Consider the following 72,089-nt stretch of genomic DNA (forward strand, 5'->3'; position numbering starts at 1 on the left):
GACTGATGAAAGAGGATAGACTGAGGACAGTGTTATGACCCGGGTCGTTAGGTCATTTGTGTGTACATTTTTCCCTCCTCGTGTGTGTGTGTGTGTGTGTGTGTGTGTGTGTGTGTGTGTGTGTGTGTGTGTGTGTGTGTGTGTGTGTGTGTGTGTGTGTGTGTGTGTGTGTGTGTGTGTGTGTGTGTGTGTGTGTGTGTGTGTGAGCAAGCAGGTGGTGCCCATTAGCTGATTAGCTACCACCTGCATGTCGATTGGTCCACCTGAGGAGACAGGAGCATATTAAGCGGCAGCCGTGCAGTTCCTCGGCCGCTCGCTGACTCCACTTCTCCTACTCCCAGCGCGGCGCTTTTTGATATTTTGTTCTATGGTGTTGTGAGCGCACTTTGGTATTGTTTGTCCTTCTCCTCTGGCTGCGGGCCAGTGTCACTTTACCTGTCTTTGCAAGACAGTTTATGTTCTCAGGAGTCCAAACCCTTTTGTTTTCTTTTCCCTTTTGGATCGATCGTTTCCTCATGTTTAAGGTAGTGTGACGGACTGAGGACAGACTGAGGACGGACAGAGGACAGATTGAGGACAGACTGAGGACAGACTGAGGACAGACTGAGGAAAGACTGAGAACAGACTGAGGACAGACTGATGAAAGACTGAGGACAGACTGAGGACGGACAGAGGACAGACAGAGGACGAACAGACAGAGGACGGACTGAGGACAGACAGGTGAAAGACAGAGGACATACTGAGGACATACTGAGGACAGACAGAGGACAGACTCAGGACACACTCAGGACACACTGAGGACAGAGGACAGACAGAGGACAGACTGAGGACAGACCGAGGACAGACTGAGGACATACTGAGAACAGACTGAGGACAGACATAGGATAGACTGAGGACAGACTGAGGACAGACTGAGGACAGAGGACAGGCTGAGTACAGGCAGAGGACAGACTGAGGACAGACTGAGGATAGACAGAGGACAGATTGAGTACAGACAGAGGACAGGCTGAGTACAGACAGAGGACAGACTGAGTACAGATTAAGGACAGACAGAGGACAGACTGAGGACAGACAGAGGAAAGACTGTGAAAATAGGACAGACTGAGGACAGACTGAGTACAGACTGAGGACAGACAGGGGATAGACTGAGGACACACTGAGGACAGACTGAGGACAGACTCATGATATACTGAGGACACAGGACAGACTGAGGACGAACAGAGGACAGACTTAGGACGGACAGAGGACATACTGAGGACAGAGGACAGACTGAGGGCAGACAGAGGACAGACTGAGGACAGACAGAGGACAGACTGAGTACATAGGACAGACTGAGGACAGACTGAGGACAGACTGAGGACGGACAGAGGACAGACTGAGGACAGACTGAGGAAAGACTGAGGACAGATTGAGGACAGACAGAGGACAGACTGAGGACACACTGAGGACACACTGAGGACACACTGAGGACAGACTGAGGACAAACTGAGGACAGCCTGAGGACAGACTGAAGACAGACTCATGATATACTGAGGACAGATGACAGACTGAGGACGAACAGAGGACAGACTGAGGACGGACAGAGGACAGACTGATGACATACTGAGGACAGACTGAGGAAGGACAGACAGAGGACGGACAGAGGACAGACTGAGGACGGACAGAGGACAAACTGAGGACGGACAGGGGACAGACTGAGGACATAGGACATACTGAGGACAGATTGAGGATGGACAGATGACAGACAGAGGACATATTTAGGACAGACTGTGGACAAACTGAGGACAGACTGAGGACAGACTCATGATATACTGAGGACTGAGGGCAGACTGAGGACGAACAGAGGACAGACTGGGGACAGAGGACAGACTGAGGACAGACTGAGGACAGACAGAGGACAGGCTGATGACAGACAGAGGACAGACTGAGTACAGACTGAGGACAGACAGAGGACAGACTGAGGACATACAGAGGACAAACTGAGGACAGACTGAGGACAGACTGAAGACAGACTCATGATATACTGAGTACAGATGACAGACTGAGGACGAACAGAGGACAGACTGAGGACGGACAGAGGACAGACTGAGGACATACTGAGGACAGACTGAGGAAGGACAGACAGAGGACGGACAGAGGACAGACTGAGGACGGAGGACAGGCTGAGGACAGACTGAGGACAAACTGAGGACAGACTGAGGGCAGAGGACAGACTGAGGACAGACCGAGGACAGACTGAGGACAGACTGATGAAAGACTGAGGACAGACCGAGGACAGACTGAGGACAGACAGAGGACAGACTGATGATAGACTGATAACAGACTGATGAAAGACTGAGGACAGACTGAGGACAGACTGAGGACAGAGGACAGACTGATGACAGACTGATGAAAGACTGAGGACACACTGATTACAGAGGACAGACTGAGGACAAAGGACAGACTGAGGACAGACTGAGGGCAGAGGACAGACTGAGGACAGACCGAGGACAGACTGAGGACAGACCGAGGACAGACTGATGAAAGACTGAGGACAGACCGAGGACAGCCTGAGGACAGACTGAGGAAGGACAGAGGACAGACTGAAGACAGACTGAGGACAGACTGAGGACATAGGACAGACTGAGGGCAGACAGAGGACATACTGAGGATAGACAGTGGACAGACTCAGGACACACTGAGGACAGAGGACAGACTGAGGGCAGACAGAGGACATACTGAGGAAAGACAGAGGACATACTCAGGACACACTGAGGATAGACTGAGGACAGAGGACAGACTGAGGACAGAGGACAAACTGAGGACGGACAGACTTAGGACAGACCGAGAACAGACTGAGGACAGACTGAGTACAGACTGAGGAGAGATAGAGGATAGACTGAGGACAGACTGAGGACAGACAGAGGACAGACTGAGTACATAGTACAGACTGAGGACAGACTGAGGACAGACTGAGTACAGAATGAGTACAGACTGAGTACTGACTGAGGAGAGACAGAAGATAGACTGAGGACAGACTGAGGACAGACAGAGGACAGACTGAGTACATAGGACAAACTGAGGACAGACTGAGGACAGACAGAGGATAGACTGAGGACATACTGAGGACAGACTGATGATATACTGAGGACAGAGGACAGACTGAGGACTAAATGAGGAAAGACTGAGGACGGACATACTGAGGACAGACAGAGGACGGTCAGAGGAGAGACTGAGGACAGAGGATAGACTGATGACATACTGAGGACAGACTGAGGAAGGACAGAGGACAAACTGAGGACGGACAGGGGACAGACTGAGGGCAGAGGACAGACTGAGGACAGACTGAGGACAGACTGAGGACAGACTGAGGAGAGACAGAGGATAGACTGAGGACAGACTGAGGACAGAAAGAGGACATACTGAGTACATAGGACAGACTGAGGACAGACTGAGTACAGACTGAGGACATACAGAGGATAGACTGAGGACAGACCGAGGACAGAACGAGGACATACTGAGGACAGACTGAGTACAGACTGAGTAAAGACTGAGGACAGACTGATTATATACTGAGGACAGAGGACAGACTGAGGACGAACAGAGTACAGACTGAGGATGGACAGAGGACAGACTGAGGACATACTGAGGACAGACTGAGGACATAATGAGGAAAGACTGAGGACGGACAGACTGAGGACAGACTGAGGACAGAGGACGGTCAGAGGAGAGACTGAGGACAGAGGACATTCTGATTACATACTGAGGACAGACTGAGGACGGACAGAGGACAAACTGAGGACGGACAGGGGACAGACTGAGGACAGAGGACAGACTGAGGACAGACTGAGGACGGACAGATGACAGACAGAGGACAGACTGAGGACAAACTGAGGACAGACTGAGGACAGACTGAGGACAGACTCATGATATACTGAGGACAGATGACAGACTGAGGACGAACAGAGGACAGACTGAGGACGGACAGAGGACAGACTGAGGACATACTGAGGACAGACTGAGGAAGGACAGACAGAGGACGGACAGAGGACAGACTGAGGACGGACAGAGGACAAACTGAGGACGGACAGGGGACAGACTGAGGACAGAGGACATACTGAGGACAGATTGAGGATGGACAGATGACAGACAGAGGACATATTTAGGACAGACTGAGGACAAACTGAGGACAGACTGCGGACAGACTCATGATATACTGAGGACAGAGGACAGACTGAGGACAGACTGAGTACAGATTAAGGACAGACAGAGGACAGACTGAGGACAGACAGAGGAAAGACTGTGAACATAGGACAGACTGAGGACAGACTGAGTACAGACTGAGGACAGACAGGGGATAGACTGAGGACACACTGAGGACACACTGAGGAAAGACCGAGGACATACTGAGGACAGACTGAGTAAAGACTGAGGACAGACTGATGATATACTGAGGACAAAGGACAGACTGAGAACGAACAGAGGATAGACTGAGAACGGACAGAGGACAGACTGAGGAAGGACAGAGGACAGACTGAAGACAGACTGAGGGCAGACAGAGGACATACTGAGGACAGACAGTGGACAGACTCAGGACACACTGAGGACAGAGGACAGACTGAGGGCAGACAGAGGACATACTGAGGAAAGACAGAGGACATACTCAGGACACACTGAGGATAGACTGAGGACAGAGGACAGACTGGGGACATACTGAGGACAGACTGAGGAATAAATGAGGAAAGACTGAGGACGGACATACTGAGGACAGACAGAGGACGGTCAGAGGAGAGAGTGAGGACAGAGGATAGACTGATGACATACTGAGGACAGACTGAGGACGGACAGAGGACAAACTGAGGACGGACAGGGGACAGACTGAGGGCAGAGGACAGACTGAGGACAGACTGAGGACAGACTGAGTACAGACTGAGTACAGACTGAGGAGAGACAGAGGATAGACTGAGGACAGACTGAGGACAGACAGAGGACATACTGAGTACATAGGACAGACTGAGGACAGACTGAGGACATAATGAGGAAAGACTGAGGATGGACAGACTGAGGACAGACTGAGGACAAACTGAGGACAGACTGAGGACAGACTCATGATATACTGAGGACAGAGGACAGACTGAGGACGAACAGAGGAAAGACTGAGGACGGACAGAGGACATACTGAGGACAGAGGACAGACTGAGGGCAGACAGATGACATACTGAGGACAGACAGAGGACAGAGGACAGACTGAGGACAGACTGAGGACAGACAGAGGACAGGCTGAGTACAGACAGAGGAAAGACTGAGTACAGACTGAGGTCAGACAGAGGACAGACTGAGGACAGACAGAGGACAGACTGAGGACAGACAGAGGACAGACTGAGTACATAGGACAGACTGAGGACAGACTGAGGACAGACTGAGGACGGACAGAGGACAGACTGAGGACAGACAGAGGAAAGACTGAGGACAGATTGAGGACAGACAGAGGACACACTGAGGACACACTGAGGACACACTGAGGACACACTGAGGACGAACAGAGGACAGACTGAGGACGGACAGAGGACAGACTGATGACATACTGAGGACAGACTGAGGAAGGACAGACAGAGGACGGACAGAGGACAGACTGAGGACGGACAGAGGACAAACTGAGGACGGAAAGGGGACAGACTGAGGACAGAGGACAGACTGAGGACAGACTGAAGACAGACTGAGGACTGAGGACAGACTGAGGACGAACAGAGGACAGACTGAGGACAGAGGACAGACTGAGGACAGACTGAGGACAGACAGAGGACTAAATGAGGAAAGACTGAGGACGGACATACTGAGGACAGACAGAGGACGGTCAGAGGAGAGACTGAGGACAGAGGATAGACTGATGACATACTGAGGACAGACTGAGGACGGACAGGGGACAGACTGAGGGCAGAGGACAGACTGAGGACAGACTGAGGACAGACAGAGGACAGAATGAGGACAGACTGAGTACAGACTAAGTACAGACTGAGGAGAGACAGAGGATAGACTGAGGACAGACTGAGGACAGACAGAGGACATACTGAGTACATAGGACAGACTGAGGACAGACTGAGTACAGACTGAGGACATACAGAGGATAGACTGAGGACAGACCGAGGACAGACCGAGGACATACTGAGGACAGACTGAGTACAGACTGAGTAAAGACTGAGGACAGACTGATTATATACTGAGGACAGAGGATAGACTGAGGACAGACCGAGGACAGACCGAGGACATACTGAGGATAGACTGAGGACACACTGAGGACAGACTGAGGAAAGACCAAGGACATACTGAGGACAGACTGATGATATACTGAGGACTAAATGAGGAAAGACTGAGGACGGACATACTGAGGACAGACAGAGGACGGTCAGAGGAGAGACTGAGGACAGAGGATAGACTGATGACATACTGAGGACAGACTGAGGACGGACAGAGGACAGACTGAGGACATACTGAGGACAGACTGAGGACTAAATGAGGAAAGACTGAGGACGGACATACTGAGGACAGACAGAGGACGGTCAGAGGAGAGACTGAGGACAGAGGATAGACTGATGACATACTGAGGACAGACTGAGGACGGACAGGGGACAGACTGAGGGCAGAGGACAGACTGAGGACAGACTGAGGACAGACAGAGGACAGAATGAGGACAGACTGAGTACAGACTAAGTACAGACTGAGGAGAGACAGAGGATAGACTGAGGACAGACTGAGGACAGACAGAGGACATACTGAGTACATAGGACAGACTGAGGACAGACTGAGTACAGACTGAGGACATACAGAGGATAGACTGAGGACAGACCGAGGACAGACCGAGGACATACTGAGGACAGACTGAGTACAGACTGAGTAAAGACTGAGGACAGACTGATTATATACTGAGGACAGAGGACAGACTGAGGACGAACAGAGTACAGACTGAGGATGGACAGAGGACAGACTGAGGACAGACTGAGGACATAATGAGGAAAGACTGAGGACGGACAGAATGAGGACAGACTGAGGACAGAGGACGGTCAGAGGAGAGACTGAGGACAGAGGACATACTGATTACATACTGAGGACAGACTGAGGACGGACTAACTGAGGACGGACAGGGGACAGACTGAGGACAGAGGACAGACTGAGGACAGACTGAGGACGGACAGATGACAGACAGAGGACAGACTGAGGACAAACTGAGGACAGACTGAGGACAGACTGAGGACAGACTCATGATATACTGAGGACAGATGACAGACTGAGGACGAACAGAGGACAGACTGAGGACGGACAGAGGACAGACTGAGGACATACTGAGGACAGACTGAGGAAGGACAGACAGAGGACGGACAGAGGACAGACTGTGAACATAGGACAGACTGAGGACAGACTGAGTACAGACTGAGGACAGACAGGGGATAGACTGAGGACACACTGAGGAAAGACCGAGGACATACTGAGGACAGACTGAGTAAAGACTGAGGACAGACTGATGATATACTGAGGACAGAGGACAGACTGAGAAAGAACAGAGGATAGACTGAGAACGGACAGAGGACAGACTGAGGAAGGACAGAGGACAGACTGAAGACAGACTGAGGACAGACTGAGGACATAGGACAGACTGAGGGCAGACAGAGGACATACTGAGGACAGACAGTGGACAGACTCAGGACACACTGAGGACAGAGGACAGACTGAGGGCAGACAGAGGACATACTGAGGAAAGACAGAGGACATACTCAGGACACACTGAGGATAGACTGAGGACAGAGGACAGACTGGGGACATACTGAGGACAGACTGAGGACTAAATGAGGAAAGACTGAGGACGGACATACTGAGGACAGACAGAGGACGGTCAGAGGAGAGAGTGAGGACAGAGGATAGACTGATGACATACTGAGGACAGACTGAGGACGGACAGAGGACAAACTGAGGACGGACAGGGGACAGACTGAGGGCAGAGGACAGACTGAGGACAGACTGAGGACAGACTGAGGACAGACTGAGGACAGACTGAGTACAGATTGAGGAGAGACAGAGGATAGACTGAGGACAGACTGAGGACAGACAGAGGACATACTGAGTACATAGGACAGACTGAGGACAGACTGAGTACAGACTGAGGACAGACAGAGGATAGACTGAGGACACACTGAGGACAGACCGAGGACAGACCGAGGACATACTGAGGACAGACTGAGTACAGACTGAGTAAAGACTGAGGACAGACTGATTATATACTGAGGACAGAGGACAGACTGAGGACGAACAGAGTACAGACTGAGGATGGACAGAGGACAGACTGAGGACAGACTGAGGACATAATGAGGAAAGACTGAGGATGGACAGACTGAGGACAGACTGAGGACAGAGGACGGTCAGAAGAGAGACTGAGGACAGAGGACAGACTGATTACATAATGAGGACAGACTGAGGACGGACAGAGGACAAACTGAGGACAGACTCATGATATACTGAGGACAGATGACAGACTGAGGACGAACAGAGGACAGACTGAGGATGGACAGAGGACATACTGAGGACATACTGAGGACAGACTGAGGAAGGACAGACAGAGGACGGACAGACTGAGGACGGACAGAGGACAAACTGAGGACGGACAGGGGACAGACTGAGGACAGAGGACATACTGAGGACATATTGAGGATGGACAGATGACAGACAGAGGACAGATTTAGGACAGACTGAGGACAAACTGAGGACAGACTGAGGACAGACTCATGATATACTGAGGACAGAGGACAGACTGAGGACGAACATAGGAAAGACTGAGGACGGACAGAGGACATACTGAGGACAGAGGACAGACTGAGGGCAGACAGATGACATACTGAGGACAGACAGAGGACAGAGGACAGACTGAGGACAGACTGAGGACAGACAGAGGACAGGCTGAGTACAGACAGAGGAAAGACTGAGTACAGACTGAGGTCAGACAGAGGACAGACTGAGGACAGACAGAGGACAGACTGAGGGCAGACAGAGGACAGACTGAGTACATAGGACAGACTGAGGACAGACTGAGGACAGACTGAGGACGGACAGAGGACAGACTGAGGACAGACAGAGGAAAGACTGAGGACAGATTGAGGACAGACAGAGGACAGACTGAGGACACACTGAGGACACACTGAGGACACACTGAGGACGAACAGAGGACAGACTGAGGACGGACAGAGGACAGACTGATGACATACTGAGGACAGACTGAGGAAGGACAGACAGAGGACGGACAGAGGACAGACTGAGGACGGACAGAGGACAAACTGAGGACGGACAGGGGACAGACTGAGGACAGAGGACATACTGAGGACAGATTGAGGATGGACAGATGACAGACAGAGGACAGATTTAGGACAGACTGTGGACAAACTGAGGACAGACTGAGGACAGACTCATGATATACTGAGGACTGAGGACTGAGGACAGACTGAGGACGAACAGAGGACAGACTGAGGATAGAGGACAGACTGAGGACAGACAGAGGACAGGCTGAGGACAGACAGAGGACAGACAGAGGACAGACTGAGGACAGACTGAGGACAGACTGAGGACAGACAGAGGACAGACTGAGGACAGACAGAGGACAAACTGAGGACAAACTGAGGACAGACTGAAGACAGACTCATGATATACTGAGGACAGATGACAGACTGAGGACGAACAGAGGACAGACTGAGGACGGACAGAGGACAGACTGAGGACATACTGAGGACAGACTGAGGAAGGACAGACATAGGACGGACAGAGGACAGACTGAGGACGGACAGAGGACAAACTGAGGACGGACAGGGGACATACTGAGGACAGACTGAGGACATACTGAGGACAGACTGATGAAAGACTGAGGACAAACTGAGGACAGACTGAGGGCAGAGGACAGACTGATGAAAGAGGATAGACTGAGGACAGTGTTATGACCCGGGTCGTTAGGTCATTTGTGTGTACATTTTTCCCTCCTCGTGTGTGTGTGTGTGTGTGTGTGTGTGTGTGTGTGTGTGTGTGTGTGTGTGTGTGTGTGTGTGTGTGTGTGTGTGTGTGTGTGTGTGTGTGTGTGTGTGTGTGTGTGTGTGTGTGTGTGTGTGTGTGTGTGTGTGTGAGCAATCAGGTGGTGCCCATTAGCTGATTAGCTACCACCTGCATGTCGATTGGTCCACCTGAGGAGACAGGAGCATATTAAGCGGCAGCCGTGCAGTTCCTCGGCCGCTCGCTGACTCCACTTCTCCTACTCCCAGCGCGGCGCTTTTTGATATTTTTGTTCTATGGTGTTGTGAGCGCACTTTGGTATTGTTTGTCCTTCTCCTCTGGCTGCGGGCCAGTGTCACTTTACCTGTCTTTGCAAGACAGTTTATGTTCTCAGGAGTCCAAACCCTTTTGTTTTCTTTTCCCTTTTGGATCGATCGTTTCCTCATGTTTAAGGTAGTGTGACGGACTGAGGACAGACTGAGGACGGACAGAGGACAGATTGAGGACAGACTGAGGACAGACTGAGGACAGACTGAGGAAAGACTGAGAACAGACTGAGGACAGACTGATGAAAGACTGAGGACAGACTGAGGACGGACAGAGGACAGACAGAGGACAGACTCAGGACACGCTCAGGACACACTGAGGACAGAGGACAGACAGAGGACAGACAGAGGACAGACCGAGGACACACTGAGGACATACTGAGAACAGACTGAGGACAGACAGAGGATAGACTGAGGACAGACTGAGGACAGACTGAGGACAGACTGAGGACAGAGGACAGGCTGAGTACAGGCAGAGGACAGACTGAGGACAGACTGAGGACAGACTGAGGATAGACAGAGGACAGATTGAGTACAGACAGAGGACAGGCTGAGTACAGACAGAGGACAGACTGAGTACAGATTAAGGACAGACAGAGGACAGACTGAGGACAGACAGAGGAAAGACTGAGTACATAGGACAGACTGAGGACAGACTGAGGACAGACTGAGGACGGACAGAGGACAGACTGAGGACAGACAGAGGAAAGACTGAGGACAGATTGAGGACAGACAGAGGACATACTGAGGACACACTGAGGACACACTGAGGACAGACTGAGGACAGACTGAGGACAAACTGAGGACAGCCTGAGGACAGACTGAAGACAGACTCATGATATACTGAGGACAGATGACAGACTGAGGACGAACAGAGGACAGACTGAGGACGGACAGACTGATGACATACTGAGGACAGACTGAGGAAGGACAGACAGAGGACGGACAGAGGACAGACTGAGGACGGACAGAGGACAAACTGAGGACGGACAGGGGACAGACTGAGGACAGAGGACATACTGAGGACAGATTGAGGATGGACAGATGACAGACAGAGGACATATTTAGGACAGACTGTGGACAAACTGAGGACAGACTGAGGACAGACTCATGATATACTGAGGACTGAGGGCAGACTGAGGACGAACAGAGGACAGACTGAGGACAGAGGACAGACTGAGGACAGACTGAGGACAGACAGAGGACAGGCTGAGGACAGACAGAGGACAGACTGAGTACAGACTGAGGACAGACTGAGGACAGACTGAGGACAGACTGAGGACAGACAGAGGACAAACTGAGGACAGACTGAGGACAGACTGAAGACAGACTCATGATATACTGAGTACAGATGACAGACTGAGGACGAACAGAGGACAGACTGAGGACGGACAGAGGACAGACTGAGGACATACTGAGGACAGACTGAGGAAGGACAGACAGAGGACGGACAGAGGACAGACTGAGGACGGACAGAGGACAAACTGAGGACGGACAGGGGATAGACTGAGGACAGACTGAGGACATACTGAGGACAGACTGAGGACAGAGGACAGGCTGAGGACAGACTGAGGACAAACTGAGGACAGACTGAGGGCAGAGGACAGACTGAGGACAGACCGAGGACAGACTGAGGACAGACTGATGAAAGACTGAGGACAGACCGAGGACAGACTGAGGACAGACAGAGGACAGACTGATGATAGACTGATAACAGACTGATGAAAGACTGAGGACCGACTGAGGACAGACTGAGGACAGAGGACAGACTGATGACAGACTGATGAAAGACTGAGGACACACTGATGACAGAGGACAGACTGAGGACAGAGTACAGACTGAGGACAAACTGAGGGCAGAGAACAGACTGAGGACAGACCGAGGACAGACTGAGGACAGACCGAGGACAGACTGATGAAAGACTGAGGACAGACCGAGGACAGCCTGAGGACAGACTGAGGACAGACTGAGGAAGGACAGAGGACATACTGAAGACAGACTGAGGACAGACTGAGGACATAGGACAGACTGAGGGCAGACAGAGGACATACTGAGGATAGACAGTGGACAGACTCAGGACACACTGAGGACAGAGGACAGACTGAGGGCAGACAGAGGACATACTGAGGAAAGACAGAGGACATACTCAGGACACACTGAGGATAGACTGAGGACAGAGGACAGACTGAGGACAGAGGACAAACTGAGGACGGACAGACTTAGGACAGACCGAGGACAGACTGAGGACAGACTGAGTACAGACTGAGGAGAGATAGAGGATAGACTGAGGACAGACTGAGGACAGACTGAGTACAGAATGAGTACAGACTGAGTACTGACTGAGGAGAGACAGAAGATAGACTGAGGACAGACTGAGGACAGACAGAGGACAGACTGAGTACATAGGACAAACTGAGGACAGACTGAGTACAGACTGAGGACAGACAGAGGATAGACTGAGGACACACTGAGGACAGACTGAGGAAAGACCAAGGACATACTGAGGACAGACTGATGATATACTGAGGACAGAGGACAGACTGAGGATGAACAGAGTACAGACTGAGGACGGACAGAGGACAGACTGAGGACATACTGAGGACAGACTGAGGACTAAATGAGGAAAGACTGAGGACGGACATACTGAGGACAGACAGAGGACGGTCAGAGGAGAGACTGAGGACAGAGGATAGACTGATGACATACTGAGGACAGACTGAGGACGGACAGGGGACAGACTGAGGGCAGAGGACAGACTGAGGACAGACTGAGGACAGACAGAGGACAGAATGAGGACAGACTGAGTACAGACTAAGTACAGACTGAGGAGAGACAGAGGATAGACTGAGGACAGACTGAGGACAGACAGAGGACATACTGAGTACATAGGACAGACTGAGGACAGACTGAGTACAGACTGAGGACATACAGAGGATAGACTGAGGACAGACCGAGGACAGACCGAGGACATACTGAGGACAGACTGAGTACAGACTGAGTAAAGACTGAGGACAGACTGATTATATACTGAGGACAGAGGATAGACTGAGGACAGACCGAGGACAGACCGAGGACATACTGAGGATAGACTGAGGACACACTGAGGACAGACTGAGGAAAGACCAAGGACATACTGAGGACAGACTGATGATATACTGAGGACTAAATGAGGAAAGACTGAGGACGGACATACTGAGGACAGACAGAGGACGGTCAGAGGAGAGACTGAGGACAGAGGATAGACTGATGACATACTGAGGACAGACTGAGGACGGACAGAGGACAGACTGAGGACATACTGAGGACAGACTGAGGACTAAATGAGGAAAGACTGAGGACGGACATACTGAGGACAGACAGAGGACGGTCAGAGGAGAGACTGAGGACAGAGGATAGACTGATGACATACTGAGGACAGACTGAGGACGGACAGGGGACAGACTGAGGGCAGAGGACAGACTGAGGACAGACTGAGGACAGACAGAGGACAGAATGAGGACAGACTGAGTACAGACTAAGTACAGACTGAGGAGAGACAGAGGATAGACTGAGGACAGACTGAGGACAGACAGAGGACATACTGAGTACATAGGACAGACTGAGGACAGACTGAGTACAGACTGAGGACATACAGAGGATAGACTGAGGACAGACCGAGGACAGACCGAGGACATACTGAGGACAGACTGAGTACAGACTGAGTAAAGACTGAGGACAGACTGATTATATACTGAGGACAGAGGACAGACTGAGGACGAACAGAGTACAGACTGAGGATGGACAGAGGACAGACTGAGGACAGACTGAGGACATAATGAGGAAAGACTGAGGACGGACAGACTGAGGACAGACTGAGGACAGAGGACGGTCAGAGGAGAGACTGAGGACAGAGGACATACTGATTACATACTGAGGACAGACTGAGGACGGACTAACTGAGGACGGACAGGGGACAGACTGAGGAAAGAGGACAGACTGAGGACAGACTGAGGACGGACAGATGACAGACTGAGGACAAACTGAGGACAGACTGAGGACAGACTGAGGACAGACTCATGATATACTGAGGACAGATGACAGACTGAGGACGAACAGAGGACAGACTGAGGACGGACAGAGGACAGACTGAGGACATACTGAGGACAGACTGAGGAAGGACAGACAGAGGACGGACAGAGGACAGACTGTGAACATAGGACAGACTGAGGACAGACTGAGTACAGACTGAGGACAGACAGGGGATAGACTGAGGACACACTGAGGAAAGACCGAGGACATACTGAGGACAGACTGAGTAAAGACTGAGGACAGACTGATGATATACTGAGGACAGAGGACAGACTGAGAAAGAACAGAGGATAGACTGAGAACGGACAGAGGACAGACTGAGGAAGGACAGAGGACAGACTGAAGACAGACTGAGGACAGACTGAGGACATAGGACAGACTGAGGGCAGACAGAGGACATACTGAGGACAGACAGTGGACAGACTCAGGACACACTGAGGACAGAGGACAGACTGAGGGCAGACAGAGGACATACTGAGGAAAGACAGAGGACATACTCAGGACACACTGAGGATAGACTGAGGACAGAGGACAGACTGGGGACATACTGAGGACAGACTGAGGACTAAATGAGGAAAGACTGAGGACGGACATACTGAGGACAGACAGAGGACGGTCAGAGGAGAGAGTGAGGACAGAGGATAGACTGATGACATACTGAGGACAGACTGAGGACGGACAGAGGACAAACTGAGGACGGACAGGGGACAGACTGAGGGCAGAGGACAGACTGAGGACAGACTGAGGACAGACTGAGGACAGACTGAGGACAGACTGAGTACAGATTGAGGAGAGACAGAGGATAGACTGAGGACAGACTGAGGACAGACAGAGGACATACTGAGTACATAGGACAGACTGAGGACAGACTGAGTACAGACTGAGGACAGACAGAGGATAGACTGAGGACACACTGAGGACAGACCGAGGACAGACCGAGGACATACTGAGGACAGACTGAGTACAGACTGAGTAAAGACTGAGGACAGACTGATTATATACTGAGGACAGAGGACAGACTGAGGACGAACAGAGTACAGACTGAGGATGGACAGAGGACAGACTGAGGACAGACTGAGGACATAATGAGGAAAGACTGAGGATGGACAGACTGAGGACAGACTGAGGACAGAGGACGGTCAGAAGAGAGACTGAGGACAGAGGACAGACTGATTACATAATGAGGACAGACTGAGGACGGACAGAGGACAAACTGAGGACAGACTCATGATATACTGAGGACAGATGACAGACTGAGGACGAACAGAGGACAGACTGAGGACGGACAGAGGACATACTGAGGACATACTGAGGACAGACTGAGGAAGGACAGACAGAGGACGGACAGAGGACAGACTGAGGACGGACAGAGGACAAACTGAGGACGGACAGGGGACAGACTGAGGACAGAGGACATACTGAGGACATATTGAGGATGGACAGATGACAGACAGAGGACAGATTTAGGACAGACTGAGGACAAACTGAGGACAGACTGAGGACAGACTCATGATATACTGAGGACAGAGGACAGACTGAGGACGAACATAGGAAAGACTGAGGACGGACAGAGGACATACTGAGGACAGAGGACAGACTGAGGGCAGACAGATGACATACTGAGGACAGACAGAGGACAGAGGACAGACTGAGGACAGACTGAGGACAGACAGAGGACAGGCTGAGTACAGACAGAGGAAAGACTGAGTACAGACTGAGGTCAGACAGAGGACAGACTGAGGACAGACAGAGGACAGACTGAGGGCAGACAGAGGACAGACTGAGTACATAGGACAGACTGAGGACAGACTGAGGACAGACTGAGGACGGACAGAGGACAGACTGAGGACAGACAGAGGAAAGACTGAGGACAGATTGAGGACAGACAGAGGACAGACTGAGGACACACTGAGGACACACTGAGGACACACTGAGGACGAACAGAGGACAGACTGAGGACGGACAGAGGACAGACTGATGACATACTGAGGACAGACTGAGGAAGGACAGACAGAGGACGGACAGAGGACAGACTGAGGACGGACAGAGGACAAACTGAGGACGGACAGGGGACAGACTGAGGACAGAGGACATACTGAGGACAGATTGAGGATGGACAGATGACAGACAGAGGACAGATTTAGGACAGACTGTGGACAAACTGAGGACAGACTGAGGACAGACTCATGATATACTGAGGACTGAGGACTGAGGACAGACTGAGGACGAACAGAGGACAGACTGAGGATAGAGGACAGACTGAGGACAGACTGAGGACAGACAGAGGACAGGCTGAGGACAGACAGAGGACAGACAGAGGACAGACTGAGGACAGACTGAGGACAGACTGAGGACAGACAGAGGACAGACTGAGGACAGACAGAGGACAAACTGAGGACAAACTGAGGACAGACTGAAGACAGACTCATGATATACTGAGGACAGATGACAGACTGAGGACGAACAGAGGACAGACTGAGGACGGACAGAGGACAGACTGAGGACATACTGAGGACAGACTGAGGAAGGACAGACATAGGACGGACAGAGGACAGACTGAGGACGGACAGAGGACAAACTGAGGACGGACAGGGGACATACTGAGGACAGACTGAGGACATACTGAGGACAGACTGAGGACAGACTGAGGACAAACTGAGGACAGACTGAGGGCAGAGGACAGACTGAGGACAGACCGAGGACAGACTGAGGACAGACTGAGGAAAGACTGAGGACAGACTGAGGACAGACAGAGGACAGACTGATGATAGACTGATAACAGACTGATGAAAGACTGAGGACAGACTGAGGACAGACTGAGGACAGAGGACAGACTGATGACAGACTGATGAAAGACTGAGGACACACTGATGACAGAGGACAGACTGAGGACAGAGGACAGACTGAGGACAGACTGAGGGCAGAGGACAGACTGAGGACAGACCGAGGACAGACTGAGGACACACTGATGACAGACTGATGAAAGACTGAGGACAGACCGAGGACAGACTGAGGACAGACTGAGGACAGACTGATGACAGACTGATGAAAGAGGATAGAGTGAGGACAGACTGAGGACGGACAGAGGACCGACTGAGGACAGAGGACAGACTGATGACAGACTGATGAAAGACTGAGGACAGACTGAGGACAGAGGACAGACTGAGGACAGACTGATGAAAGACTGAGGAAAGACTGAGGACAGAGGACAGACTGAGGACAGACTGATGAAAGAGGATAGACTGAGGACAGTGTTATGACCCGGGTCGTTAGGTCATTTGTGTGTACATTTTTCCCTCCTCGTGTGTGTGTGTGTGTGTGTGTGTGTGTGTGTGTGTGTGTGTGTGAGCAAGCAGGTGGTGCCCATTAGCTGATTAGCTACCACCTGCATGTCGATTGGTCCACCTGAGGAGACAGGAGCATATTAAGCGGCAGCCGTGCAGTTCCTCGGCCGCTCGCTGACTCCACTTCTCCTACTCCCAGCGCGGCGCTTTTTGATATTTTGTTCTATGGTGTTGTGAGCGCACTTTGGTATTGTTTGTCCTTCTCCTCTGGCTGCGGGCCAGTGTCACTTTACCTGTCTTTGCAAGACAGTTTATGTTCTCAGGAGTCCAAACCCTTTTGTTTTCTTTTCCCTTTTGGATCGATCGTTTCCTCATGTTTAAGGTAGTGTGACGGACTGAGGACAGACTGAGGATGGACAGAGGACAGATTGAGGACAGACTGAGGACAGACTGAGGAAAGACTGAGAACAGACTGAGGACAGACTGATGAAAGACTGAGGACAGACTGAGGACGGACAGAGGACAGACAGAGGACGAAAAGACAGAGGACGGACTGAGGACAGACAGGTGAAAGACAGAGGACATACTGAGGACATACTGAGGACAGACAGAGGACAGACTCAGGACACACTCAGGACACACTGAGGACAGAGGACAGACAGATGACAGACTGAGGACAGACCGAGGACAGACTGAGGACATACTGAGAACAGACTGAGGACATACAGAGGATAGACTGAGGACAGACTGAGGACAGACTGAGGACAGACTGAGGACAGAGGACAGGCTGAGTACAGGCAGAGGACAGACTGAGGACAGACTGAGGATAGACAGAGGACAGATTGAGTACAGACAGAGGACAGGCTGAGTACAGACAGAGGACAGACTGAGTACAGATTAAGGACAGACTGAGGACAGACTGAGGACAGACAGAGGAAAGACTGTGAACATAGGACAGACTGAGGACAGACTGAGTACAGACTGAGGACAGACAGGGGATAGACTGAGGACACACCGAGGACAGACTGAGGACAGACTCATGATATACTGAGGACAGAGGACAGACTGAGGACGAACAGAGGACAGACTGAGGACGGACAGAGGACATACTGAGGACATAGGACAGACTGAGGGCAGACAGAGGACAGACTGAGGACAGACAGAGGACATACTGAGTACATAGGACAGACTGAGGACAGACTGAGGACAGACTGAGGACGGACAGAGGACAGACTGAGGACAGACAGAGGAAAGACTGAGGACAGATTGAGGACAGACAGAGGACAGATTGAGGACACACTGAGGACACACTGAGGACAGACTGAGGACAGACTGAGGACAAACTCAGGACAGCCTGAGGACAGACTGAAGACAGACTCATGATATACTGAGGACAGATGACAGACTGAGGACGAACAGAGGACAGACTGAGGACGGACAGAGGACAGACTGATGACATACTGAGGACAGACTGAGGAAGGACAGACAGAGGACAGACTGAGGACGGACAGAGGACAAACTGAGGACGGACAGGGGACAGACTGAGGACATAGGACATACTGAGGACAGATTGAGGATGGACAGATGACAGACAGAGGACAGATTTAGGACAGACTGTGGACAAACTGAGGACAGACTGAGGACAGACTCATGATATACTGAGGACTGAGGGCAGACTGAGGACGAACAGAGGACAGACTGAGGACAGAGGACAGACTGAGGACAGACTGAGGACAGACAGAGGACAGGCTGAGGACAGACAGAGGACAGACTGAGTACAGACTGAGGACAGACTGAGTACAGACTGAGGACAGACAGAGGACAGACTGAGGACAGACAGAGGACAAACTGAGGACAGACTGAGGACAGACTGAAGACAGACTCATGATATACTGAGTACAGATGACAGACTGAGGACGAACAGAGGACAGACTGAGGACGGACAGAGGACAGACTGAGGACATACTGAGGACAGACTGAGGAAGGACAGACAGAGGACGGACAGAGGACAGACTGAGGATGGAGGACAGGCTGAGGACAGACTGAGGACAAACTGAGGACAGACTGAGGGCAGAGGACAGACTGAGGACAGACCGAGGACAGACTGAGGACAGACTGATGAAAGACCGAGGACAGACCGAGGACAGACTGAGGACAGACAGAGGACAGACTGATGATAGACTGATAACAGACTGATGAAAGACTGAGGACAGACTGAGGACAGACTGAGGACAGAGGACAGACTGATGACAGACTGATGAAAGACTGAGGACACACTGATGACAGAGGACAGACTGAGGACAAAGGACAGACTGAGGACAGACTGAGGGCAGAGGACAGACTGAGGACAGACCGAGGACAGACTGAGGACAGACCGAGGACAGACTGATGAAAGACTGAGGACAGACCGAGGACAGCCTGAGGACAGACTGAGGAAGGACAGAGGACAGACTGAAGACAGACTGAGGACAGACTGAGGACAGAGGACAGACTGAGGGCAGACAGAGGACATACTGAGGAAAGACAGAGGACATACTCAGGACACACTGAGGATAGACTGAGGACAGAGGACAGACTGAGGACAGAGGACAAACTGAGGACGGACAGACTTAGGACAGACCGAGGACAGAGGACAGACTGAGGACAGAGGACAAACTGAGGACGGACAGACTTAGGACAGACCGAGGACAGACTGAGGACAGACTGAGGACATACTCAGGACACACTGAGGATAGACTGAGGACAGAGGACAGACTGAGGACAGAGGACAAACTGAGGACGGACAGACTTAGGACAGACCGAGGACAGACTGAGGACAGACTGAGGACAGACTGAGGACAGACAGAGGACAGACTGAGTACATAGTACAGACTGAGGACAGACTGAGGACAGACTGAGTACAGAATGAGTACAGACTGAGTACTGACTGAGGAGAGACAGAAGATAGACTGAGGACAGACTGAGGACAGACAGAGGACAGACTGAGTACATAGGACAAACTGAGGACAGACTGAGTACAGACTGAGGACAGACAGAGGATAGACTGAGGACACACTGAGGACAGACTGAGGAAAGACCAAGGACATACTGAGGACAGACTGATGATATACTGAGGACAGAGGACAGACTGAGGACTAAATGAGGAAAGACTGAGGACGGACATACTGAGGACAGACAGAGGACGGTCAGAGGAGAGACTGAGGACAGAGGATAGACTGATGACATACTGAGGACAGACTGAGGAAGGACAGAGGACAAACTGAGGACGGACAGGGGACAGACTGAGGGCAGAGGACAGACTGAGGACAGACTGAGGACAGACTGAGTACAGACTGAGTAGAGACAGAGGATAGACTGAGGACAGACTGAGGACAGACAGAGGACATACTGAGTACATAGGACAGACTGAGGACAGACTGAGTACAGACTGAGGACATACAGAGGATAGACTGAGGACAGACCGAGGACAGAACGAGGACATACTGAGGACAGACTGAGTACAGACTGAGTAAAGACTGAGGACAGACTGATTATATACTGAGGACAGAGGACAGACTGAGGACGAACAGAGTACAGACTGAGGATGGACAGAGGACAGACTGAGGACATACTGAGGACAGACTGAGGACATAATGAGGAAAGACTGAGGACGGACAGACTGAGGACAGACTGAGGACAGAGGACGGTCAGAGGAGAGACTGAGGACAGAGGACATTCTGATTACATACTGAGGACAGACTGAGGACGGACAGAGGACAAACTGAGGACGGACAGGGGACAGACTGAGGACAGAGGAGAGACTGAGGACAGACTGAGGACGGACAGATGACAGACAGAGGACAGACTGAGGACAAACTGAGGACAGACTGAGGACAGACTGAGGACAGACTCATGATATACTGAGGACAGATGACAGACTGAGGACGAACAGAGGACAGACTGAGGACGGACAGAGGACAGACTGAGGACATACTGAGGACAGACTGAGGAAGGACAGACAGAGGACGGACAGAGGACAGACTGAGGACGGACAGAGGACAAACTGAGGACGGACAGGGGACAGACTGAGGACAGAGGACATACTGAGGACAGATTGAGGATGGACAGATGACAGACAGAGGACAGATTTAGGACAGACTGAGGACAAACTGAGGACAGACTGCGGACAGACTCATGATATACTGAGGACAGAGGACATACTGAGGACAGACTGAGTACAGATTAAGGACAGACAGAGGACAGACTGAGGACAGACAGAGGAAAGACTGTGAACATAGGACAGACTGAGGACAGACTGAGTACAGACTGAGGACAGACAGGGGATAGACTGAGGACACACTGAGGACACACTGAGGAAAGACCGAGGACATACTGAGGACAGACTGATGATATACTGAGGACAGAGGACAGACTGAGAACGAACAGAGGATAGACTGAGAACGGACAGAGGACAGACTGAGGAAGGACAGAGGACAGACTGAAGACAGACTGAGGGCAGACAGAGGACATACTGAGGACAGACAGTGGACAGACTCAGGACACACTGAGGACAGAGGACAGACTGAGGGCAGACAGAGGACATACTGAGGAAAGACAGAGGACATACTCAGGACACACTGAGGATAGACTGAGGACAGAGGACAGACTGGGGACATACTGAGGACAGACTGAGGACTAAATGAGGAAAGACTGAGGACGGACATACTGAGGACAGACAGAGGACGGTCAGAGGAGAGAGTGAGGACAGAGGATAGACTGATGACATACTGAGGACAGACTGAGGACGGACAGAGGACAAACTGAGGACGGACAGGGGACAGACTGAGGGCAGAGGACAGACTGAGGACAGACTGAGGACAGACTGAGTACAGACTGAGTACAGACTGAGGAGAGACAGAGGATAGACTGAGGACAGACTGAGGACAGACAGAGGACATACTGAGTACATAGGACAGACTGAGGACAGACTGAGTACAGACTGAGTACAGACTGAGGACAGACAGAGGATAGACTGAGGACAGACCGAAGACAGACCGAGGACATACTGAGGACAGACTGAGTAAAGACTGAGGACAGACTGATTATATACTGAGGACAGAGGACAGACTGAGGACGAACAGAGTACAGACTGAGGATGGACAGAGGACAGACTGAGGACAGACTGAGGACATAATGAGGAAAGACTGAGGATGGACAGACTGAGGACAGACTGAGGACAGAGGACGGTCAGAAGAGAGACTGAGGACAGAGGACAGACTGATTACATACTGAGGACAGACTGAGGACGGACAGAGGACAAACTGAGGACAGACTCATGATATACTGAGGACAGATGACAGACTGAGGACGAACAGAGGACAGACTGAGGACGGACAGAGGACATACTGAGGACATACTGAGGACAGACTGAGGAAGGACAGACAGAGGACGGACTGAGGACGGACAGAGGACAAACTGAGGACAGAATGAGGACAGACTGAGTACAGACTAAGTACAGACTGAGGAGAGACAGAGGATAGACTGAGGACAGACTGAGGACAGACAGAGGACATACTGAGTACATAGGACAGACTGAGGACAGACTGAGTACAGACTGAGGACATACAGAGGATAGACTGAGGACAGACCGAGGACAGACCGAGGACATACTGAGGACAGACTGAGTACAGACTGAGTAAAGACTGAGGACAGACTGATTATATACTGAGGACAGAGGATAGACTGAGGACAGACCGAGGACAGACCGAGGACATACTGAGGATAGACTGAGGACACACTGAGGACAGACTGAGGAAAGACCAAGGACATACTGAGGACAGACTGATGATATACTGAGGACTAAATGAGGAAAGACTGAGGACGGACATACTGAGGACAGACAGAGGACGGTCAGAGGAGAGACTGAGGACAGAGGATAGACTGATGACATACTGAGGACAGACTGAGGACGGACAGAGGACAGACTGAGGACATACTGAGGACAGACTGAGGACTAAATGAGGAAAGACTGAGGACGGACATACTGAGGACAGACAGAGGACGGTCAGAGGAGAGACTGAGGACAGAGGATAGACTGATGACATACTGAGGACAGACTGAGGACGGACAGGGGACAGACTGAGGGCAGAGGACAGACTGAGGACAGACTGAGGACAGACAGAGGACAGAATGAGGACAGACTGAGTACAGACTAAGTACAGACTGAGGAGAGACAGAGGATAGACTGAGGACAGACTGAGGACAGACAGAGGACATACTGAGTACATAGGACAGACTGAGGACAGACTGAGTACAGACTGAGGACATACAGAGGATAGACTGAGGACAGACCGAGGACAGACCGAGGACATACTGAGGACAGACTGAGTACAGACTGAGTAAAGACTGAGGACAGACTGATTATATACTGAGGACAGAGGACAGACTGAGGACGAACAGAGTACAGACTGAGGATGGACAGAGGACAGACTGAGGACAGACTGAGGACATAATGAGGAAAGACTGAGGACGGACAGACTGAGGACAGACTGAGGACAGAGGACGGTCAGAGGAGAGACTGAGGACAGAGGACATACTGATTACATACTGAGGACAGACTGAGGACGGACTAACTGAGGACGGACAGGGGACAGACTGAGGAAAGAGGACAGACTGAGGACAGACTGAGGACGGACAGATGACAGACTGAGGACAAACTGAGGACAGACTGAGGACAGACTGAGGACAGACTCATGATATACTGAGGACAGATGACAGACTGAGGACGAACAGAGGACAGACTGAGGACGGACAGAGGACAGACTGAGGACATACTGAGGACAGACTGAGGAAGGACAGACAGAGGACGGACAGAGGACAGACTGTGAACATAGGACAGACTGAGGACAGACTGAGTACAGACTGAGGACAGACAGGGGATAGACTGAGGACACACTGAGGAAAGACCGAGGACATACTGAGGACAGACTGAGTAAAGACTGAGGACAGACTGATGATATACTGAGGACAGAGGACAGACTGAGAAAGAACAGAGGATAGACTGAGAACGGACAGAGGACAGACTGAGGAAGGACAGAGGACAGACTGAAGACAGACTGAGGACAGACTGAGGACATAGGACAGACTGAGGGCAGACAGAGGACATACTGAGGACAGACAGTGGACAGACTCAGGACACACTGAGGACAGAGGACAGACTGAGGGCAGACAGAGGACATACTGAGGAAAGACAGAGGACATACTCAGGACACACTGAGGATAGACTGAGGACAGAGGACAGACTGGGGACATACTGAGGACAGACTGAGGACTAAATGAGGAAAGACTGAGGACGGACATACTGAGGACAGACAGAGGACGGTCAGAGGAGAGAGTGAGGACAGAGGATAGACTGATGACATACTGAGGACAGACTGAGGACGGACAGAGGACAAACTGAGGACGGACAGGGGACAGACTGAGGGCAGAGGACAGACTGAGGACAGACTGAGGACAGACTGAGGACAGACTGAGGACAGACTGAGTACAGATTGAGGAGAGACAGAGGATAGACTGAGGACAGACTGAGGACAGACAGAGGACATACTGAGTACATAGGACAGACTGAGGACAGACTGAGTACAGACTGAGGACAGACAGAGGATAGACTGAGGACACACTGAGGACAGACCGAGGACAGACCGAGGACATACTGAGGACAGACTGAGTACAGACTGAGTAAAGACTGAGGACAGACTGATTATATACTGAGGACAGAGGACAGACTGAGGACGAACAGAGTACAGACTGAGGATGGACAGAGGACAGACTGAGGACAGACTGAGGACATAATGAGGAAAGACTGAGGATGGACAGACTGAGGACAGACTGAGGACAGAGGACGGTCAGAAGAGAGACTGAGGACAGAGGACAGACTGATTACATAATGAGGACAGACTGAGGACGGACAGAGGACAAACTGAGGACAGACTCATGATATACTGAGGACAGATGACAGACTGAGGACGAACAGAGGACAGACTGAGGACGGACAGAGGACATACTGAGGACATACTGAGGACAGACTGAGGAAGGACAGACAGAGGACGGACAGAGGACAGACTGAGGACGGACAGAGGACAAACTGAGGACGGACAGGGGACAGACTGAGGACAGAGGACATACTGAGGACATATTGAGGATGGACAGATGACAGACAGAGGACAGATTTAGGACAGACTGAGGACAAACTGAGGACAGACTGAGGACAGACTCATGATATACTGAGGACAGAGGACAGACTGAGGACGAACATAGGAAAGACTGAGGACGGACAGAGGACATACTGAGGACAGAGGACAGACTGAGGGCAGACAGATGACATACTGAGGACAGACAGAGGACAGAGGACAGACTGAGGACAGACTGAGGACAGACAGAGGACAGGCTGAGTACAGACAGAGGAAAGACTGAGTACAGACTGAGGTCAGACAGAGGACAGACTGAGGACAGACAGAGGACAGACTGAGGGCAGACAGAGGACAGACTGAGTACATAGGACAGACTGAGGACAGACTGAGGACAGACTGAGGACGGACAGAGGACAGACTGAGGACAGACAGAGGAAAGACTGAGGACAGATTGAGGACAGACAGAGGACAGACTGAGGACACACTGAGGACACACTGAGGACACACTGAGGACGAACAGAGGACAGACTGAGGACGGACAGAGGACAGACTGATGACATACTGAGGACAGACTGAGGAAGGACAGACAGAGGACGGACAGAGGACAGACTGAGGACGGACAGAGGACAAACTGAGGACGGACAGGGGACAGACTGAGGACAGAGGACATACTGAGGACAGATTGAGGATGGACAGATGACAGACAGAGGACAGATTTAGGACAGACTGTGGACAAACTGAGGACAGACTGAGGACAGACTCATGATATACTGAGGACTGAGGACTGAGGACAGACTGAGGACGAACAGAGGACAGACTGAGGATAGAGGACAGACTGAGGACAGACTGAGGACAGACAGAGGACAGGCTGAGGACAGACAGAGGACAGACAGAGGACAGACTGAGGACAGACTGAGGACAGACTGAGGACAGACAGAGGACAGACTGAGGACAGACAGAGGACAAACTGAGGACAAACTGAGGACAGACTGAAGACAGACTCATGATATACTGAGGACAGATGACAGACTGAGGACGAACAGAGGACAGACTGAGGACGGACAGAGGACAGACTGAGGACATACTGAGGACAGACTGAGGAAGGACAGACATAGGACGGACAGAGGACAGACTGAGGACGGACAGAGGACAAACTGAGGACGGACAGGGGACATACTGAGGACAGACTGAGGACATACTGAGGACAGACTGAGGACAGACTGAGGACAAACTGAGGACAGACTGAGGGCAGAGGACAGACTGAGGACAGACCGAGGACAGACTGAGGACAGACTGAGGAAAGACTGAGGACAGACTGAGGACAGACAGAGGACAGACTGATGATAGACTGATAACAGACTGATGAAAGACTGAGGACAGACTGAGGACAGACTGAGGACAGAGGACAGACTGATGACAGACTGATGAAAGACTGAGGACACACTGATGACAGAGGACAGACTGAGGACAGAGGACAGACTGAGGACAGACTGAGGGCAGAGGACAGACTGAGGACAGACCGAGGACAGACTGAGGACACACTGATGACAGACTGATGAAAGACTGAGGACAGACCGAGGACAGACTGAGGACAGACTGAGGACAGACTGATGACAGACTGATGAAAGAGGATAGAGTGAGGACAGACTGAGGACGGACAGAGGACCGACTGAGGACAGAGGACAGACTGATGACAGACTGATGAAAGACTGAGGACAGACTGAGGACAGAGGACAGACTGAGGACAGACTGATGAAAGACTGAGGAAAGACTGAGGACAGAGGACAGACTGAGGACAGACTGATGAAAGAGGATAGACTGAGGACAGTGTTATGACCCGGGTCGTTAGGTCATTTGTGTGTACATTTTTCCCTCCTCGTGTGTGTGTGTGTGTGTGTGTGTGTGTGTGTGTGTGTGTGTGTGAGCAAGCAGGTGGTGCCCATTAGCTGATTAGCTACCACCTGCATGTCGATTGGTCCACCTGAGGAGACAGGAGCATATTAAGCGGCAGCCGTGCAGTTCCTCGGCCGCTCGCTGACTCCACTTCTCCTACTCCCAGCGCGGCGCTTTTTGATATTTTGTTCTATGGTGTTGTGAGCGCACTTTGGTATTGTTTGTCCTTCTCCTCTGGCTGCGGGCCAGTGTCACTTTACCTGTCTTTGCAAGACAGTTTATGTTCTCAGGAGTCCAAACCCTTTTGTTTTCTTTTCCCTTTTGGATCGATCGTTTCCTCATGTTTAAGGTAGTGTGACGGACTGAGGACAGACTGAGGATGGACAGAGGACAGATTGAGGACAGACTGAGGACAGACTGAGGAAAGACTGAGAACAGACTGAGGACAGACTGATGAAAGACTGAGGACAGACTGAGGACGGACAGAGGACAGACAGAGGACGAAAAGACAGAGGACGGACTGAGGACAGACAGGTGAAAGACAGAGGACATACTGAGGACATACTGAGGACAGACAGAGGACAGACTCAGGACACACTCAGGACACACTGAGGACAGAGGACAGACAGATGACAGACTGAGGACAGACCGAGGACAGACTGAGGACATACTGAGAACAGACTGAGGACATACAGAGGATAGACTGAGGACAGACTGAGGACAGACTGAGGACAGACTGAGGACAGAGGACAGGCTGAGTACAGGCAGAGGACAGACTGAGGACAGACTGAGGATAGACAGAGGACAGATTGAGTACAGACAGAGGACAGGCTGAGTACAGACAGAGGACAGACTGAGTACAGATTAAGGACAGACTGAGGACAGACTGAGGACAGACAGAGGAAAGACTGTGAACATAGGACAGACTGAGGACAGACTGAGTACAGACTGAGGACAGACAGGGGATAGACTGAGGACACACCGAGGACAGACTGAGGACAGACTCATGATATACTGAGGACAGAGGACAGACTGAGGACGAACAGAGGACAGACTGAGGACGGACAGAGGACATACTGAGGACATAGGACAGACTGAGGGCAGACAGAGGACAGACTGAGGACAGACAGAGGACATACTGAGTACATAGGACAGACTGAGGACAGACTGAGGACAGACTGAGGACGGACAGAGGACAGACTGAGGACAGACAGAGGAAAGACTGAGGACAGATTGAGGACAGACAGAGGACAGATTGAGGACACACTGAGGACACACTGAGGACAGACTGAGGACAGACTGAGGACAAACTCAGGACAGCCTGAGGACAGACTGAAGACAGACTCATGATATACTGAGGACAGATGACAGACTGAGGACGAACAGAGGACAGACTGAGGACGGACAGAGGACAGACTGATGACATACTGAGGACAGACTGAGGAAGGACAGACAGAGGACAGACTGAGGACGGACAGAGGACAAACTGAGGACGGACAGGGGACAGACTGAGGACATAGGACATACTGAGGACAGATTGAGGATGGACAGATGACAGACAGAGGACAGATTTAGGACAGACTGTGGACAAACTGAGGACAGACTGAGGACAGACTCATGATATACTGAGGACTGAGGGCAGACTGAGGACGAACAGAGGACAGACTGAGGACAGAGGACAGACTGAGGACAGACTGAGGACAGACAGAGGACAGGCTGAGGACAGACAGAGGACAGACTGAGTACAGACTGAGGACAGACTGAGTACAGACTGAGGACAGACAGAGGACAGACTGAGGACAGACAGAGGACAAACTGAGGACAGACTGAGGACAGACTGAAGACAGACTCATGATATACTGAGTACAGATGACAGACTGAGGACGAACAGAGGACAGACTGAGGACGGACAGAGGACAGACTGAGGACATACTGAGGACAGACTGAGGAAGGACAGACAGAGGACGGACAGAGGACAGACTGAGGATGGAGGACAGGCTGAGGACAGACTGAGGACAAACTGAGGACAGACTGAGGGCAGAGGACAGACTGAGGACAGACCGAGGACAGACTGAGGACAGACTGATGAAAGACCGAGGACAGACCGAGGACAGACTGAGGACAGACAGAGGACAGACTGATGATAGACTGATAACAGACTGATGAAAGACTGAGGACAGACTGAGGACAGACTGAGGACAGAGGACAGACTGATGACAGACTGATGAAAGACTGAGGACACACTGATGACAGAGGACAGACTGAGGACAAAGGACAGACTGAGGACAGACTGAGGGCAGAGGACAGACTGAGGACAGACCGAGGACAGACTGAGGACAGACCGAGGACAGACTGATGAAAGACTGAGGACAGACCGAGGACAGCCTGAGGACAGACTGAGGAAGGACAGAGGACAGACTGAAGACAGACTGAGGACAGACTGAGGACAGAGGACAGACTGAGGGCAGACAGAGGACATACTGAGGAAAGACAGAGGACATACTCAGGACACACTGAGGATAGACTGAGGACAGAGGACAGACTGAGGACAGAGGACAAACTGAGGACGGACAGACTTAGGACAGACCGAGGACAGAGGACAGACTGAGGACAGAGGACAAACTGAGGACGGACAGACTTAGGACAGACCGAGGACAGACTGAGGACAGACTGAGGACATACTCAGGACACACTGAGGATAGACTGAGGACAGAGGACAGACTGAGGACAGAGGACAAACTGAGGACGGACAGACTTAGGACAGACCGAGGACAGACTGAGGACAGACTGAGGACAGACTGAGGACAGACAGAGGACAGACTGAGTACATAGTACAGACTGAGGACAGACTGAGGACAGACTGAGTACAGAATGAGTACAGACTGAGTACTGACTGAGGAGAGACAGAAGATAGACTGAGGACAGACTGAGGACAGACAGAGGACAGACTGAGTACATAGGACAAACTGAGGACAGACTGAGTACAGACTGAGGACAGACAGAGGATAGACTGAGGACACACTGAGGACAGACTGAGGAAAGACCAAGGACATACTGAGGACAGACTGATGATATACTGAGGACAGAGGACAGACTGAGGACTAAATGAGGAAAGACTGAGGACGGACATACTGAGGACAGACAGAGGACGGTCAGAGGAGAGACTGAGGACAGAGGATAGACTGATGACATACTGAGGACAGACTGAGGAAGGACAGAGGACAAACTGAGGACGGACAGGGGACAGACTGAGGGCAGAGGACAGACTGAGGACAGACTGAGGACAGACTGAGTACAGACTGAGTAGAGACAGAGGATAGACTGAGGACAGACTGAGGACAGACAGAGGACATACTGAGTACATAGGACAGACTGAGGACAGACTGAGTACAGACTGAGGACATACAGAGGATAGACTGAGGACAGACCGAGGACAGAACGAGGACATACTGAGGACAGACTGAGTACAGACTGAGTAAAGACTGAGGACAGACTGATTATATACTGAGGACAGAGGACAGACTGAGGACGAACAGAGTACAGACTGAGGATGGACAGAGGACAGACTGAGGACATACTGAGGACAGACTGAGGACATAATGAGGAAAGACTGAGGACGGACAGACTGAGGACAGACTGAGGACAGAGGACGGTCAGAGGAGAGACTGAGGACAGAGGACATTCTGATTACATACTGAGGACAGACTGAGGACGGACAGAGGACAAACTGAGGACGGACAGGGGACAGACTGAGGACAGAGGAGAGACTGAGGACAGACTGAGGACGGACAGATGACAGACAGAGGACAGACTGAGGACAAACTGAGGACAGACTGAGGACAGACTGAGGACAGACTCATGATATACTGAGGACAGATGACAGACTGAGGACGAACAGAGGACAGACTGAGGACGGACAGAGGACAGACTGAGGACATACTGAGGACAGACTGAGGAAGGACAGACAGAGGACGGACAGAGGACAGACTGAGGACGGACAGAGGACAAACTGAGGACGGACAGGGGACAGACTGAGGACAGAGGACATACTGAGGACAGATTGAGGATGGACAGATGACAGACAGAGGACAGATTTAGGACAGACTGAGGACAAACTGAGGACAGACTGCGGACAGACTCATGATATACTGAGGACAGAGGACATACTGAGGACAGACTGAGTACAGATTAAGGACAGACAGAGGACAGACTGAGGACAGACAGAGGAAAGACTGTGAACATAGGACAGACTGAGGACAGACTGAGTACAGACTGAGGACAGACAGGGGATAGACTGAGGACACACTGAGGACACACTGAGGAAAGACCGAGGACATACTGAGGACAGACTGATGATATACTGAGGACAGAGGACAGACTGAGAACGAACAGAGGATAGACTGAGAACGGACAGAGGACAGACTGAGGAAGGACAGAGGACAGACTGAAGACAGACTGAGGGCAGACAGAGGACATACTGAGGACAGACAGTGGACAGACTCAGGACACACTGAGGACAGAGGACAGACTGAGGGCAGACAGAGGACATACTGAGGAAAGACAGAGGACATACTCAGGACACACTGAGGATAGACTGAGGACAGAGGACAGACTGGGGACATACTGAGGACAGACTGAGGACTAAATGAGGAAAGACTGAGGACGGACATACTGAGGACAGACAGAGGACGGTCAGAGGAGAGAGTGAGGACAGAGGATAGACTGATGACATACTGAGGACAGACTGAGGACGGACAGAGGACAAACTGAGGACGGACAGGGGACAGACTGAGGGCAGAGGACAGACTGAGGACAGACTGAGGACAGACTGAGTACAGACTGAGTACAGACTGAGGAGAGACAGAGGATAGACTGAGGACAGACTGAGGACAGACAGAGGACATACTGAGTACATAGGACAGACTGAGGACAGACTGAGTACAGACTGAGTACAGACTGAGGACAGACAGAGGATAGACTGAGGACAGACCGAAGACAGACCGAGGACATACTGAGGACAGACTGAGTAAAGACTGAGGACAGACTGATTATATACTGAGGACAGAGGACAGACTGAGGACGAACAGAGTACAGACTGAGGATGGACAGAGGACAGACTGAGGACAGACTGAGGACATAATGAGGAAAGACTGAGGATGGACAGACTGAGGACAGACTGAGGACAGAGGACGGTCAGAAGAGAGACTGAGGACAGAGGACAGACTGATTACATACTGAGGACAGACTGAGGACGGACAGAGGACAAACTGAGGACAGACTCATGATATACTGAGGACAGATGACAGACTGAGGACGAACAGAGGACAGACTGAGGACGGACAGAGGACATACTGAGGACATACTGAGGACAGACTGAGGAAGGACAGACAGAGGACGGACTGAGGACGGACAGAGGACAAACTGAGGACGGACAGGGGACAGACTGAGGACAGAGGACATACTGAGGACATATTGAGGATGGACAGATGACAGACAGAGGACAGATTTAGGACAGACTGAGGACAAACTGAGGACAGACTGAGGACAGACTCATGATATACTGAGGACAGAGGACAGACTGAGGACGAACAGAGGAAAGACTGAGGACGGACAGAGGACATACTGAGGACAGAGGACAGACTGAGGGCAGACAGATGACATACTGAGGACAGACAGAGGACAGAGGACAGACTGAGGACAGACTGAGGACAGACAGAGGACAGGCTGAGTACAGACAGAGGAAAGACTGAGTACAGACTGAGGTCAGACAGAGGACAGACTGAGGACAGACAGAGGACAGACTGAGGACAGACAGAGGACAGACTGAGTACATAGGACAGACTGAGGACAGACTGAGGACAGACTGAGGACGGACTGAGGACAGACTGAGGACAGACAGAGGAAAGACTGAGGACAGATTGAGGACAGACAGAGGACACACTGAGGACACACTGAGGACAGAGGACAGACTGAGGGCAGACAGAGGACACACTGAGGAAAGACAGAGGACATACTCAGGACACACTGAGGATAGACTGAGGACAGAGGACAGACTGGGGACATACTGAGGACAGACTGAGGACTAAATGAGGAAAGACTGAGGACGGACATACTGAGGACAGACAGAGGACGGTCAGAGGAGAGAGTGAGGACAGAGGATAGACTGATGACATACTGAGGACAGACTGAGGACGGACAGAGGACAAACTGAGGACGGACAGGGGACAGACTGAGGGCAGAGGACAGACTGAGGACAGACTGAGGACAGACTGAGGACAGACTGAGTACAGACTGAGTACAGACTGAGGAGAGACAGAGGATAGACTGAGGACAGACTGAGGACAGACAGAGGACATACTGAGTACATAGGACAGACTGAGGACAGACTGAGTACAGACTGAGTACAGACTGAGGACAGACAGAGGATAGACTGAGGACAGACCGAAGACAGACCGAGGACATACTGAGGACAGACTGAGTAAAGACTGAGGACAGACTGATTATATACTGAGGACAGAGGACAGACTGAGGACGAACAGAGTACAGACTGAGGATGGACAGAGGACAGACTGAGGACAGACTGAGGACATAATGAGGAAAGACTGAGGATGGACAGACTGAGGACAGACTGAGGACAGAGGACGGTCAGAAGAGAGACTGAGGACAGAGGACAGACTGATTACATACTGAGGACAGACTGAGGACGGACAGAGGACAAACTGAGGACAGACTCATGATATACTGAGGACAGATGACAGACTGAGGACGAACAGAGGACAGACTGAGGACGGACAGAGGACATACTGAGGACATACTGAGGACAGACTGAGGAAGGACAGACAGAGGACGGACTGAGGACGGACAGAGGACAAACTGAGGACGGACAGGGGACAGACTGAGGACAGAGGACATACTGAGGACATATTGAGGATGGACAGATGACAGACAGAGGACAGATTTAGGACAGACTGAGGACAAACTGAGGACAGACTGAGGACAGACTCATGATATACTGAGGACAGAGGACAGACTGAGGACGAACAGAGGAAAGACTGAGGACGGACAGAGGACATACTGAGGACAGAGGACAGACTGAGGGCAGACAGATGACATACTGAGGACAGACAGAGGACAGAGGACAGACTGAGGACAGACTGAGGACAGACAGAGGACAGGCTGAGTACAGACAGAGGAAAGACTGAGTACAGACTGAGGTCAGACAGAGGACAGACTGAGGACAGACAGAGGACAGACTGAGGACAGACAGAGGACAGACTGAGTACATAGGACAGACTGAGGACAGACTGAGGACAGACTGAGGACGGACTGAGGACAGACTGAGGACAGACAGAGGAAAGACTGAGGACAGATTGAGGACAGACAGAGGACACACTGAGGACACACTGAGGACACACTGAGGACACACTGAGGACGAACAGAGGACAGACTGAGGACGGACAGAGGACATACTGATGACATACTGAGGACAGACTGAGGAAGGACAGACAGAGGACGGACAGAGGACAGACTGAGGATGGACAGAGGACAAACTGAGGACGGACAGGGGACAGACTGAGGACAGAGGACATACTGAGGACAGATTGAGGATGGACAGATGACAGACAGAGGACAGATTTAGGACAGACTGTGGACAAACTGAGGACAGACTGAGGACAGACTCATGATATACTGAGGACTGAGGACAGACTGAGGACGAACATAGGACATACTGAGGACAGAGGACAGACTGAGGACAGACTGAGGACAGACAGAGGACAGGCTGAGGACAGACAGAGGACAGACTGAGTACAGACTGAGGACAGACTGAGGACAGACAGAGGACAGACTGAGGACAGACAGAGGACAAACTGAGGATAAACTGAGGACAGACTGAAGACAGACTCATGATATACTGAGGACAGATGACAGACTGAGGACGAACAGAGGACAGACTGAGGACGGACAGAGGACAGACTGAGGACATACTGAGGACAGACTGAGGAAGGACAGACAGAGGACGGACAGAGGACAGACTGAGGACGGACAGAGGACAAACTGAGGACGGACAGGGGATAGACTGAGGACAGACTGAGGACATACTGAGGACAGACTGAGGACAGACTGAGGACAAACTGAGGACAGACTGAGGGCAGAGGACAGACTGAGGACAGACCGAGGACAGACTGAGGACAGACTGATGAAAGACTGAGGACAGACCGAGGACAGACTGAGGACAGACAGAGGACAGACTGATGATAGACTGATAACAGACTGATGAAAGACTGAGGACAGACTGAGGACAGACTGAGGACAGACTGAGGACAGAGGACGGACTGATTACAGACTGATGAAAGACTGAGGACACACTGATGACAGAGGACAGACTGAGGACAGAGGACAGACTGAGGACAGACTGAGGGCAGAGGACAGACTGAGGACAGACCGAGGACAGACTGAGGACACACTGATGACAGACTGATGAAAGACTGAGGACAGACCGAGGACAGACTGAGGACAGACTGAGGACAGACTGATGACAGACTGATGAAAGAGGATAGAGTGAGGACAGACTGAGGACGGACAGAGGACCGACTGAGGACAGAGGACAGACTGATGACAGACTGATGAAAGACTGAGGACAGACTGAGGACAGAGGACAGACTGAGGACAGACTGATGAAAGACTGAGGAAAGACTGAGGACAGAGGACAGACTGAGGACAGACTGATGAAAGAGGATAGACTGAGGACAGTGTTATGACCCGGGTCGTTAGGTCATTTGTGTGTACATTTTTCCCTCCTCGTGTGTGTGTGTGTGTGTGTGTGTGTGTGTGTGTGTGTGTGTGTGTGTGTGTGTGTGTGTGTGTGTGTGTGTGTTTGTGTGTGTGTGTGTGTGTGTGAGCAAGCAGGTGGTGCCCATTAGCTGATTAGCTACCACCTGCATGTCGATTGGTCCACCTGAGGAGACAGGAGCATATTAAGCGGCAGCCGTGCAGTTCCTCGGCCGCTCGCTGACTCCACTTCTCCTACTCCCAGCGCGGCGCTTTTTGATATTTTGTTCTATGGTGTTGTGAGCGCACTTTGGTATTGTTTGTCCTTCTCCTCTGGCTGCGGGCCAGTGTCACTTTACCTGTCTTTGCAAGACAGTTTATGTTCTCAGGAGTCCAAACCCTTTTGTTTTCTTTTCCCTTTTGGATCGATCGTTTCCTCATGTTTAAGGTAGTGTGACGGACTGAGGACAGACTGAGGACGGACAGAGGACAGATTGAGGACAGACTGAGGACAGACTGAGGACAGACTGAGGAAAGACTGAGAACAGACTGAGGACAGACTGATGAAAGACTGAGGACAGACTGAGGACGGACAGAGGACAGACAGAGGACGAACAGACAGAGGACGGACTGAGGACAGACAGGTGAAAGACAGAGGACATACTGAGGACATACTGAGGACAGACAGAGGACAGACAGAGGATAGACTGAGGACAGACTGAGGACATACTGAGAACAGACTGAGGACAGACAGAGGATAGACTGAGGACAGACTGAGGACAGACTGAGGACAGACTGAGGACAGAGGACAGGCTGAGTACAGGCAGAGGACAGACTGAGGACAGAATGAGGACAGACTGAGGATAGACAGAGGACAGATTGAGTACAGACAGAGGACAGGCTGAGTACAGACAGAGGACAGACTGAGTACAGACTGAGGACAGACAGGGGATAGACTGAGGACACACTGAGGACAGACTGAGGACAGACTCATGATATACTGAGGACAGAGGACAGACTGAGGACGAACAGAGGACAGACTGAGGACGGACAGAGGACATACTGAGGACAGAGGACAGACTGAGGGCAGACAGAGGACAGATTGAGGACAGACAGAGGACAGACTGAGTACATAGGACAGACTGAGGACAGACTGAGGACAGACTGAGGACGGACAGAGGACAGACTGAGGACAGACAGAGGAAAGACTGAGGACAGATTGAGGACAGACAGAGGACAGACTGAGGACACACTGAGGACACACTGAGGACAGACTGAGGACAAACTGAGGACAGCCTGAGGACAGACTGAAGACAGACTCATGATATACTGAGGACAGATGACAGACTGAGGACGAACAGATGACAGACTGAGGACGGACAGAGGACAGACTGATGACATACTGAGGACAGACTGAGGAAGGACAGACAGAGGACGGACAGAGGACAGACTGAGGACGGACAGAGGACAAACTGAGGACGGACAGGGGACAGACTGAGGACAGAGGACATACTGAGGACAGATTGAGGATGGACAGATGACAGACAGAGGACAGATTTAGGACAGACTGTGGACAAACTGAGGACAGACTGAGGACAGACTCATGATATACTGAGGACTGAGGGCAGACTGAGGACGAACAGAGGACAGACTGAGGACAGAGGACAGACTGAGGACAGACTGAGGACAGACAGAGGACAGGCTGAGGACAGACTGAGGAAAGACTGAGAACAGACTGAGGACAGACTGATGAAAGACTGAGGACAGACTGAGGACGGACAGAGGACAGACAGAGGACGAAAAGACAGAGGACGGACTGAGGACAGACAGGTGAAAGACAGAGGACATACTGAGGACATACTGAGGACAGACAGAGGACAGACTCAGGACACACTCAGGACACACTGAGGACAGAGGACAGACAGATGACAGACTGAGGACAGACCGAGGACAGACTGAGGACATACTGAGAACAGACTGAGGACAGACAGAGGATAGACTGAGGACAGACTGAGGACAGACTGAGGACAGACTGAGGACAGAGGACAGGCTGAGTACAGGCAGAGGACAGACTGAGGACAGACTGAGGATAGACAGAGGACAGATTGAGTACAGACAGAGGACAGGCTGAGTACAGACAGAGGACAGACTGAGTACAGATTAAGGACAGACAGAGGACAGACTGAGGACAGACAGAGGAAAGACTGTGAACATAGGACAGACTGAGGACAGACTGAGTACAGACTGAGGACAGACAGGGGATAGACTGAGGACACACCGAGGACAGACTGAGGACAGACTCATGATATACTGAGGACAGAGGACAGACTGAGGACGAACAGAGGACAGACTGAGGACGGACAGAGGACATACTGAGGACAGAGGACAGACTGAGGGCAGACAAAGGACAGACTGAGGACAGACAGAGGACAGACTGAGTACATAGGACAGACTGAGGACAGACTGAGGACAGACTGAGGACGGACAGAGGACAGACTGAGGACAGACAGAGGAAAGACTGAGGACAGATTGAGGACAGACAGAGGACAGATTGAGGACACACTGAGGACACACTGAGGACAGACTGAGGACAGACTGAGGACAAACTGAGGACAGCCTGAGGACAGACTGAAGACAGACTCATGATATACTGAGGACAGATGACAGACTGAGGACGAACAGAGGACAGACTGAGGACGGACAGAGGACAGACTGATGACATACTGAGGACAGACTGAGGAAGGACAGACAGAGGACAGACTGAGGACGGACAGAGGACAAACTGAGGACGGACAGGGGACAGACTGAGGACATAGGACATACTGAGGACAGATTGAGGATGGACAGATGACAGACAGAGGACAGATTTAGGACAGACTGTGGACAAACTGAGGACAGACTGAGGACAGACTCATGATATACTGAGGACTGAGGGCAGACTGAGGACGAACAGAGGACAGACTGAGGACAGAGGACAGACTGAGGACAGACTGAGGACAGACAGAGGACAGGCTGAGGACAGACAGAGGACAGACTGAGTACAGACTGAGGACAGACTGAGTACAGACTGAGGACAGACAGAGGACAGACTGAGGACAGACAGAGGACAAACTGAGGACAGACTGAGGACAGACTGAAGACAGACTCATGATATACTGAGTACAGATGACAGACTGAGGACGAACAGAGGACAGACTGAGGACGGACAGAGGACAGACTGAGGACATACTGAGGACAGACTGAGGAAGGACAGACAGAGGACGGACAGAGGACAGACTGAGGACGGAGGACAGGCTGAGGACAGACTGAGGACAAACTGAGGACAGACTGAGGGCAGAGGACAGACTGAGGACAGACCGAGGACAGACTGAGGACAGACTGATGAAAGACTGAGGACAGACCGAGGACAGACTGAGGACAGACAGAGGACAGACTGATGATAGACTGATAACAGACTGATGAAAGACTGAGGACAGACTGAGGACAGACTGAGGACAGAGGACAGACTGATGACAGACTGATGAAAGACTGAGGACACACTGATGACAGAGGACAGACTGAGGACAAAGGACAGACTGAGGACAGACTGAGGGCAGAGGACAGACTGAGGACAGACCGAGGACAGACTGAGGACAGACCGAGGACAGACTGATGAAAGACTGAGGACAGACCGAGGACAGCCTGAGGACAGACTGAGGAAGGACAGAGGACAGACTGAAGACAGACTGAGGACATAGGACAGACTGAGGGCAGACAGAGGACATACTGAGGATAGACAGTGGACAGACTCAGGACACACTGAGGACAGAGGACAGACTGAGGGCAGACAGAGGACATACTGAGGAAAGACAGAGGACATACTCAGGACACACTGAGGATAGACTGAGGACAGAGGACAGACTGAGGACAGAGGACAAACTGAGGACGGACAGACTTAGGACAGACCGAGGACAGACTGAGGACAGACTGAGGACAGACTGAGGACAGACAGAGGACAGACTGAGTACATAGTACAGACTGAGGACAGACTGAGGACAGACTGAGTACAGAATGAGTACAGACTGAGTACTGACTGAGGAGAGACAGAAGATAGACTGAGGACAGACTGAGGACAGACAGAGGACAGACTGAGTACATAGGACAAACTGAGGACAGACTGAGTACAGACTGAGGACAAACAGAGGATAGACTGAGGACACACTGAGGACAGACTGAGGAAAGACCAAGGACATACTGAGGACAGACTGATGATATACTGAGGACAGAGGACAGACTGAGGACTAAATGAGGAAAGACTGAGGACGGACATACTGAGGACAGACAGAGGACGGTCAGAGGAGAGACTGAGGACAGAGGATAGACTGATGACATACTGAGGACAGACTGAGGAAGGACAGAGGACAAACTGAGGACGGACAGGGGACAGACTGAGGGCAGAGGACAGACTGAGGACAGACTGAGGACAGACTGAGGACAGACTGAGTACAGACTGAGTACAGACTGAGTAGAGACAGAGGATAGACTGAGGACAGACTGAGGACAGACAGAGGACATACTGAGTACATAGGACAGACTGAGGACAGACTGAGTACAGACTGAGGACATACAGAGGATAGACTGAGGACAGACCGAGGACAGAACGAGGACATACTGAGGACAGACTGAGTACAGACTGAGTAAAGACTGAGGACAGACTGATTATATACTGAGGACAGAGGACAGACTGAGGACGAACAGAGTACAGACTGAGGATGGACAGAGGACAGACTGAGGACATACTGAGGACAGACTGAGGACATAATGAGGAAAGACTGAGGACGGACAGACTGAGGACAGACTGAGGACAGAGGACGGTCAGAGGAGAGACTGAGGACAGAGGACATTCTGATTACATACTGAGGACAGACTGAGGACGGACATAGGACAAACTGAGGACGGACAGGGGACAGACTGAGGACAGAGGAGAGACTGAGGACAGACTGAGGACGGACAGATGACAGACAGAGGACAGACTGAGGACAAACTGAGGACAGACTGAGGACAGACTGAGGACAGACTCATGATATACTGAGGACAGATGACAGACTGAGGACGAACAGAGGACAGACTGAGGACGGACAGAGGACAGACTGAGGACATACTGAGGACAGACTGAGGAAGGACAGACAGAGGACGGACAGAGGACAGACTGAGGACGGACAGAGGACAAACTGAGGACGGACAGGGGACAGACTGAGGACAGAGGACATACTGAGGACAGATTGAGGATGGACAGATGACAGACAGAGGACAGATTTAGGACAGACTGAGGACAAACTGAGGACAGACTGTGGACAGACTCATGATATACTGAGGACAGAGGACAGACTGAGGACAGACTGAGTACAGATTAAGGACAGACAGAGGACAGACTGAGGACAGACAGAGGAAAGACTGTGAACATAGGACAGACTGAGGACAGACTGAGTACAGACTGAGGACAGACAGGGGATAGACTGAGGACACACTGAGGACACACTGAGGAAAGACCGAGGACATACTGAGGACAGACTGATGATATACTGAGGACAGAGGACAGACTGAGAACGAACAGAGGATAGACTGAGAACGGACAGAGGACAGACTGAGGAAGGACAGAGGACAGACTGAAGACAGACTGAGGGCAGACAGAGGACATACTGAGGACAGACAGTGGACAGACTCAGGACACACTGAGGACAGAGGACAGACTGAGGGCAGACAGAGGACATACTGAGGAAAGACAGAGGACATACTCAGGACACACTGAGGATAGACTGAGGACAGAGGACAGACTGGGGACATACTGAGGACAGACTGAGGACTAAATGAGGAAAGACTGAGGACGGACATACTGAGGACAGACAGAGGACGGTCAGAGGAGAGAGTGAGGACAGAGGATAGACTGATGACATACTGAGGACAGACTGAGGACGGACAGAGGACAAACTGAGGACGGACAGGGGACAGACTGAGGGCAGAGGACAGACTGAGGACAGACTGAGGACAGACTGAGTACAGACTGAGTACAGACTGAGGAGAGACAGAGGATAGACTGAGGACAGACTGAGGACAGACAGAGGACATACTGAGTACATAGGACAGACTGAGGACAGACTGAGTACAGACTGAGTACAGACTGAGGACAGACAGAGGATAGACTGAGGACAGACCGAAGACAGACCGAGGACATACTGAGGACAGACTGAGTAAAGACTGAGGACAGACTGATTATATACTGAGGACAGAGGACAGACTGAGGACGAACAGAGTACAGACTGAGGATGGACAGAGGACAGACTGAGGACAGACTGAGGACATAATGAGGAAAGACTGAGGATGGACAGACTGAGGACAGACTGAGGACAGAGGACGGTCAGAAGAGAGACTGAGGACAGAGGACAGACTGATTACATACTGAGGACAGACTGAGGACGGACAGAGGACAAACTGAGGACAGACTCATGATATACTGAGGACAGATGACAGACTGAGGACGAACAGAGGACAGACTGAGGACGGACAGAGGACATACTGAGGACAGACTGAGGACATAATGAGGAAAGACTGAGGATGGACAGACTGAGGACAGACTGAGGACAGAGGACGGTCAGAAGAGAGACTGAGGACAGAGGACAGACTGATTACATACTGAGGACAGACTGAGGACGGACAGAGGACAAACTGAGGACAGACTCATGATATACTGAGGACAGATGACAGACTGAGGACGAACAGAGGACAGACTGAGGACGGACAGAGGACATACTGAGGACATACTGAGGACAGACTGAGGAAGGACAGACAGAGGACGGACTGAGGACGGACAGAGGACAAACTGAGGACGGACAGGGGACAGACTGAGGACAGAGGACATACTGAGGACATATTGAGGATGGACAGATGACAGACAGAGGACAGATTTAGGACAGACTGAGGACAAACTGAGGACAGACTGAGGACAGACTCATGATATACTGAGGACAGAGGACAGACTGAGGACGAACAGAGGAAAGACTGAGGACGGACAGAGGACATACTGAGGACAGAGGACAGACTGAGGGCAGACAGATGACATACTGAGGACAGACAGAGGACAGAGGACAGACTGAGGACAGACTGAGGACAGACAGAGGACAGGCTGAGTACAGACAGAGGAAAGACTGAGTACAGACTGAGGTCAGACAGAGGACAGACTGAGGACAGACAGAGGACAGACTGAGGACAGACAGAGGACAGACTGAGTACATAGGACAGACTGAGGACAGACTGAGGACAGACTGAGGACGGACTGAGGACAGACTGAGGACAGACATAGGAAAGACTGAGGACAGATTGAGGACAGACAGAGGACACACTGAGGACACACTGAGGACAGAGGACAGACTGAGGGCAGACAGAGGACATACTGAGGAAAGACAGAGGACATACTCAGGACACACTGAGGATAGACTGAGGACAGAGGACAGACTGGGGACATACTGAGGACAGACTGAGGACTAAATGAGGAAAGACTGAGGACGGACATACTGAGGACAGACAGAGGACGGTCAGAGGAGAGAGTGAGGACAGAGGATAGACTGATGACATACTGAGGACAGACTGAGGACGGACAGAGGACAAACTGAGGACGGACAGGGGACAGACTGAGGGCAGAGGACAGACTGAGGACAGACTGAGGACAGACTGAGTACAGACTGAGTACAGACTGAGGAGAGACAGAGGATAGACTGAGGACAGACTGAGGACAGACAGAGGACATACTGAGTACATAGGACAGACTGAGGACAGACTGAGTACAGACTGAGTACAGACTGAGGACAGACAGAGGATAGACTGAGGACAGACCGAAGACAGACCGAGGACATACTGAGGACAGACTGAGTAAAGACTGAGGACAGACTGATTATATACTGAGGACAGAGGACAGACTGAGGACGAACAGAGTACAGACTGAGGATGGACAGAGGACATACTGAGGACAGACTGAGGACATAATGAGGAAAGACTGAGGATGGACAGACTGAGGACAGACTGAGGACAGAGGACGGTCAGAAGAGAGACTGAGGACAGAGGACAGACTGATTACATACTGAGGACAGACTGAGGACGGACAGAGGACAAACTGAGGACAGACTCATGATATACTGAGGACAGATGACAGACTGAGGACGAACAGAGGACAGACTGAGGACGGACAGAGGACATACTGAGGACATACTGAGGACAGACTGAGGAAGGACAGACAGAGGACGGACTGAGGACGGACAGAGGACAAACTGAGGACGGACAGGGGACAGACTGAGGACAGAGGACATACTGAGGACATATTGAGGATGGACAGATGACAGACAGAGGACATATTTAGGACAGACTGAGGACAAACTGAGGACAGACTGAGGACAGACTCATGATATACTGAGGACAGAGGACAGACTGAGGACGAACAGAGGAAAGACTGAGGACGGACAGAGGACATACTGAGGACAGAGGACAGACTGAGGGCAGACAGATGACATACTGAGGACAGACAGAGGACAGAGGACAGACTGAGGACAGACTGAGGACAGACAGAGGACAGGCTGAGTACAGACAGAGGAAAGACTGAGTACAGACTGAGGTCAGACAGAGGACAGACTGAGGACAGACAGAGGACAGACTGAGTACATAGGACAGACTGAGGACAGACTGAGGACAGACTGAGGACGGACTGAGGACAGACTGAGGACAGACAGAGGAAAGACTGAGGACAGATTGAGGACAGACAGAGGACACACTGAGGACACACTGAGGACACACTGAGGACACACTGAGGACGAACAGAGGACAGACTGAGGACGGACAGAGGACAGACTGATGACATACTGAGGACAGACTGAGGAAGGACAGACAGAGGACGGACAGAGGACAGACTGAGGATGGACAGAGGACAAACTGAGGACGGACAGGGGACAGACTGAGGACAGAGGACATACTGAGGACAGATTGAGGATGGACAGATGACAGACAGAGGACAGATTTAGGACAGACTGTGGACAAACTGAGGACAGACTGAGGACAGACTCATGATATACTGAGGACTGAGGACAGACTGAGGACGAACAGAGGACATACTGAGGACAGAGGACAGACTGAGGACAGACTGAGGACAGACATAGGACAGGCTGAGGACAGACAGAGGACAGACTGAGTACAGACTGAGGACAGACTGAGGACAGACTGAGGACAGACAGAGGACAGACTGAGGACAGACAGAGGACAAACTGAGGACAAACTGAGGACAGACTGAAGACAGACTCATGATATACTGAGGACAGATGACAGACTGAGGACGAACAGAGGACAGACTGAGGACGGACAGAGGACAGACTGAGGACATACTGAGGACAGACTGAGGAAGGACAGACAGAGGACGGACAGAGGACAGACTGAGGACGGACAGAGGACAAACTGAGGATGGACAGGGGATAGACTGAGGACAGACTGAGGACATACTGAGGACAGACTGAGGACAGACTGAGGACAAACTGAGGACAGACTGAGGGCAGAGGACAGACTGAGGACAGACCGAGGACAGACTGAGGACAGACTGATGAAAGACTGAGGACAGACCGAGGACAGACTGAGGACAGACAGAGGACAGACTGATGATAGACTGATAACAGACTGATGAAAGACTGAGGACAGACTGAGGACAGACTGAGGACAGACTGAGGACAGAGGACGGACTGATTACAGACTGATGAAAGACTGAGGACACACTGATGACAGAGGACAGACTGAGGACAGAGGACAGACTGAGGACAGACTGAGGGCAGAGGACAGACTGAGGACAGACCGAGGACAGACTGAGGACACACTGATGACAGACTGATGAAAGACTGAGGACAGACCGAGGACAGACTGAGGACAGACTGAGGACAGACTGATGACAGACTGATGAAAGAGGATAGAGTGAGGACAGACTGAGGACGGACAGAGGACCGACTGAGGACAGAGGACAGACTGATGACAGACTGATGAAAGACTGAGGACAGACTGAGGACAGAGGACAGACTGAGGACAGACTGATGAAAGACTGAGGAAAGACTGAGGACAGAGGACAGACTGAGGACAGACTGATGAAAGAGGATAGACTGAGGACAGTGTTATGACCCGGGTCGTTAGGTCATTTGTGTGTACATTTTTCCCTCCTCGTGTGAGTGTGTGTGTGTGTGTGTGTGTGTGTGTGTGTGTGTGTGTGTGTGTGTGTGTGTGTGTGTGTGTGTGTGTGTGTGTGTGTGAGCAAGCAGGTGGTGCCCATTAGCTGATTAGCTACCACCTGCATGTCGATTGGTCCACCTGAGGAGACAGGAGCATATTAAGCGGCAGCCGTGCAGTTCCTCGGCCGCTCGCTGACTCCACTTCTCCTACTCCCAGCGCGGCGCTTTTTGATATTTTGTTCTATGGTGTTGTGAGCGCCCTTTGGTATTGTTTGTCCTTCTCCTCTGGCTGCGGGCCAGTGTCACTTTACCTGTCTTTGCAAGACAGTTTATGTTCTCAGGAGTCCAAACCCTTTTGTTTTCTTTTCCCTTTTGGATCGATCGTTTCCTCATGTTTAAGGTAGTGTGACGGACTGAGGACAGACTGAGGACGGACAGAGGACAGATTGAGGACAGACTGAGGACAGACTGAGGACAGACTGAGGAAAGACTGAGAACAGACTGAGGACAGACTGATGAAAGACTGAGGACAGACTGAGGACGGACAGAGGACAGACAGAGGACGAACAGACAGAGGACGGACTGAGGACAGACAGGTGAAAGACAGAGGACATACTGAGGACATACTGAGGACAGACAGAGGACAGACAGAGGATAGACTGAGGACAGACTGAGGACATACTGAGAACAGACTGAGGACAGACAGAGGATAGACTGAGGACAGACTGAGGACAGACTGAGGACAGAGGACAGGCTGAGTACAGGCAGAGGACAGACTGAGGACAGACTGAGGACAGACTGAGGATAGACAGAGGACAGATTGAGTACAGACAGAGGACAGGCTGAGTACAGACAGAGGACAGACTGAGTACAGATTAAGGACAGACAGAGGACAGACTGAGAACAGACAGAGGAAAGACTGTGAACATAGGACAGACTGAGGACAGACTGAGTACAGACTGAGGACAGACAGGGGATAGACTGAGGACACACTGAGGACAGACTGAGGACAGACTCATGATATACTGAGGACAGAGGACAGACTGAGGACGAACAGAGGACAGACTGAGGACGGACAGAGGACATACTGAGGACAGAGGACAGACTGAGGGCAGACAGAGGACAGATTGAGGACAGACAGAGGACAGACTGAGTACATAGGACAGACTGAGGACAGACTGAGGACAGACTGAGGACGGACAGAGGACAGACTGAGGACAGACAGAGGAAAGACTGAGGACAGATTGAGGACAGACAGAGGACAGACTGAGGACACACTGAGGACACACTGAGGACAGACTGAGGACAAACTGAGGACAGCCTGAGGACAGACTGAAGACAGACTCATGATATACTGAGGACAGATGACAGACTGAGGACGAACAGAGGACAGACTGAGGACGGACAGAGGACAGACTGATGACATACTGAGGACAGACTGAGGAAGGACAGACAGAGGACGGACAGAGGACAGACTGAGGACGGACAGAGGACAAACTGAGGACGGACAGGGGACAGACTGAGGACAGAGGACATACTGAGGACAGATTGAGGATGGACAGATGACAGACAGAGGACAGATTTAGGACAGACTGTGGACAAACTGAGGACAGACTGAGGACAGACTCATGATATACTGAGGACTGAGGGCAGACTGAGGACGAACAGAGGACAGACTGAGGACAGAGGACAGACTGAGGACAGACTGAGGACAGACAGAGGACAGGCTGAGGACAGACAGAGGACAGACTGAGTACAGACTGAGGACAGACTGAGGACAGACTGAGGACAGACAGAGGACAGACTGAGGACAGACAGAGGACAAACTGAGGACAGACTGAGGACAGACTGAAGACAGACTCATGATATACTGAGTACAGATGACAGACTGAGGACGAACAGAGGACAGACTGAGGACGGACAGAGGACAGACTGAGGACATACTGAGGACAGACTGAGGAAGGACAGACAGAGGACGGACAGAGGACAGACTGAGGATGGAGGACAGGCTGAGGACAGACTGAGGACAAACTGAGGACAGACTGAGGGCAGAGGACAGACTGAGGACAGACCGAGGACAGACTGAGGACAGACTGATGAAAGACCGAGGACAGACCGAGGACAGACTGAGGACAGACAGAGGACAGACTGATGATAGACTGATAACAGACTGATGAAAGACTGAGGACAGACTGAGGACAGACTGAGGACAGAGGACATACTGATGACAGACTGATGAAAGACTGAGGACACACTGATGACAGAGGACAGACTGAGGACAAAGGACAGACTGAGGACAGACTGAGGGCAGAGGACAGACTGAGGACAGACCGAGGACAGACTGAGGACAGACCGAGGACAGACTGATGAAAGACTGAGGACAGACCGAGGACAGCCTGAGGACAGACTGAGGAAGGACAGAGGACAGACTGAAGACAGACTGAGGACAGACTGAGGACATAGGACAGACTGAGGGCAGACAGAGGACATACTGAGGATAGACAGTGGACAGACTCAGGACACACTGAGGACAGAGGACAGACTGAGGGCAGACAGAGGACATACTGAGGAAAGACAGAGGACATACTCAGGACACACTGAGGATAGACTGAGGACAGAGGACAGACTGAGGACAGAGGACAAACTGAGGACGGACAGACTTAGGACAGACCGAGGACAGACTGAGGACAGACTGAGGACAGACTGAGGACAGACAGAGGACAGACTGAGTACATAGTACAGACTGAGGACAGACTGAGGACAGACTGAGTACAGAATGAGTACAGACTGAGTACTGACTGAGGAGAGACAGAAGATAGACTGAGGACAGACTGAGGACAGACAGAGGACAGACTGAGTACATAGGACAAACTGAGGACAGACTGAGTACAGACTGAGGACAGACAGAGGATAGACTGAGGACACACTGAGGACAGACTGAGGAAAGACCAAGGACATACTGAGGACAGACTGATGATATACTGAGGACAGAGGACAGACTGAGGACTAAATGAGGAAAGACTGAGGACGGACATACTGAGGACAGACAGAGGACGGTCAGAGGAGAGACTGAGGACAGAGGATAGACTGATGACATACTGAGGACAGACTGAGGAAGGACAGAGGACAAACTGAGGACGGACAGGGGACAGACTGAGGGCAGAGGACAGACTGAGGACAGACTGAGGACAGACTGAGTACAGACTGAGTAGAGACAGAGGATAGACTGAGGACAGACTGAGGACAGACAGAGGACATACTGAGTACATAGGACAGACTGAGGACAGACTGAGTACAGACTGAGGACATACAGAGGATAGACTGAGGACAGACCGAGGACAGAACGAGGACATACTGAGGACAGACTGAGTACAGACTGAGTAAAGACTGAGGACAGACTGATTATATACTGAGGACAGAGGACAGACTGAGGACGAACAGAGTACAGACTGAGGATGGACAGAGGACAGACTGAGGACATACTGAGGACAGACTGAGGACATAATGAGGAAAGACTGAGGACGGACAGACTGAGGACAGACTGAGGACAGAGGACGTTCAGAGGAGAGACTGAGGACAGAGGACATTCTGATTACATACTGAGGACAGACTGAGGACGGACAGAGGACAAACTGAGGACGGACAGGGGACAGACTGAGGACAGAGGAGAGACTGAGGACAGACTGAGGACGGACAGATGACAGACAGAGGACAGACTGAGGACAAACTGAGGACAGACTGAGGACAGACTGAGGACAGACTCATGATATACTGAGGACAGATGACAGACTGAGGACGAACAGAGGACAGACTGAGGACGGACAGAGGACAGACTGAGGACATACTGAGGACAGACTGAGGAAGGACAGACAGAGGACGGACAGAGGACAGACTGAGGACGGACAGAGGACAAACTGAGGACGGACAGGGGACAGACTGAGGACAGAGGACATACTGAGGACAGATTGAGGATGGACAGATGACAGACAGAGGACAGATTTAGGACAGACTGAGGACAAACTGAGGACAGACTGCGGACAGACTCATGATATACTGAGGACAGAGGACATACTGAGGACAGACTGAGTACAGATTAAGGACAGACAGAGGACAGACTGAGGACAGACAGAGGAAAGACTGTGAACATAGGACAGACTGAGGACAGACTGAGTACAGACTGAGGACAGACAGGGGATAGACTGAGGACACACTGAGGACACACTGAGGAAAGACCGAGGACATACTGAGGACAGACTGATGATATACTGAGGACAGAGGACAGACTGAGAACGAACAGAGGATAGACTGAGAACGGACAGAGGACAGACTGAGGAAGGACAGAGGACAGACTGAAGACAGACTGAGGGCAGACAGAGGACATACTGAGGACAGACAGTGGACAGACTCAGGACACACTGAGGACAGAGGATAGACTGAGGGCAGACAGAGGACATACTGAGGAAAGACAGAGGACATACTCAGGACACACTGAGGATAGACTGAGGACAGAGGACAGACTGGGGACATACTGAGGACAGACTGAGGACTAAATGAGGAAAGACTGAGGACGGACATACTGAGGACAGACAGAGGACGGTCAGAGGAGAGAGTGAGGACAGAGGATAGACTGATGACATACTGAGGACAGACTGAGGACGGACAGAGGACAAACTGAGGACGGACAGGGGACAGACTGAGGGCAGAGGACAGACTGAGGACAGACTGAGGACAGACTGAGTACAGACTGAGTACAGACTGAGGAGAGACAGAGGATAGACTGAGGACAGACTGAGGACAGACAGAGGACATACTGAGTACATAGGACAGACTGAGGACAGACTGAGTACAGACTGAGTACAGACTGAGGACAGACAGAGGATAGACTGAGGACAGACCGAAGACAGACCGAGGACATACTGAGGACAGACTGAGTAAAGACTGAGGACAGACTGATTATATACTGAGGACAGAGGACAGACTGAGGACGAACAGAGTACAGACTGAGGATGGACAGAGGACAGACTGAGGACAGACTGAGGACATAATGAGGAAAGACTGAGGATGGACAGACTGAGGACAGACTGAGGACAGAGGACGGTCAGAAGAGAGACTGAGGACAGAGGACAGACTGATTACATACTGAGGACAGACTGAGGACGGACAGAGGACAAACTGAGGACAGACTCATGATATACTGAGGACAGATGACAGACTGAGGACGAACAGAGGACAGACTGAGGACGGACAGAGGACATACTGAGGACATATTGAGGACAGACTGAGGAAGGACAGACAGAGGACGGACTGAGGACGGACAGAGGACAAACTGAGGACGGACAGGGGACAGACTGAGGACATAGGACATACTGAGGACATATTGAGGATGGACAGATGACAGACAGAGGACAGATTTAGGACAGACTGAGGACAAACTGAGGACAGACTGAGGACAGACTCATGATATACTGAGGACAGAGGACAGACTGAGGACGAACAGAGGAAAGACTGAGGACGGACAGAGGACATACTGAGGACAGAGGACAGACTGAGGGCAGACAGATGACATACTGAGGACAGACAGAGGACAGAGGACAGACTGAGGACAGACTGAGGACAGACAGAGGACAGGCTGAGTACAGACAGAGGAAAGACTGAGTACAGACTGAGGTCAGACAGAGGACAGACTGAGGACAGACAGAGGACAGACTGAGGACAGACAGAGGACAGACTGAGGACATAGGACAGACTGAGGACAGACTGAGGACAGACTGAGGACGGACTGAGGACAGACTGAGGACAGACAGAGGAAAGACTGAGGACAGATTGAGGACAGACAGAGGACACACTGAGGACACACTGAGGACAGAGGACAGACTGAGGGCAGACAGAGGACACACTGAGGAAAGACAGAGGACATACTCAGGACACACTGAGGATAGACTGAGGACAGAGGACAGACTGGGGACATACTGAGGACAGACTGAGGACTAAATGAGGAAAGACTGAGGACGGACATACTGAGGACAGACAGAGGACGGTCAGAGGAGAGAGTGAGGACAGAGGATAGACTGATGACATACTGAGGACAGACTGAGGACGGACAGAGGAGTATATCATGAGTCTGTCCTCAGTCTGTCCTCATTTAGTCCTCAGTCTGTCCTCAGTATGTCCTCAGTCTGTCCTCTGTCCGTCCTCAGTCTGTACTCTGTTCATCCTCAGTCTGTCCTCTGTCCTCAGTATATCATCAGTCTGTCCTCAGTATGTCCTTGGTCTTTCCTCAGTCTGTCCTCAGTGTGTCCTCAGTCTATCCTCTGTCTGTCCTCAGTCTGTACTCAGTCTGTCCTCAGTTTGTCCTATGTACTCAGTCTGTCCTCTGTCTGTCCTCAGTCTGTCCTCAGTCTATCTTCTGTCTCTCCTCAGTCAGTACTCAGTCTGTACTCATTATGTACTCAGTCTGTCCTCAGTCTGTCCTCAGTCTGTACTATGTACTCAGTCTGTCCTCTGTCTGTCCTCAGTCTGTCCTCAGTCTATCCTCTATCTCTCCTCAGTCTGTACTCAGTCTGTCCTCAGTCTGTCCTCGGTCTGTCCTAAGTCTGTCCGTCCTCAGTTTGTCCTCTGTCCTCAGTCTGTCCTCTGCCCTCAGTCTATCCTCAGTGTGTCCTGAGTATGTCCTCTGTCTTTCCTCAGTATGTCCTCTGTCTGCCCTCAGTCTGTCCTCTGTCCTCAGTGTGTCCTGAGTCTGTCCACTGTCTATCCTCAGTATGTCCTCTGTCTGCCCTCAGTCTGTCCTATGTCCTCAGTCTGTCCTCAGTCTGTCTTCAGTATGTCCTCTGTCCTTCCTCAGTCTGTCCTCAGTCAGACTGAGGACAGACTGAGTAAAGACTGAGGACAGACTGATTATATACTGAGGACAGAGGACAGACTGAGGACGAACAGAGTACAGACTGAGGATGGACAGAGGACAGACTGAGGACATACTGAGGACAGACTGAGGACATAATGAGGAAAGACTGAGGACGGACAGACTGAGGACAGACTGAGGACAGAGGACGGTCAGAGGAGAGACTGAGGACAGAGGACATACTGATTACATACTGAGGACAGACTGAGGACGGACTAACTGAGGACGGACAGGGGACAGACTGAGGACAGAGGACAGACTGAGGACAGACTGAGGACGGACAGATGACAGACAGAGGACAGACTGAGGACAAACTGAGGACAGACTGAGGACAGACTGAGGACAGACTCAGGATATACTGAGGACAGATGACAGACTGAGGACGAACAGAGGACAGACTGAGGACGGACAGAGGACAGACTGAGGACATACTGAGGACAGACTGAGGAAGGACAGACAGAGGACGGACAGAGGACAGACTGAGGACGGACAGAGGACAAACTGAGGACGGACAGGGGACAGACTGAGGACAGAGGACATACTGAGGACAGATTGAGGATGGACAGATGACATACAGAGGACAGATTTAGGACAGACTGAGGACAAACTGAGGACATACTGCGGACAGACTCATGATATACTGAGGACAGAGGACAGACTGAGGACAGACTGAGTACAGATTAAGGACAGACAGAGGACAGACTGAGGACAGACAGAGGAAAGACTGTGAACATAGGACAGACTGAGGACAGACTGAGTACAGACTGAGGACAGACAGGGGATAGACTGAGGACACACTGAGGACACACTGAGGAAAGACCGAGGACATACTGAGGACAGACTGAGTAAAGACTGAGGACAGACTGATGATATACTGAGGACAGAGGACAGACTGAGAAAGAACAGAGGATAGACTGAGAACGGACAGAGGACAGACTGAGGAAGGACAGAGGACAGACTGAAGACAGACTGAGGACAGACTGAGGACATAGGACAGACTGAGGGCAGACAGAGGACATACTGAGGACAGACAGTGGACAGACTCAGGACACACTGAGGACAGAGGACAGACTGAGGGCAGACAGAGGACAGACTGAGGACTAAATGAGGAAAGACTGAGGACGGACATACTGAGGACAGACAGAGGACGGTCAGAGGAGAGAGTGAGGACAGAGGATAGACTGATGACATACTGAGGACAGACTGAGGACGGACAGAGGACAAACTGAGGACGGACAGGGGACAGACTGAGGGCAGAGGACAGACTGAGGACAGACTGAGGACAGACTGAGTACAGACTGAGTACAGACTGAGGAGAGACAGAGGATAGACTGAGGACAGACTGAGGACAGACAGAGGACATACTGAGTACATAGGACAGACTGAGGACAGACTGAGTACAGACTGAGGACAGACAGAGGATAGACTGAGGACACACTGAGGACAGACCGAGGACAGACCGAGGACATACTGAGGACAGACTGAGTACAGACTGAGTAAAGACTGAGGACAGACTGATTATATACTGAGGACAGAGGACAGACTGAGGACGAACAGAGTACAGACTGAGGATGGACAGAGGACAGACTGAGGACAGACTGAGGACATAATGAGGAAAGACTGAGGATGGACAGACTGAGGACAGACTGAGGACAGAAGACGGTCAGAAGAGAGACTGAGGACAGAGGACAGACTGATTACATAATGAGGACAGACTGAGGACGGACAGAGGACAAACTGAGGACAGACTCATGATATACTGAGGACAGATGACAGACTGAGGACGAACAGAGGACAGACTGAGGACGGACAGAGGACATACTGAGGACATACTGAGGACAGACTGAGGAAGGACAGACAGAGGACGGACAGAGGACAGACTGAGGACGGACAGAGGACAAACTGAGGACGGACAGGGGACAGACTGAGGACAGAGGACATACTGAGGACATATTGAGGATGGACAGATGACAGACAGAGGACAGATTTAGGACAGACTGAGGACAAACTGAGGACAGACTGAGGACAGACTCATGATATACTGAGGACAGAGGACAGACTGAGGACGAACAGAGGAAAGACTGAGGACGGACAGAGGACATACTGAGGACAGAGGACAGACTGAGGGCAGACAGATGACATACTGAGGACAGACAGAGGACAGAGGACAGACTGAGGACAGACTGAGGACAGACAGAGGACAGGCTGAGTACAGACAGAGGAAAGACTGAGTACAGACTGAGGTCAGACAGAGGACAGACTGAGGACAGACAGACGACAGACTGAGGACAGACAGAGGACAGACTGAGTACATAGGACAGACTGAGGACAGACTGAGGACAGATTGAGGACAGACAGAGGACAGACTGAGGACACACTGAGGACACACTGAGGACACACTGAGGACGAACAGAGGACAGACTGAGGACGGACAGAGGACAGACTGATGACATACTGAGGACAGACTGAGGAAGGACAGACAGAGGACGGACAGAGGACAGACTGAGGACGGACAGAGGACAAACTGAGGACGGACAGGGGACAGACTGAGGACAGAGGACATACTGAGGACAGATTGAGGATGGACAGATGACAGACAGAGGACAGATTTAGGACAGACTGAGGACGAACAGAGGACAGACTGAGGACAGAGGACAGACTGAGGACAGACAGAGGACAGACAGAGGACAGGCTGAGGACAGACAGAGGACAGGCAGAGGACAGACTGAGGACAGACTGAGGACAGACTGAGGACAGACTGAGGACAGACAGAGGACAGACTGAGGACAGACAGAGGACAAACTGAGGACAAACTGAGGACAGACTGAAGACAGACTCATGATATACTGAGGACAGATGACAGACTGAGGACGAACAGAGGACAGACTGAGGACGGACAGAGGACAGACTGAGGACATACTGAGGACAGACTGAGGAAGGACAGACAGAGGACGGACAGAGGACAGACTGAGGACGGACAGAGGACAAACTGAGGACGGACAGGGGACATACTGAGGACAGACTGAGGACATACTGAGGACAGACTGAGGACAGACTGAGGACAAACTGAGGACAGACTGAGGGCAGAGGACAGACTGAGGACAGACCGAGGACAGACTGAGGACAGACTGATGAAAGACTGAGGACAGACCGAGGACAGACTGATGAAAGACTGAGGACAGACTGAGGACAGACTGAGTACAGACTGAGGAAAGACTGAGAACAGACTGAGGACACACTGAGGACAGACCGAGGACAGACCGAGGACATACTGAGGACAGACTGAGTACAGACTGAGTAAAGACTGAGGACAGACTGATTATATACTGAGGACAGAGGACAGACTGAGGACGAACAGAGTACAGACTGAGGATGGACAGAGGACAGACTGAGGACAGACTGAGGACATAATGAGGAAAGACTGAGGATGGACAGACTGAGGACAGACTGAGGACAGAGGACGGTCAGAGGAGAGACTGAGGACAGAGGACATACTGATTACATACTGAGGACAGACAGATGACAGACAGAGGACAGACTGAGGACAGACTGAGGACAAACTGAGGACAGAGGACATACTGAGGACAGACTGAGGACGGACAGATGACAGACAGAGGACAGACTGAGGACAGACTGAGGACAAACTGAGGACAGACTGAGGACAGACTGAGGACAGACTCATGATATACTGAGGACAGATGACAGACTGAGGACGAACAGAGGACAGACTGAGGACGGACAGAGGACATACTGAGGACATACTGAGGACAGACTGAGGAAGGACAGACAGAGGACGGACAGAGGACAGACTGAGGACGGACAGAGGACAAACTGAGGACGGACAGGGGACCGACTGAGGACAGAGGACATACTGAGGACAGATTGAGGATGGACAGATGACAGACAGAGGACAGATTTAGGACAGACTGAGGACAAACTGAGGACAGACTGAGGACAGACTCATGATATACTGAGGACAGAGGACAGACTGAGGACGAACAGAGGACAGACTGAGGACGGACAGAGGACATACTGAGGACAGAGGACAGACTGAGGGCAGACAGATGACATACTGAGGACAGACAGAGGACAAACTCAGGACACACTGAGGACAGACTGAGGACAGAGGACATACTGAGGACAGACTGAGGGCAGACAGATGACATACTGAGGACAGACGACAAACTCAGGACACACTGAGTACAGACTGAGGTCAGACAGAGGACAGACTGAGGACAGACAGAGGACAGACTGAGGACAGACAGAGGACAGACTGAGTACATAGGACAGACTGATGACAGACTGAGGACAGACTGAGGACGGACAGAGGACAGACTGAGGACGGACAGAGGACAGACTGATGACATACTGAGGACAGACTGAGGAAGGACAGAGGACGGACAGAGGACAGACTGAGGACGGACATAGGACAAACTGAGGACGGACAGGGGACAGACTGAGGACAGAGGACATACTGAGGACAGATTGAGGATGGACAGATGACAGACAGAGGACAGATTTAGGACAGACTGTGGACAAACTGAGGACAGACTGAGGACAGATGACAGACAGAGGACAGACAGAGGACAGACTGAGGACAGACCGAGGACAGACTGAGGACATACTGAGAACAGACTGAGGACAGACAGAGGATAGACTGAGGACAGACTGAGGACAGACTGAGGACAGACTGAGGACAGACTGAGAACAGAGGACAGGCTGAGTACAGGCAGAGGACAGACTGAGGACAGACTGAGGACAGACTGAGGATAGACAGAGGACAGATTGAGTACAGACAGAGGACAGGCTGAGTACAGACAGAGGACAGACTGAGTACAGATTAAGGACAGACAGAGGACAGACTGAGGACAGACTGAGTACAGACTGAGGACAGACAGGGGATAGACTGAGGACACACTGAGGACAGACTGAGGACAGACTCATGATATACTGAGGACAGAGGACAGACTGAGGACGAACAGAGGACAGACTGAGGACGGACAGAGGACATACTGAGGACAGAGGACAGACTGAGGGCAGACATATGACATACTGAGGACATACAGAGGACAAACTCAGGACACACTGAGGACAGACTGAGGACAGAGGACAGACTGAGGACAGACAGAGGACAGGCTGAGTACAGACAGAGGAAAGACTGAGTACAGACTGAGGTCAGACAGAGGACAGTCTGAGGACAGACAGAGGACAGACTGAGGACAGACAGAGGACAGACTGAGTACATAGGACAGACTGAGGACAGACTGATGACATACTGAGGACAGACTGAGGACGGACAGAGGACAGACTGAGGACAGACAGAGGAAAGACTGAGGACAGACAGAGGACAGACTGAGGACACACTGAGGACAAACTGAGGACAGCCTGAGGACAGACTGAAGACAGACTCATGATATACTGAGGACAGATGACAGACTGAGGACGAACAGAGGACAGACTGAGGACGGACAGAGGACAGATTGATGACATACTGAGGACAGACTGAGGAAGGACAGACAGAGGACGGACAGAGGACAGACTGAGGACGGACAGAGGACAAACTGAGGACGGACAGGGGACAGACTGAGGACAGAGGACATACTGAGGACAGATTGAGGATGGACAGATGACAGACAGAGGACAGATTTAGGACAGACTGTGGACAAACTGAGGACAGACTGAGGACAGACTCATGATATACTGAGGACTGAGGACAGACTGAGGACGAACAGAGGACAGACTGAGGACAGAGGACAGACTGAGGACAGACTGAGGACATACAGAGGACAGGCTGAGGACAGACAGAGGACAGACTGAGTACAGACTGAGGACAGACTGAGGATAGACAGAGGACAGACTGAGGACAGACAGAGGACAAACTGAGGACAGACTGAGGACAGACTGAAGACAGACTCATGATATACTGAGGACAGATGACAGACTGAGGACGAACAGAGGACAGACTGAGGACGGACAGAGGACAGACTGAGGACATACTGAGGACAGACTGAGGAAGGACAGACAGAGGACGGACAGAGGACAGACTGAGGACGGACAGAGGACAAACTGAGGACGGACAGGGGATAGACTGAGGACAGACTGAGGACATACTGAGGACAGACTGAGGACAGAGGACAGGCTGAGGACAGACTGAGGACAAACTGAGGACAGACTGAGGGCAGAGGGCAGACTGAGGACAGACCGAGGACAGACTGAGGACAGACTGAGGACAGACTCATGATATACTGAGGACAGAGGACAGACTGAGGACGAACAGAGGAAAGACTGAGGAAGGACAGAGGACATACTGAGGACAGAGGACAGACTGAGGGCAGACAGATGACATACTGAGGACAGACAGAGGACAGAGGACAGACTGAGGACAGACTGAGGACAGACAGAGGACAGGCTGAGTACAGACAGAGGAAAGACTGAGTACAGACTGAGGTCAGACAGAGGACAGACTGAGGACAGACAGACGACAGACTGAGGACAGACAGAGGACAGACTGAGTACATAGGACAGACTGAGGACAGACTGAGGACAGACTGAGGACGGACAGAGGACAGACTGAGGACAGACAGAGGAAAGACTGAGAACAGATTGAGGACAGACAGAGGACAGACTGAGGACACACTGAGGACACACTGAGGACACACTGAGGACGAACAGAGGACAGACTGAGGACGGACAGAGGACAGACTGATGACATACTGAGGACAGACTGAGGAAGGACAGACAGAGGACGGACAGAGGACAGACTGAGGACGGACAGAGGACAAACTGAGGACGGACAGGGGACAGACTGAGGACAGAGGACATACTGAGGACAGATTGAGGATGGACAGATGACAGACAGAGGACAGATTTAGGACAGACTGAGGACGAACAGAGGACAGACTGAGGACAGAGGACAGACTGAGGACAGACAGAGGACAGACAGAGGACAGGCTGAGGACAGACAGAGGACAGGCAGAGGACAGACTGAGGACAGACTGAGGACAGACTGAGGACAGACAGAGGACAGACTGAGGACAGACAGAGGACAAACTGAGGACAAACTGAGGACAGACTGAAGACAGACTCATGATATACTGAGGACAGATGACAGACTGAGGACGAACAGAGGACAGACTGAGGACGGACAGAGGACAGACTGAGGACATACTGAGGACAGACTGAGGAAGGACAGACAGAGGACGGACAGAGGACAGACTGAGGACGGACAGAGGACAAACTGAGGACGGACAGGGGACATACTGAGGACAGACTGAGGACATACTGAGGACAGACTGAGGACAGACTGAGGACAAACTGAGGACAGACTGAGGGCAGAGGACAGACTGAGGACAGACCGAGGACAGACTGAGGACAGACTGATGAAAGACTGAGGACAGACCGAGGACAGACTGATGAAAGACTGAGGACAGACTGAGGACAGACTGAGTACAGACTGAGGAAAGACTGAGAACAGACTGAGGACACACTGAGGACAGACCGAGGACAGACCGAGGACATACTGAGGACAGACTGAGTACAGACTGAGTAAAGACTGAGGACAGACTGATTATATACTGAGGACAGAGGACAGACTGAGGACGAACAGAGTACAGACTGAGGATGGACAGAGGACAGACTGAGGACAGACTGAGGACATAATGAGGAAAGACTGAGGATGGACAGACTGAGGACAGACTGAGGACAGAGGACGGTCAGAGGAGAGACTGAGGACAGAGGACATACTGATTACATACTGAGGACAGACAGATGACAGACAGAGGACAGACTGAGGACAGACTGAGGACAAACTGAGGACAGAGGACATACTGAGGACAGACTGAGGACGGACAGATGACAGACAGAGGACAGACTGAGGACAGACTGAGGACAAACTGAGGACAGACTGAGGACAGACTGAGGACAGACTGAGGACAGACTCATGATATACTGAGGACAGATGACAGACTGAGGACGAACAGAGGACAGACTGAGGACGGACAGAGGACATACTGAGGACATACTGAGGACAGACTGAGGAAGGACAGACAGAGGACGGACAGAGGACAGACTGAGGACGGACAGAGGACAAACTGAGGACGGACAGGGGACAGACTGAGGACAGAGGACATACTGAGGACAGATTGAGGATGGACAGATGACAGACAGAGGACAGATTTAGGACAGACTGAGGACAAACTGAGGACAGACTGAGGACAGACTCATGATATACTGAGGACAGAGGACAGACTGAGGACGAACAGAGGACAGACTGAGGACGGACAGAGGACATACTGAGGACAGAGGACAGACTGAGGGCAGACAGATGACATACTGAGGACAGACAGAGGACAAACTCAGGACACACTGAGGACAGACTGAGGACAGAGGACATACTGAGGACAGACTGAGGGCAGACAGATGACATACTGAGGACAGACGACAAACTCAGGACACACTGAGTACAGACTGAGGTCAGACAGAGGACAGACTGAGGACAGACAGAGGACAGACTGAGGACAGACAGAGGACAGACTGAGTACATAGGACAGACTGATGACAGACTGAGGACAGACTGAGGACGGACAGAGGACAGACTGAGGACGGACAGAGGACAGACTGATGACATACTGAGGACAGACTGAGGAAGGACAGAGGACGGACAGAGGACAGACTGAGGACGGACAGAGGACAAACTGAGGACGGACAGGGGACAGACTGAGGACAGAGGACATACTGAGGACAGATTGAGGATGGACAGATGACAGACAGAGGACAGATTTAGGACAGACTGTGGACAAACTGAGGACAGACTGAGGACAGATGACAGACAGAGGACAGACAGAGGACAGACTGAGGACAGACCGAGGACAGACTGAGGACATACTGAGAACAGACTGAGGACAGACAGAGGATAGACTGAGGACAGACTGAGGACAGACTGAGGACAGACTGAGGACAGACTGAGGACAGAGGACAGGCTGAGTACAGGCAGAGGACAGACTGAGGACAGACTGAGGACAGACTGAGGATAGACAGAGGACAGATTGAGTACAGACAGAGGACAGGCTGAGTACAGACAGAGGACAGACTGAGTACAGATTAAGGACAGACAGAGGACAGACTGAGGACAGACTGAGTACAGACTGAGGACAGACAGGGGATAGACTGAGGACACACTGAGGACAGACTGAGGACAGACTCATGATATACTGAGGACAGAGGACAGACTGAGGACGAACAGAGGACAGACTGAGGACGGACAGAGGACATACTGAGGACAGAGGACAGACTGAGGGCAGACATATGACATACTGAGGACATACAGAGGACAAACTCAGGACACACTGAGGACAGACTGAGGACAGAGGACAGACTGAGGACAGACTGAGGACAGACAGAGGACAGACTGAGTACATAGGACAGACTGAGGACAGACTGATGACATACTGAGGACAGACTGAGGACGGACAGAGGACAGACTGAGGACAGACAGAGGAAAGACTGAGGACAGACAGAGGACAGACTGAGGACACACTGAGGACAAACTGAGGACAGCCTGAGGACAGACTGAAGACAGACTCATGATATACTGAGGACAGATGACAGACTGAGGACGAACAGAGGACAGACTGAGGACGGACAGAGGACAGACTGATGACATACTGAGGACAGACTGAGGAAGGACAGACAGAGGACGGACAGAGGACAGACTGAGGACGGACAGAGGACAAACTGAGGACGGACAGGGGACAGACTGAGGACAGAGGACATACTGAGGACAGATTGAGGATGGACAGATGACAGACAGAGGACAGATTTAGGACAGACTGTGGACAAACTGAGGACAGACTGAGGACAGACTCATGATATACTGAGGACTGAGGACAGACTGAGGACGAACAGAGGACAGACTGAGGACAGAGGACAGACTGAGGACAGACTGAGGACATACAGAGGACAGGCTGAGGACAGACAGAGGACAGACTGAGTACAGACTGAGGACAGACTGAGGACAGACAGAGGACAGACTGAGGACAGACAGAGGACAAACTGAGGACAGACTGAGGACAGACTGAAGACAGACTCATGATATACTGAGGACAGATGACAGACTGAGGACGAACAGAGGACAGACTGAGGACGGACAGAGGACAGACTGAGGACATACTGAGGACAGACTGAGGAAGGACAGACAGAGGACGGACAGAGGACAGACTGAGGACGGACAGAGGACAAACTGAGGACGGACAGGGGATAGACTGAGGACAGACTGAGGACATACTGAGGACAGACTGAGGACAGAGGACAGGCTGAGGACAGACTGAGGACAAACTGAGGACAGACTGAGGGCAGAGGGCAGACTGAGGACAGACTGAGGACAGACTGAGGACAGACTGATGAAAGACTGAGGAAAGACTGAGGACAGAGGACAGACTGAGGACAGACTGATGAAAGAGGATAGACTGAGGACAGTGTTATGACCCGGGTCGTTAGGTCATTTGTGTGTACATTTTTCCCTCCTCGTGTGTGTGTGTGTGTGTGTGTGTGTGTGTGTGTGTGTGTGTGTGTGTGTGTGGTGTGTGTGTGTGTGTGTGTGTGTGTGTGTGTGTGTGTGTGTGTGTGTGTGTGTGTGTGTGTGTGTGTGTGTGAGCAAGCAGGTGGTGCCCATTAGCTGATTAGCTACCACCTGCATGTCGATTGGTCCACCTGAGGAGACAGGAGCATATTAAGCGGCAGCCGTGCAGTTCCTCGGCCGCTCGCTGACTCCACTTCTCCTACTCCCAGCGCGGCGCTTTTTGATATTTTGTTCTATGGTGTTGTGAGCGCACTTTGGTATTGTTTGTCCTTCTCCTCTGGCTGCGGGCCAGTGTCACTTTACCTGTCTTTGCAAGACAGTTTATGTTCTCAGGAGTCCAAACCCTTTTGTTTTCTTTTCCCTTTTGGATCGATCGTTTCCTCATGTTTAAGGTAGTGTGACGGACTGAGGACAGACTGAGGACGGACAGAGGACAGACTGAGGACAGACTGAGGACAGACTGAGGAAAGACTGAGAACAGACTGAGGACAGACTGATGAAAGACTGAGGACAGACTGAGGACGGACAGAGGACAGACAGAGGACGAACAGACAGAGGACGGACTGAGGACAGACAGGTGAAAGACAGAGGACATACTGAGGACATACTGAGGACAGACAGAGGACAGACTCAGGACACACTCAGGACACACTGAGGACAGAGGACAGACAGAGGACAGACTGAGGACAGACCGAGGACAGACTGAGGACATACTGAGAACAGACTGAGGACAGACAGAGGATAGACTGAGGACAGACTGAGGACAGACTGAGGACAGACTGAGGACAGAGGACAGGCTGAGTACAGGCAGAGGACAGACTGAGGACAGACTGAGGATAGACAGAGGACAGATTGAGTACAGACAGAGGACAGGCTGAGTACAGACAGAGGACAGACTGAGTACAGATTAAGGACAGACAGAGGACAGACTGAGGACAGACAGAGGAAAGACTGTGAACATAGGACAGACTGAGGACAGACTGAGTACAGACTGAGGACAGACAGGGGATAGACTGAGGACACACTGAGGACAGACTGAGGACAGACTCATGATATACTGAGGACAGAGGACAGACTGAGGACGAACAGAGGACAGACTGAGGACGGACAGAGGACATACTGAGGACAGAGGACAGACTGAGGGCAGACATAGGACAGACTGAGGACAGACAGAGGACAGACTGAGTACATAGGACAGACTGAGGACAGACTGAGGACAGACTGAGGACGGACAGAGGACAGAGTGAGGACAGACAGAGGAAAGACTGAGGACAGATTGAGGACAGACTGAGGACACACTGAGGACAGACTGAGGACAGACTGAGGACAGACTGAAGACAGACTCATGATATACTGAGGACAGATGACAGACTGAGGACGAACAGAGGACAGACTGAGGACGGACAGAGGACAGACTGATGACATACTGAGGACAGACTGAGGAAGGACAGACAGAGGACGGACAGAGGACAGACTGAGGACGGACAGAGGACAAACTGAGGACGGACAGGGGACAGACTGAGGACATAGGACATACTGAGGACAGATTGAGGATGGACAGATGACAGACAGAGGACAGATTTAGGACAGACTGTGGACAAACTGAGGACAGACTGAGGACAGACTCATGATATACTGAGGACTGAGGGCAGACTGAGGACGAACAGAGGACAGACTGAGGACAGAGGACAGACTGAGGACAGACTGAGGACAGACAGAGGACAGGCTGAGGACAGACAGAGGACAGACTGAGTACAGACTGAGGACAGACTGAGGACAGACTGAGGACAGACAGAGGACAGACTGAGGACAGACAGAGGACAAACTGAGGACAGACTGAGGACAGACTGAAGACAGACTCATGATATACTGAGGACTGACGACAGACTGAGGACGAACAGAGGACAGACTGAGGACAGAGGACAGACTGAGGACAGACTGAGGACAGACAGAGGACAGGCTGAGGACAGACAGAGGACAGACTGAGTACAGACTGAGGACAGACTGAGGACAGACTGAGGACAGACAGAGGACAGACTGAGGACAGACAGAGGACAAACTGAGGACAGACTGAGGACAGACTGAAGACAGACTCATGATATACTGAGGACAGATGACAGACTGAGGACGAACAGAGGACAGACTGAGGACGGACAGAGGACAGACTGAGGACATACTGAGGACAGACTGAGGAAGGACAGACAGAGGACAGACAGAGGACAGACTGAGGACGGACAGAGGACAAACTGAGGACGGACAGGGGATAGACTGAGGACAGACTGAGGACATACTGAGGACAGACTGAGGACAGAGGACAGGCTGAGGACAGACTGAGGACAAACTGAGGACAGACTGAGGGCAGAGGACAGACTGAGGACAGACCGAGGACAGACTGAGGACAGACTGATGAAAGACTGAGGAAAGACTGAGGACAGAGGACAGACTGAGGACAGACTGATGAAAGAGGATAGACTGAGGACAGTGTTATGACCCGGGTCGTTAGGTCATTTGTGTGTACATTTTTCCCTCCTCGTGTGTGTGTGTGTGTGTGTGTGTGTGTGTGTGTGTGTGTGTGTGTGTGTGTGTGTGTGTGTGTGTGTGTGTGTGTGTGTGTGTGTGTGTGTGTGTGTGTGTGTGTGTGTGTGTGAGCAAGCAGGTGGTGCCCATTAGCTGATTAGCTACCACCTGCATGTCGATTGGTCCACCTGAGGAGACAGGAGCATATTAAGCGGCAGCCGTGCAGTTCCTCGGCCGCTCGCTGACTCCACTTCTCCTACTCCCAGCGCGGCGCTTTTTGATATTTTGTTCTATGGTGTTGTGAGCGCACTTTGGTATTGTTTGTCCTTCTCCTCTGGCTGCGGGCCAGTGTCACTTTACCTGTCTTTGCAAGACAGTTTATGTTCTCAGGAGTCCAAACCCTTTTGTTTTCTTTTCCCTTTTGGATCGATCGTTTCCTCATGTTTAAGGTAGTGTGACGGACTGAGGACAGACTGAGGACGGACAGAGGACAGACTGAGGACAGACTGAGGACAGACTGAGGAAAGACTGAGAACAGACTGAGGACAGACTGATGAAAGACTGAGGACAGACTGAGGACGGACAGAGGACAGACAGAGGACGAACAGACAGAGGACGGACTGAGGACAGACAGGTGAAAGACAGAGGACATACTGAGGACATACTGAGGACAGACAGAGGACAGACTCAGGACACACTCAGGACACACTGAGGACAGAGGACAGACAGAGGACAGACTGAGGACAGACCGAGGACAGACTGAGGACATACTGAGAACAGACTGAGGACAGACAGAGGATAGACTGAGGACAGACTGAGGACAGACTGAGGACAGACTGAGGACAGAGGACAGGCTGAGTACAGGCAGAGGACAGACTGAGGACAGACTGAGGATAGACAGAGGACAGATTGAGTACAGACAGAGGACAGGCTGAGTACAGACAGAGGACAGACTGAGTACAGATTAAGGACAGACAGAGGACAGACTGAGGACAGACAGAGGAAAGACTGTGAACATAGGACAGACTGAGGACAGACTGAGTACAGACTGAGGACAGACAGGGGATAGACTGAGGACACACTGAGGACAGACTGAGGACAGACTCATGATATACTGAGGACAGAGGACAGACTGAGGACGAACAGAGGACAGACTGAGGACGGACAGAGGACATACTGAGGACAGAGGACAGACTGAGGGCAGACATAGGACAGACTGAGGACAGACAGAGGACAGACTGAGTACATAGGACAGACTGAGGACAGACTGAGGACAGACTGAGGACGGACAGAGGACAGAGTGAGGACAGACAGAGGAAAGACTGAGGACAGATTGAGGACAGACAGAGGACAGACTGAGGACACACTGAGGACACACTGAGGACAGACTGAGGACAGACTGAGGACAGACTGAAGACAGACTCATGATATACTGAGGACAGATGACAGACTGAGGACGAACAGAGGACAGACTGAGGACGGACAGAGGACAGACTGATGACATACTGAGGACAGACTGAGGAAGGACAGACAGGGGACGGACAGAGGACAGACTGAGGACGGACAGAGGACAAACTGAGGACGGACAGGGGACAGACTGAGGACATAGGACATACTGAGGACAGATTGAGGATGGACAGATGACAGACAGAGGACAGATTTAGGACAGACTGTGGACAAACTGAGGACAGACTGAGGACAGACTCATGATATACTGAGGACTGAGGGCAGACTGAGGACGAACAGAGGACAGACTGAGGACAGAGGACAGACTGAGGACAGACTGAGGACAGACAGAGGACAGGCTGAGGACAGACAGAGGACAGACTGAGTACAGACTGAGGACAGACTGAGGACAGACTGAGGACAGACAGAGGACAGACTGAGGACAGACAGAGGACAAACTGAGGACAGACTGAGGACAGACTGAAGACAGACTCATGATATACTGAGGACTGACGACAGACTGAGGACGAACAGAGGACAGACTGAGGACAGAGGACAGACTGAGGACAGACTGAGGACAGACAGAGGACAGGCTGAGGACAGACAGAGGACAGACTGAGTACAGACTGAGGACAGACTGAGGACAGACTGAGGACAGACAGAGGACAGACTGAGGACAGACAGAGGACAAACTGAGGACAGACTGAGGACAGACTGAAGACAGACTCATGATATACTGAGGACAGATGACAGACTGAGGACGAACAGAGGACAGACTGAGGACGGACAGAGGACAGACTGAGGACATACTGAGGACAGACTGAGGAAGGACAGACAGAGGACAGACAGAGGACAGACTGAGGACGGACAGAGGACAAACTGAGGACGGACAGGGGATAGACTGAGGACAGACTGAGGACATACTGAGGACAGACTGAGGACAGAGGACAGGCTGAGGACAGACTGAGGACAAACTGAGGACAGACTGAGGGCAGAGGACAGACTGAGGACAGACCGAGGACAGACTGAGGACAGACTGATGAAAGACTGAGGAAAGACTGAGGACAGAGGACAGACTGAGGACAGACTGATGAAAGAGGATAGACTGAGGACAGTGTTATGACCCGGGTCGTTAGGTCATTTGTGTGTACATTTTTCCCTCCTCGTGTGTGTGTGTGTGTGTGTGTGTGTGTGTGTGTGTGTGTGTGTGTGTGTGTGTGTGTGTGTGTGTGTGTGTGTGTGTGTTGTGTGTGTGTGTGTGTGTGTGTGTGTGTGTGAGCAAGCAGGTGGTGCCCATTAGCTGATTAGCTACCACCTGCATGTCGATTGGTCCACCTGAGGAGACAGGAGCATATTAAGCGGCAGCCGTGCAGTTCCTCGGCCGCTCGCTGACTCCACTTCTCCTACTCCCAGCGCGGCGCTTTTTGATATTTTGTTCTATGGTGTTGTGAGCGCACTTTGGTATTGTTTGTCCTTCTCCTCTGGCTGCGGGCCAGTGTCACTTTACCTGTCTTTGCAAGACAGTTTATGTTCTCAGGAGTCCAAACCCTTTTGTTTTCTTTTCCCTTTTGGATCGATCGTTTCCTCATGTTTAAGGTAGTGTGACGGACTGAGGACAGACTGAGGACGGACAGAGGACAGACTGAGGACAGACTGAGGACAGACTGAGGAAAGACTGAGAACAGACTGAGGACAGACTGATGAAAGACTGAGGACAGACTGAGGACGGACAGAGGACAGACAGAGGACGAACAGACAGAGGACGGACTGAGGACAGACAGGTGAAAGACAGAGGACATACTGAGGACATACTGAGGACAGACAGAGGACAGACTCAGGACACACTCAGGACACACTGAGGACAGAGGACAGACAGAGGACAGACTGAGGACAGACCGAGGACAGACTGAGGACATACTGAGAACAGACTGAGGACAGACAGAGGATAGACTGAGGACAGACTGAGGACAGACTGAGGACAGACTGAGGACAGAGGACAGGCTGAGTACAGGCAGAGGACAGACTGAGGACAGACTGAGGATAGACAGAGGACAGATTGAGTACAGACAGAGGACAGGCTGAGTACAGACAGAGGACAGACTGAGTACAGATTAAGGACAGACAGAGGACAGACTGAGGACAGACAGAGGAAAGACTGTGAACATAGGACAGACTGAGGACAGACTGAGTACAGACTGAGGACAGACAGGGGATAGACTGAGGACACACTGAGGACAGACTGAGGACAGACTCATGATATACTGAGGACAGAGGACAGACTGAGGACGAACAGAGGACAGACTGAGGACGGACAGAGGACATACTGAGGACAGAAGACAGACTGAGGGCAGACATAGGACAGACTGAGGACAGACAGAGGACAGACTGAGTACATAGGACAGACTGAGGACAGACTGAGGACAGACTGAGGACGGACAGAGGACAGAGTGAGGACAGACAGAGGAAAGACTGAGGACAGATTGAGGACAGACAGAGGACAGACTGAGGACACACTGAGGACACACTGAGGACAGACTGAGGACAGACTGAGGACAGACTGAAGACAGACTCATGATATACTGAGGACAGATGACAGACTGAGGACGAACAGAGGACAGACTGAGGACGGACAGAGGACAGACTGATGACATACTGAGGACAGACTGAGGAAGGACAGACAGAGGACGGACAGAGGACAGACTGAGGACGGACAGAGGACAAACTGAGGACGGACAGGGGACAGACTGAGGACATAGGACATACTGAGGACAGATTGAGGATGGACAGATGACAGACAGAGGACAGATTTAGGACAGACTGTGGACAAACTGAGGACAGACTGAGGACAGACTCATGATATACTGAGGACTGAGGGCAGACTGAGGACGAACAGAGGACAGACTGAGGACAGAGGACAGACTGAGGACAGACTGAGGACAGACAGAGGACAGGCTGAGGACAGACAGAGGACAGACTGAGTACAGACTGAGGACAGACTGAGGACAGACTGAGGACAGACAGAGGACAGACTGAGGACAGACAGAGGACAAACTGAGGACAGACTGAGGACAGACTGAAGACAGACTCATGATATACTGAGGACTGACGACAGACTGAGGACGAACAGAGGACAGACTGAGGACAGAGGACAGACTGAGGACAGACTGAGGACAGACAGAGGACAGGCTGAGGACAGACAGAGGACAGACTGAGTACAGACTGAGGACAGACTGAGGACAGACTGAGGACAGACAGAGGACAGACTGAGGACAGACAGAGGACAAACTGAGGACAGACTGAGGACAGACTGAAGACAGACTCATGATATACTGAGGACAGATGACAGACTGAGGACGAACAGAGGACAGACTGAGGACGGACAGAGGACAGACTGAGGACATACTGAGGACAGACTGAGGAAGGACAGACAGAGGACAGACAGAGGACAGACTGAGGACGGACAGAGGACAAACTGAGGACGGACAGGGGATAGACTGAGGACAGACTGAGGACATACTGAGGACAGACTGAGGACAGAGGACAGGCTGAGGACAGACTGAGGACAAACTGAGGACAGACTGAGGGCAGAGGACAGACTGAGGACAGACCGAGGACAGACTGAGGACAGACTGATGAAAGACTGAGGAAAGACTGAGGACAGAGGACAGACTGAGGACAGACTGATGAAAGAGGATAGACTGAGGACAGTGTTATGACCCGGGTCGTTAGGTCATTTGTGTGTACATTTTTCCCTCCTCGTGTGTGTGTGTGTGTGTGTGTGTGTGTGTGTGTGTGTGTGTGTGTGTGTGTGTGTGTGTGTGTGTGTGTGTGTGTGTGTGTGTGTGTGTGTGTGTGTGTGTGTGTGTGTGTGTGTGTGTGTGTGTGTGTGTGTGTGTGTGTGTGTGTGTGAGCAAGCAGGTGGTGC

Source organism: Notothenia rossii (genome assembly GCF_949606895.1).
Source record: "Notothenia rossii genome assembly, chromosome: 9".
Classification (NCBI taxonomy): Eukaryota; Metazoa; Chordata; class Actinopteri; order Perciformes; family Nototheniidae; genus Notothenia; species Notothenia rossii.